Genomic DNA, 72,089 nt, shown 5'->3' on the forward strand with positions numbered 1-72,089 from the left:
GACTAGACAAGTTGTGCTTGAGTGAATTCCTGGTTAATTCAAACAGCTGGTGAAACTAGTCAGATGACTGGTTACTTTAATAATGATTAACCTGTATAATGCCTTCCTCTCAAACTTGACCTCATTGATTAAATTCTTCTTATTTTCTTGATCACTTTCATTTTTCATCATAAAGAATGATTTTTGAAGCACCTACAATGGACAAGGTTCTGGGGACAATGTATTCATAACTCAAGCGACCTGTAATATCATTGGAAAGCTAGGATATATGAACCAAAGATAAATAACATGACAAGAAAGAATAATCAATAAGCTAAATGCACAGTATGGTAACCTCCATAGAAAACCTGGATGTGACAACAGGTGAGCTAAACAACAAAACAAACAAGCAAGCAAAATATAACCAAAGACACTGAAATAGAGAACAGGCTGACAGTGACCAGAGGGAAGAGGGGAGGGAATTTCAGGGGAAAAGGGGAGGGATTTAGAGGAACCTATATAAAGGATACATGGACAACAACTGAGAAGGGTGGAAATGGGAGGGAGGGGGGAGCATGGGGGTGGGATGGGATGGGAGCAATAGACAGAAAACTGTACTTGAAACATAATTAAATAAATTTTAAAAAAAAAACCTGGATGCGTCTCTACTGATCATGGAACCTCATCCCTCACTTTACTGATGAGTAAGCAGATTTTTAAAAATTTTAAAGTATAACTCATATACAATATTATATTGGTTTCATGTGTACGACATAGTGGTTAGACATTTATATACCTTATGAAGTGATCTCCACAATAAGTCTAGTAACAGATTTATCTTTATGTAGTCATATGTTTTAGTGCTTTCCTTCACACTCTGGGTCATCACTGTTGGTTTCTTGTTGTTGTCATAATTAGCACAACTTTCCCACTTCAGGCTATAAAAATATACACCTATGGCTTTTCCTAGTACTTTTAATGTTGAGTGTCTTCCATTTAAATGTTTGAATTATACAAAATTATTTTTGCTGGATGAAATAAGGTAGGACTTTAAGCCAGTTGCCTGACATTATTTTAAGTCCTTTTGTCATTGATGTGACTTTAAACTAATGTGCCATATGTGTTTTCACTTGATATCTTCTCTCACTCTCTTTTTTAAAGAGTTTATTTTAAAAAATTTTTTTATCCTCACCCAAGGACATTTTTTCATTGCTTTTAGAGAGAGAGGAAGGAAGAGAGAAACATCGATTGATAGCCTCCCTCCCATATGTGCTGGGGATCAAACCCAGAACCTTTCTGTTTCAGGACAATACTCCAGCCAGCTGCACCACCTGGCCAGGGTGATAGCTCCTCTCTTGCACTGATGTGCTGGTACTCTGCCATTGTAGTCAACACAGCATTATAATGCCTTTACAGGTGTGGGGGAGAAATCCTGCCTTTGTCACTTTTTTTTTTCAGAAATTTCCTGACTATTCTCACGTGTGGTCTTAACCCAGTCAGACCCATTTTTATAACAAACAGTTTGGTATTTGATAGAGATTGCACAGCATTTAGGAATCAAGTTAAGCAGAATTTCCATCATTTACAGGGTTATGCCCTGTAGCCCAACACTGAAATAATAACAACATATTTCTCTTCATTTCTTTACATCTTCTTCGCAGCCTCCGGGGTCCTGGCAGGAAACAGGTGGCACAATCAAGTAAGAAGTTGTTAAGTTTAGCACAGTGGCTATTAATGACAGTTTGGACAGGATTTAGGGAAGTCAGAAAGGGTGGTACAGCAATGCGTGGGGGAGTCTTTACAACCCCAGACCTGAGACCAGGAGGGGAAGGAACGATGATCGGAATTTGGGAAGAGTAGTCCTTAGGAGAGTATCACCTGCTGAGAGTTTCATTAGAGGGTTGCAGCCAGCCCACAGCCTCGCGCAGCTGGGAGGGAGCCAAGGAGTTAAATAGGCTGACGTCTCTCCATTGGCCAACCCCAACCCAAAGCTTGGCAAGTGTTGATGAAGTTGTTACAGGTCAGCCTCTCGGGGCACAGAGCAGGGTGGGAAGGTGTGCACAGTGGACCTGGAGGGGAAATGGCAAGTACAAGCCTGCAAGGTAAAGCATTCATTATAGCTTCCCACCCCGCTACCACCTCCTCGGTTCCCAAGCATTTCATGTCAATTTTCTTCCCAAGTATTTCATAGCTTTGTTAGTATTTTTGAATGGGATCTTTCCTTCTATCACCAATCTGGATCAAATTCTGTTTATATATAAGAAAGCTATTGATTTTTACAAACTGTTTGCACAGCAAGGTGGTTTGATAAGAAGGCATTTGATTTTTACTGCCCATGTGAATATTACCATAGTACGTGACCTAGGCAAAGTCAATTATTTTTTCTGCATCAACTCCATTAGTTTTTAAAAAGAAAAAAAGGGGGGATAATAAGATAGTTACTTTTTTCAGTATTGAATGAGACAATACATATAAAGCAGTTAAAACAGTGTCTGGCCCTGACTAGTGTGGCTTAGTTGGTTGGGCATCATCCCACAAACCGAAGGTCACCAGTTCAATTCCTGGTCAGGGCACACTCCTGGGAAGCAGGGTTCAATCCCCAGTCAGGGCACTTATGAGAGGCAACCGATTGATGTTTCTCTCTCATATCCATGTTTCTCCCCCTCTCTTTCTCCCTCTCTTCCTCTCTGTCTAAAAATAGATAGATGATAGATGATAGATAGATAGATATATAGATGTTTATTTAGAAACAGTGCCTGGCTCATAACGAACCCACAGGAAAGATCACGTATTATTGTTGTATCTAATAGTTCTTCAGCCAATCTGGGGCATCATTGGCTTTTTAATTTAATTGATCAACCCTGATCATTATCAGCTGATTTCCCATGCCAAATGGCATTTTTCAAATTCTCTCCAGGTTGACTAGGTGAAGAGTTTTAAACATAACTTGATATTTTAACTCTCCCTACAAAAGGCTCAGAAAATCAGTTAGGAAGGAAACAATTCTCTTGGGGAGCCCACTTTGAGAAGCAAGGCTTTCTATCACACTAGACTGCAAGTGCAGCTGACCTTTTTTAATTGGTGAGTGAACCAACTAGAAGCTTGGCCACTGCTGAAAACCCAGAGTTCCCTTTCAGATGGGTCTAAGACAGAACAAGGTCAATCTGAACCTATCTCTAAGATATTTATAGAACAGTAGTTTTCAACCTGGAGTCCTTTTGCCCTCCAGGGGATATTTCGCAATGTTTGGGGACATCTGTGGTTATTGCAACTGGAAGGGGGTAGTGCTACTGGCATCTAGTGGGTACGGGTCAGGGATGCTGCTAAGACATCTTACAATGCAGCAAAGAATTCTCTCACGGAAAATGCCAGTAGTGCTGAGGTTGAGAAACCCTCCTACGACAAAGAGGGGAGAAAGATCAGTCCACCAGGTCTTTTGGATTTAGACAAGACTTATTGCCCCAGTTATGATGGTAGAAATAAGAGGAACCTGGTATTTCTGCAAACCTCATGTCTGGGGTGGCTTGAATAGTCATGCTCCTCCCTCTACCCACCAACCTTGTCTTTGCACTTGGAAAGTCCAGCGCTGGAGTTTATACCTCCTGCATCTCTTCATCTCAGAAGACTTCAGACATAGCATCACTCCATGCAACCAAGAAAGGTAATTTAAACATTGGGATAACTTAAGTAACAAAATATATATGAGCCGCTCTCAGGGAGCGGGGAGGAGAGGGAACCAAATCATATGCCAAAAAAATTTTTTTAGAACTTAAAGAAAAAATTTGGTAGTCTAAAATATCGATTCTTCAAAGATAAAATCAGACTTCTAATAATATTAGAAATGGTTTTCTGGAATATGTCTCTAATCTATATAACTCTGAGGAAGTAAATATCATTAATAGGTGTTCTCAACAGCACATTTGAAAGCAATGTTCCTAGCATGTTATGAAGCTACAGTAATTTGCCATTCTTTTTTAAAATTTTCTTCTTTTTTTAAAGATTTCATTTCTTTATTTTTAGACAGAGGGGTTGAGAGGGAGAAAGAAAGGAAGAGAAACATCAGTGTGTGGTTGTTTCTTGCATACCCTCAGCTGGGGACCTGGCCCGCAACCCAGGCATGTGCCCTGACTAGGAATAGAACCAGCAACTGTTTGGTTCACAGGCCAGCACTCAATCCACTGAGCCACACCAGCCAGGGCACTGTTATTTTTTGAATATACAGTTTGGTGTGTTCTCTTTCTCTTAGTTGATACCATGGGGCCCATCTCAGGCTGACCTTGACACATCTCTCGCTCTGCTCTCTTCAACCAGACCTCTATACTTCATTTTGGAAGAAGACTAAAAATGGTAAGAACAGCTAAGTGATCCCTAAAAATTAGGTTTGTGATCTTTGTGGGAAGAACCAAAACCAGCTGGTAAGAGCAACATTTAAGAATCTATACTTTGCTTATTTGCTGGAGGAAAGTTCTTGATACTTTAGAATCAATATTAATCATGGGGGTATTCCGTAGTTTCAGATTAATCAACACTTGTCCAGTTTTCTACAAGAGTCAATGTGTGCTATAGTGAGGAGGAGCAGATGTTTGAATTGTGGAAATAGCTTCTATGGGTTCAATTTTTTTTTCATCCTACCTTTTTGGCTTTGAAGTCATACAGATCACTGAAGTTACTGTGTGCTTTCCCAGATACGGTAACATCCAAATGAGCATACAATAGAAGAATGCAAAGGACTAGGACTGTAGGAAGTCTGGGCTGGTGTGCTAAGAATGCCAGAGCTGTGGCTCTGGTAGTACCCCGCAAGGAAGTAACAGTCAAGTGCAAGACTGTTGGATCACCCAACCTGAAAAACCATGATGATCGTGACAAGTTTTTAGGATGAGTTGTCTGTGTTAATTTGGTATTGGCTGAACCTGACATTCTAGAATTATGAAAGCAACTTAGAGACAAAGGTGGGGTGACACAGGACACTGGGGTAACATCATAATGGCCTTCCAGGTCACAGTGTTCAAATTTCTCTGGACTAACTGCCTGTTGTCACCCCTGCTGCCTTCTGTACAGTGGTCAGATAGGGACTGTGAAGCCCTGATTCTGAGCATGGAACATGGGAGTCTTGTCCTATTTGTATGTGGCTCAGTTGCCAAGTGTGAAAAGCTTAATGTGCTGTGCTGTGTAAATAATTTATAGATTGAACACTGGTTAACTGTACTGTTTTAATATCAGCAAAGTTTGGAGATAAAATATATGTGATCAACATGAAGTGATGTTTTAGCTGCAAGACAAATGTGGTATGCAGAGAAGTTCTGTATGATGAGAGGAAAAAAGAGAAAAAATGAATTTGAAAAATTACCAAAAAAAGAAAGAAAGAAAACCAGAGCTGAGAAGTAGATAAAGCTGTAAAAACAGATTTTACAAGAACTAGGGCAATAGAGGAAAAGTGGACTGGGCATAGAATTGGGCTCACTTCCTAGTACAGCAAGCACAAGTGGAGATTTACAGGCATGGGGCAAAGTGAGAGGCAGTGAGTATAAGTTACCAGGAGGGAACTTCAGGGCTGGGGGATTTGGGATAAACTTATTGCTGAAAACAGGACAGGAAGGCCAGATGTTGCCTGGAGGTGGCAGGGGATGGAGTATAGAACCAGGTATCCAGGGCGATCAGGTATCAAGATGAGGAATTCTTGCTAAAGGGATTTGGCAGGAATCTTGTGAAAACTAGGCGGATGGATGCAGATGCCCCAAAGTCAAGGTCTAGTGGCTCAGAGGAGCCTGACTCGAGTTTAGTAGAGCAGCGAGTCTGTCAGTGCTGGCTGTCTCAGTCACTACCTGGGGGGCCTCAGGACTATCCCCCAAGCCCTTTGAAACACAGTTCCTCCGTCCATAAAATGAGCGTTATAATACCTCTCCAGCTGCCTTTTGTGGCCTTTGTGAGCCTCAAATAACAGAATATATGTTTAAGTCTTCTGCAAGCAGTATGAGTTATTAGGTATGCCAAACATTAGCCAAGAAATACATCAGTGGTCTTTTTCTGAAATTATTTTGTCACCCAAATTAGGCATGATCCAGGATCCATAATCACATGTACCAGGATCCCTTTCAGACCGCTAGATCTGAATGTTGGTGTCAGGGCTCATTTTGTGTCTCAGGTCTAATGAAGAGTTAACCATGGGTATATTATGTTACAGAGGAAACAACTGCTTATAGTTTCATTTCCTAGAAACTCAGATGTCTATTTTTATGCAAACCCATGCCCACATCAGTCTGTACCCCTTGAGGGATGGCACATAGGGCTAATAATAAAGAGAGCTCACATTTCTTGACCACTTGCTCCAAAATCAAGGATCATGCTGAGGGCTTGATGACTATGATTCTATGTTGACTTCCAAGTGGCCTTTTGAGGCACTGATGAGGAAGCTGGGGCTTTGAGCCATTAATGAGCTTGAGTGCTCTTGACTGGGCACCTTACTCCACAAGCCATGCTGGGGACCCCTCTACTCTATGTAAACCAAGCCCAGCACACACTGTTACCCAGGAGACAGTGTATGTGGGCTTCAATGATATGTTACTACTTAAAAGAAGAAGAGTTGGTATATCTCTTAGAAGAAAAGACATGGACACAGTTTTCAAGAAAAGAAATACAAAGGCCAAAAATGCAGGGAAATGAGTCAACCTTATTATTAGTTAAAGGTCCCATCTTTTGATATGGAAAATCTACTTCTAGAAACTCTTTTAGAACGAATGATCGGGAATGTGGAACTGTTTACAAAGATAGCCTATGCAGCATGGCAAAGAGAATCTCCCATGCCCCATGTTGGGCAGGGGTTCATTCACTGTGCTTCACTGTTAAATGGAATTTTCTGTAAACACCAAATCATTTTTTTAAAATAATACTGAATGATATAAGCAAATATGCATGATATAATGGTAAATGAAAAAAGCAAGCAAGAAATTGATACAATTTGATGTTTAAATAAAATCTTCCCACTCACAAAGACCCAGCTAGTACTAAAATGTTTCTCACTACATGAAATACAGGAATGGGGAGATCAGTGTTAGAAGGAAATATGCCAAAATGTAATAGTACTTCAGCAATTTTCAAAATAAAAACATTATTTTGCTCTTAACTATAGCAAATAAAGGAATACTAAGGAATCCATTTACTAAATTAATCAAATCTGATTATTTAAACATTTGTAAGATGTTGCTGAAATTACAAATGATCATTACAGATCAACCAACCAGTGTACTTGGTTAAAAAACAAAATTCAACTGAGTAAAGTTGAAGCTCTAATGGGCTTTATTAAGCAATTCATGAATCAGTAGTATCCTATCTAACAACTAGAAGGGTACTCCAGGGAGTTGTACAAAATGGCAAGTTTTATAGAAACAAGGGTGGGGCGAGAAAGCTATTAACAAAATGTTCACAGTTTTGGTCTTCTTCTTTTTCTTATATAAGTCCCTTTAACATTTCATATAATAATGGTTTGATGATGACAAGTTCCTTTAGTTTTTTCTTGTCTGGAAATCTCTTTATCTGCTCTTCCATTCTAGATTATATCTTTGCTGTGTAGAGTGATCTTGGCTGTAGGTCCCTGCTTTTTATGACTTTGGATATTTCTTGCCAATCCCTTCTAGCCTGCAAAGTTTCTTTTCAGAAATCAGCTGACAGTCTTGTAGGAACTCCCCTGTGGTAACTAACTGATTTTCTCTTGTTGCTTTCAAGATTCCTTCTTTATCTTTAGCCTTTGTTATTTCAATGAACAATAAAATGGCAATAAATATATATCTATTGACAATTGAATCTAAAAAACAAACTAAGCAAACAAGAAGAACAGAGACAAAATCATGGATATGGAGAGTGTTTTGATGGTTGCCAGATGGGAGGGGATGTGGGGGACTGGGTGAAGAGGGGAGGGGATTAAGAAGTACAAATAGGTAGTTACAAAATAGCCATGGGCACACAAATTACAGTATAGAAAATGGAGTAGCCAAAGAACTTATATGCATGACCCATGGATATGAACAATGGTGTGGGAATAGCCTGAGGGAATGGGGGCACTGGATGGAGGGGGGCAAATGGGGAAAATTGAGACAACTTTAATAACATAATCAATAAAATATAATTTAAAAAATAAAAGAAAAGATTAATCTTGTGTCCAGACATCTTTTGTTTGGGGGAAGAGAACCAGACGGGTTTTTTATCATGCAGATTGCCTCTTCTTCTTATGGGGGATGGACAGGGCCCACAGGACAGATTACTTTACTGGTGCTTGACCAGAAAATTCTATACTGGTTGATTAAGATGATGTTTATGAGATACATTGAAACCATAATTAGATCAGGTGTGAAATCTAGCTTCAGCATGGGCTTTTAGCATGAGTGGCACCATTTTGAGCCTGTGGTTTTTCTTTAACACTTAGGACCCCCAAAAGAGACCATTTATATTTTAGAAGCCCTCCAAAGTATAGGGCTAGGGTTGGTACATTGTGGTTGTGGGCCATATCCAGCCTACCACCAGTTTTTCTATAGCCACAAAATAAGAATATTTTTTAATGTTTTTAAATGATTGTAAAGGTTAAAGGAAGAATATTATTTCTCTCTTTTTTAAGAATTTATTTATTTATCTTTAGAGGGGAAGGGAAGGAGAGAAAGAGAGAAATATCAATGTATGGTTGCCTCTCGTGGGTCCCCTGCTGGGAACTGGCCTGCAACCCAGGCATGTGTCCTGACTGGGAATTGAACCACGATTCTTTGGTTTGCAGGCCCGTGCTCAATCCACTGAGCTACACCAGTCAGGGCAGAATATTATTTCTTGATGTGTAAAAGTTATATTAAAATCAAATTTTAGTGTCCACAGATGGTTTTATTATTTGTGTATTGGTTCATATATTGTCAATATATGTCTATATATATACAACAGTAAGTTTCTAGAAGGGTTGAGTAGTTGGGACAGAGAGCAATTGCCTGTAAAATGTAAAATATTTACTAACTGGGCCTTACATGTGTCACTCATGGTTTATGAAAAACAAGTGGATAAAGTGTAAGGTCAAATAAATTTTAAAATCTTAGTCTTTGATGTCTGTTGTGTTGCTTAATAACTATTGAGTACCTCATTTATATAAGACTGCTTTATATCACTTTCTACTTTAATTTTGAAAATTAAGACTGTTGGACTAAAGTGATAGGAAGTAAATAACAAAAAAACCTTTTTTTTTTAAAGTAAGTGGGTCATATTCTTGTACTTTCATTGTTTTTTTTTATATAAAGACACATTGACATTTGTGGTAATTATACTTTACAGAAATTAGCCTATAATTAGAAATATTTCAAAATTTGCAAAATTTTGCAAAAAGAGGATATAAGATATTTGGTCACAAATCTCTTAGGAAATTTTCCAGTGGAGGTCTGGTCTATAAAATAAATAGCACTTAAGTAACTTCCCTTATTCACAGTGCTCACTCATCCCCCAGGGGGATACACACAACACACATCTAATTATCAAGTGGTTCAGGGCCAGAGCAATATGGTGAAAGCATAGTGAATTCAAGTTGAAGGGTTTTTAAGAATTGCTCCCCCATTCACTGTCTCTCCCCTGTCCCTAGCTCATTCTCCAGTCAGCCATCACCTCTAGTTCACCTCAGCCCACCCATCTACAGGCTCCTCGCCATGACATAATTCCTTGCTTCCACAGTTTGGCTCAAGCAACTTTCTCCACCAGAAATGGTTATTCCAATACTTCCTTTCCAACTCAAGCAACTTGGCTTTTATTTTCTCTGCGATCTTGAAAATGAATTAGAGGAGCAGCCGAATGCAAGGAGCTGTTGTCCCCTGAAGTCTGACACAGAGTAGCCCACAGGGGTGTCCAGTGGCCTTCTGAATGGTAGTTGGATGAATGAGTGGAGGAAGAAGAACAAATTCTCTCTTAACTGAATTTAATATCTCAAGATGAATTTTCACTTGTAAAGAATTTTTCAGAAAGTAATTAAATCTAACCTGATAATGGCTAGGCAAAGAGTATATGATAAAGACTGGGACTGCAAATTATTATTATTATTATTATTATTATTACCATTTAAATGTATTAAATTTATTGGGATGATACTGGTTCAAGGGAATGCAAATTAAATGTAGAAAAGTGAGGGGGGTTTGGGGGGAGTTTCTTACTGCAACCAAGTAATCACCCTCAACTTCCTCATCCAGTAGCACCCTGGCCCTCCAGAAGGACTCTCTCTACCTTCTCCTCTTTTTGAACACCCAGCACCTCCTGCTATCTTCTCACTTTTAGTTGCTAACCTTGCTTCCTACTTCACCAGGAGCATTGCAACCATTGGAAAGAGCTTCCACATGTTTTCCTCTCCTTGTACACCCACCTACAACTTCTTCACCCATATGTCCTACCCGGCTTCCTATGTGGTTAACTATTGCTGCATAACAGACCACCCCAAAACTCATTGATTTAAAACAACAACCATACACTGTTACATGTTGTGCGTCCAGGGATTGACTGGGCTCAGTTAGGTGGCTCTGGCTCTGGGTCCCTCAAGCAGTCAGTGCCTTGGCTGGACTCGCCTGAGGACTCACTCTCTGAGATCTGCGGCCTGAGCTGGGAGACTCAACAGCTGTGGGCTGGAGCAGCCAGGGCTGCTCAGGTGTCTGCATGTGGCCTCTCCAATGTGGTGGCTATGGTGTAACCAGACTTCTTCAGAGGCTTGTGACTCAGGTCTCCAAAGCAGTGGTGGGCGGTGGGGGGTGGGGGAGAGAGAGAGGAAGAGGGAGAGAGAGAGAACAAATGCTAGGTGAGCTGGAAACTTACTCACTTTTTCTTTCCTTGCCTTGGAAATCCTGTAGCATTACTGCTGCTTCTGCTCTTCATCAAACATTCACAGAAACCTGCTTACATTCAAAGGAAGGTGGCGATGGTCACCAAATCTATGGACTCTCAAACTAAGCGGGAAATGTCTATGCTCCTGGCAATGGCCAACCTGCCCACTGGTGCACTGGGTCTCCTCCCTGCTCACCTCCATAGGGTCCATGCCTCAGCCTTCTTCCCCTTCTTTCCTACAGCATCAGCATCATTGTTATTACTATTCTTATAATTATTGTTTTGCTCTCATGACCTGAAGTGTGTCATTCTGACCAGCATTACAACATGCTGTTATTTCTCCCATCCTAAAATAAATTTACTTGACCTTCCGGGCCCTGCAAACTACTGCCAGTGTCTTTGTTCCCCTTTGCAGGAAACTTCCCAGAAATGTTTGCTGTCCCTAATCCCTCTCCTCACATTCTTTCAGGAACGTTGAAGTCGTATTTTATTTGGCTTCACCTTAAAATATATTCAGTATCTAGCAAGTTCTCACCACCTTCGTCCCTACCAGCTGGGTCTTTTGCTTGAATGACTGTAATAGTCTCTTGGCTGGTCTCCAGGCTTCTGCCCCTGCCCCTCATTGTTTTGTCTCAACACAGAAACCAGCATGATCCTCCTAAAACCTAAGTCAGGCCACATCACTCTTCAGCTCAAAAACCTACAGTGGATCCTCATGCCACTCAGAGGGAAAGCCACGACCCTTGAGATGGCTAACACAGCCCTACGTACTCAGCAGGGGTGCTGGCAGCCCTCCCTCTCTGGCTTCATCTCCTATCACTGTTCTCTTCCCCCTGTCCAAGGCACACCAGCCTTGTTGCCATGCTCATGAGTGTTCCAGCATGTCTTCACCCTGGAGCCTTTGCATTAGGCTCTTCCCTCTGCCTAGAATGCTTCTCCACTGGATAGACCTGCATGGCCAACTTCCTCCTTCCTTTGAGATCTTTGCTCAGATGTCACTTTCTCAATGATGCCCACCCAGACCACCCTGTTTATAGTCACAACCCATCTCACATTCCTGACCCCCTTGACCTTGCCCTGCTTGTTATCTTTCCTTAACAGTTAGCAAGTAACATCCGATAGAATTTATGGTAATATATATTTGAGTTTATTATTTGCACCACATAAACTCCAGAAGAGGAGGAATCTTGTCTTTCCAGTCCAGTAATGTGACCCAACTGCTTAGAAGCAGATACCTGGTACATAGCAAGTATTAATAAATATCTGTTGAATTTTTCATTTTTCACAATTTCCAAATTATTATGATGGTTTTAGTACTTCCTCTAGGATTTTTAGAATGTTTTTTAAAAAAAACCATACATAGTCTTTGTAAAAAAAAAAAACTCAGAGTAGAGACAGAAATAGAAATCGCTGTTAAATGTTTCTAATATGTTCTTCCATACTTTTCTCAGCTAATACAAATCAAATATATCTATATATTAATCATAAAGGGATTGGGCTATGTGTTATTGTGATGCTCCTTTAAAAATGGATTTTAATTTTTTTATAAGCTAACAGTGTACCTTGCATAGATTTTCATGTCAGTATCTATAGCTCTACCATCCTTTTTAAAAGTATGTTCCACTATTGGTGGTTTCTCATTTTTAACCATTTCCCTACATTCAGGGATCATCATCCAGTTCTTTCCATTCTTACTATCTCAGAGAGCTGAATAAAACGAATAAAAAGTTTTATCTGAAGACATATCATGTTTACTATTATAAAAAGATACACTAAGTTTTTCTCATTTCCCCTCTCTGTGAAATCCTTAGAAGGTTCACAGTGGTGAGAAGTTTTGCTTAGAGCATTTTGATACATTAGCAGATTGAGGTTCTAGGTGGCTTGGGAGAATCCCAGCTGGGATCAGATCCTGATAGATAAATTTCAGGGGGCGCCAGGGCAAGCCTCAGAATCATACATAGAATAAACCACAATAGAGAAGGGGTGTTGAAGTCAGTTGGCTCAACCTGCACCATTTGTGGATGAGAAAGCCAAGGTTTAGGAGAATTCAGTCAACAGCCCTGCATCAGACAGAGGATCTGACTTTCAGTTCATAGGTTGCTAACCCCCAGAAAAAAAATAAACATGAGAAGTCAGACTAATCCTGGGCTTCCTCTAACTCACTGCAAGATGCAAGCCACTTAAGCTCACTTCCTCACTCTTGCCATCTGTCCTTCTGAGTCCTCAGATTGCATCTGTGCATCTGTTACAAACTTGCCAAGTCTCCAAGATAAAAATACTCTCTGTAAAGCCCAAAGTTAGCAACATCTTGCTGAATGTGTTGTCCTGTTAGTCATCCTGGCTCCACAGGCACAGATGTTCTGGTAGAAATTGAAGAGGGATCTCAAATCAGGACAATACATTTCAGAAGACAGGCTCAAGTCCTGTCACAAAAGTGATGCATCCAAGGGGACACGTTGTGCCGTTTTGAAGGGTTATATATTCAAGTTGTTATTTGAAGGGTGGGCAGGCACATTACCTTTAGGCCTGACTAGCCCTTGTCCTATAACTTTTTGTTCCCCTCTCCTCCACCCGCTGTGGATTTCCCTGACAGCAGAGAGCCCCGTGTGCAGGAAATACACAGCTTCTGAGATGTAGCTGCCTCTGCAGCTACATTTAGTGCCTTACTGGGCAGGAATGGTGCCTGACTCCTCACGGTTCTCCCACTTCGTCTAGCACAGTGCCTTGCATAGAGTAAGTTCCAATGAATGTTTGTTGAATGACTGTGCGAGCACGTGATTCTTTATTATGACAGTAAAGATCAGCATACCTTTATTTATTTTTTTAAAGATTTTATTTATTTATCTTTAGAGGGGAAGGGAAGGAGAGAAGGAGAGAAATATCAATGTATGGTTGCCTCTCGTGAGTCCCCTGCTGGGAACTGGCCTGCAACCCAGGCATGTGCCCTGACTGGGAATTGAACCACGATTCTTTGGTTCACAGGCCCGCGCTCAATCCACTGAGCTACACCAGCCAGGGCCAGCATGCCTTTTAAATTGGCAAATTCATAGACTATCCTAAGATAGCATGGCTGGACTTCAGATGTGATTTATAAAAAAAAAAAATCATCCAAAAAGTCTCTTTCTCCTTTCCTCACTCAAATCACAAATATCTTTTTTTATATTTGGAAACTTTTCTTTATCAAAACTCTAACACAATATCAAAACATTACAGTGCTGACAATCCTTTCACTGCTAAGGAAATAAACCAAGATGTAGACATACACTGTACCAAGTACATTGGCTGTAACTGAGACAACTTGGAGATGATTGGTCCAAAAGGGGTTTGAATCTTGGTTTGAAAATGCCCCTCTAATCTCTGCTTCCTCGTCAGTAAAGTGGAAATATTTAAATGTTCTGTAATTTCACTGCCAGGGCTCAGTGATGGAATATAAACAGTGTGTCGACCTCAGCCCCTGGCACATAGTAAGTACACAATAAAAGGCAGCTCTGATAAAGAACTCAAAACAGAAATGCCTGATGAGTGTTCAATGTGAATTTGACATTTTCCATTTGAACAAAACGAGGTAATTTACTGAAAGAATAGAACACCTGTGCATACGAAATAAAACGTCCCACTTTTACCATAATTAGCTGACTAATTGAGCATCCAGATTTACCCAGTGGATTTGCATGTGTAATTAGCTCTGATTCATTGCCAACGCTGGGCCTATGTCATGGTGTATTATGCTATTTTACACACCGCAGTCTTGAACGAGGGATGTCTTTAGGCAATCATTGTCCCCAAACAACAAGAAAAATGAAATAACGTAAACTATTTGTATCTAATGACAAAGTAGACCTGGCCCAATGCTGAATGAACGCCTACCTTTGACAATAACATTGATTGACGCTAAGGCAGTTCCCAATGGTTTGAAAGGGGAAATTTCCACACTTAAGAAAATTTCCATTGGAATAAAGAAATATTTCTCAATTTTCCTTCATCTTCTCAAAACTGTCCTTTAAGTTAGGAGGCCTCAAAGGTATTATTTCTCTCTAAACAACAAGTTTAGAGAAGCTCTGTTCATTGGGTCAGTTTTCTTCCCTCACGTGCCTAATCAGAACCCAGCCATCTCTCGCCGTTGTTAATTTCCTTTTGCCACAGATATTGGAATGCAAACTTGCTCTTGTCTCTGAGGCCCAGGCTGCCCCGGTGCAGCTGGCAGAAAGCCAAGAGACATCTCGTCTGGCATATAGCATTCCAAGGGCCAGTGGGCTGGGGCTCAACCATGGAGCACAGGACAGGGACAGTCCCGTTCTGGCTGTGCCTGTTTCCCGAGAGAGACAAAGGAGCTCCATGCTTCTCCACACTCTCATTGGGGTCTCAGGTTCAAAGGGACGGTTCTTCCGAGAAAGCTGCTTGAGTAGCAGTCTTTGTGCAGCTTCACTTCCCATGGCCTTCCTCTGACACCCCGGCTTTCCTTCTGCGGCACTTTTTTTAACGTCAGCTCTTCTTTGAGAGGCCCCAAGCCCTGCTGCTTTCTCCTCGCCCCTTTGTCAAGAAGCTGATCATCGGAAAAACTTTACTATTTGTGATCATTCAATGTGAGTCTTCCATGGGACTCTAAGGGAGTTCAAAGCCTTGATTTATTCAGCAAACATTTGTCTTGCGCTCACTAGGTGGTAGACATTCAAATGATGGGGTACATGTAAAGACAGGCAAGGTTCTGGATCTAGGAGTGTTCACCGCTGAGAGGGAGGAATGGGAGAGTTGACATGGAGACTTCCGGAAAGTGGCTGAGACTGCAACTCTGTATCCGAATCGCCGGGGTCTCACCTTTGGCCTCTGTGTCAGCCTCCTCACTGTAAACAAACCTACCCCTTAGAATTGGGATGATGATGAAATACTTTGCCAAATGCTATTGGTTGAAGTTAGTGGCATGTAAAGTGACTTACAGACTTTGCAACCAATAGAATTTCTTCTCATATTTGGCAGTCTTGGACTGAATTTGCTTAGGGAGTTCATTCCATGGATACGTTTCCCACAGCCTGAGATTTTTGTCCATGCCAGGGGTCTGCACACTATGGCCTGTGGGCCCAATTTGTCCGGGCACCTGCTTTTGTCTGGCTTGTGAGCTAGGAGTTGTTTTTTTATAATAACTTTAATTAGTTACATTCTACAAGTTATTTAAGTACTCACACAATATCCTCAATTTTGTCTAAATTTGAGGCCAAATTTGGCAAAATTTGTCTGGCCACCTGCTTTTGTATGTCTGGTGAGCTAAGAGTTGGGCTCTTTTTATAACTTTAATTAGTTACATTCTACAAGTTATTTAAGTACTCACACAATATCCTCAATTTTGCCTAAAATGTTAACTCTGCAGTCCTTCACAGAAAAAGTTTGCTAACCTTCAGTCTAGGCCAACACTCTCCAGTAGAACTTTCTGTAATGGTAAAAGATGTTCCATATCTGCATGCTCGAATTCTGCAGCCTCCAGCCTCATGTGGCTTTTGGCCACTTACAGTTTGGTTAGTGTAACTAGGAAAGTGTATGTTAAAACTGCATTTCATTTTAATGGATTCAAATAGCCATGTGACTGGTGGTAGTCATATGAGACAGAGCAACAGTAGACAACTTTGAGTCTGAAGATTCTGTGTTCTGTCAATGTTCCTCGCTCTCAATTTAATCAACCCCCCAGAGGCTGCATGAGTCAAGGTGAAGGCAGCACAGTGAATCACATTCTCTGTCCTAAACTGGCTCTCATTGTCTGTGAGAAAAATACTTAATGGAAAGTGCTTGAGCCCTGGCTGGTGTGGCTCAGTGGATTGAGCGCTGGACTGCAAACCAAAGGGTCATTGGTTCAATTCCCAGTCAGGGCACATGCCTGGGTTGTGGGCCAGGTCCCCTCTGGGGGCGCATGTGAGAGGCAACCCCACATTGGTGTTTCTCTCCTTCTCGTTCTCCCTCCTCCTCTCTCTAAGAATAAATAAAATCTTTTTAAAATGTTTAAAAATAAAAGAATACCAAAAAGAAAGAGCTTGAAAAGGGCACGTGAGCATAGGCTTATGTCATCTTAAGGCTGTGACTTTGACTATCCATTACATCTGCTTTAGTTTGGGGTAAAGCAATTGCCTTTTTCAACCCTGCAAGGCCCCAAATTAAGGAGTTTAATCAACTTTATACATTTCAGGCTACAGGCTGAGAAAAAGCTCATTTAGCAAAGCTGTATTTTCTTCCATTCCTGGTTGTAGACTGGCTAACTGCAGCCTTTAGTTCATTTCTGTCATGAGACTGCTAAACACAGTGAGAAGCTGTCAATGTGCATCATCATTATGAATAGAGTTGACACTAGAATAATGTGGGCTTATGTGCACCGACTGTGTGTCCAGATGAAAATCCAGGTATAGCTGTAGTTTACCCTCTGTATACCTGTTTTCCTATCTGCAGACTGAAAATTCTGCTTTTGATCTGCAGTTGGTTGAATCCTCAGATATGAAACTGGGGGATATGGAGGGCCAACTCTATAGTTATTGACAAAAATCCACGTGTAAATGCAACCTTGCTTTTCAAATCCATGTTATTAAGGGTCAACCATGTTGCCAAACAATTTCCCCTAGGAGTGAAGTCACAGTTGGTATTCTAGGGATGTCATGCATAGCGTGGCGACTGTAGTTGCTAAGAGAACAGATCTTAAAAGTTTTCATCACCAGAAAAAAATTGTAACTACCTGATGTGATAAATGTTAAATAGACTTACTATGGTATCATCGCTCAAGTCATTATGTTGTACATCTTAAACTAATCCAACGCTAGATGTCAATTACATTTAAAGGTAGCTGGAAAGACAAAAGTCACAGTTGGCAGGTGTTCTACCTTCCGAGATGGCGTAAGTGATAGTGGTGTCAAGTGTTTTGGGAAGCTACAACAGGGGTCCCCAGCTTTCCGGCCTGTAATAGCTGTCTTTCTTGCCCATAGACTGGTGACTTCAATGTCACATATTTTAGGTTCTTTCACGGCAGCAATTTACTTCCCAGTTCTAAATTCTACACTGGCTCGAATTGGGTTTGCATTTAAATCTAATAGAAACAGAATTTCCAATAAAAATAGAAAGAGAAAAGGACATAGAAAATCCAATTAACATGAGCTTAACATAACAATTTTATGATCTCTTATAATCTCCTGGAAGTCAGCAGTTCAGAGTCATTGCTTTCTGAGGTCATGCAAGGATCCAGATACTGAACCATCTACTTTGTCATCCTATCATTCCTAGTACGTTTTCCTCATTTGCTTTGTGGCTGGTACAACATCCATATTATAAGAAGCTAGATGGAAATAGGAAGAAGGGGAGCAGACCCACTGTTTAAGGACATATCCCAGAAATTACACATTTCACTTCCTCTCATTACACATTGGCTATAACTTAGTCTCGTGGTCATACTTAGCTACAAAGGAGTCTGGGAAATATAATCTTTTTTCAGAGTGGCATGTCCCAGCTACAAACGGTGACTGTCACTAGGAGAAGAGAGAAAGAGGTAAAAGATATTGGGACATATATAACAATCTCTGAACTCTATGAGGATAATAAAAAGAATTAATTGGAAGTGTCACAAAATACCCCATGGAATAAGAACAGCATGCAGTTAAGCTACATGCATATAAGTATTGGCATCTTGTCTGGAAAGAATTAATGGGCTTTCCACATTGTATTTTAAATCAGTATATATTTTCTCTCCTCCACTAGATTTTGAGCTCTTTAAGAGCAGAGAGTATGTCTGCTGACCCTAGTACATATTTGATAAGTATTTGTCAAATGAAAAAAATAAGAATTCTGACTTTTTAGAATAAATTCTTTCTCACAGATACTTGGTACAATTGTTGGGGTACTTTCTGGTCCAGGTCCATTGTCCTGGTCCAGAAGAATTGTCTGCATCCTTGGTACATGTCATATTGTTGTTTCTTTGTCAGTCATTTTCTTGTGTGTGTTGGGGCGGGGGGTACTGTTCTCCTGAGCACAGGACCTGCCCCAGAAGGCTATGAAGGTAGTGAACTTCTGAGCCAGGACTAGGATCTAATTCTTCTTCCAACCCTCAATCCAGAGTTTTTTTCCCAAACCCATGCATGATCAGTGCAATAAGAGATAGGGAAGGTGCAATTACTTCTCTCTAGGCTAATCCCAGAAAGCTTCTTGAAGAAGACAGGATTAAACTAGGCGATATAAAAGCAAATCTTGGGCGGGCACAGTTGGGAATATAAGACAGAAAGCTGTACTTGAACAAGAATTAAATTTAAAAAATTATAAAAAAAATAAAAGCAAATCTTCTTAAATCTTTCCTCCGAGGAATCAAGGAATCACTGGGGCAAATAGAAGAAGGAGAATACGTCCCTGGGGAGTCTGGGTGTGTAGCCTGAAGGAACCTACTTCAAGGAGAACTGTCTTTTAAGTATTTTGTTTTATTTCACTATTTATTTTTTCATGGCCTTGGTACACAAAATGGAGTACTTATTAATTGCCAAGTATTGTTTCACACAAAAATAGGCCCAGCCCTGCTCTTTTCAATGTTTTTGTTCTTAAGCAGAATGAACATTAAACAAATAAGCGCATAAATCATAAGCACACAAGTTATCAAGTTTATTTCTGGTTGTGCTAAGGGCTATGTAGGAAATCACGCAGGGAAGTCAAGTACAGTTGTCTCGTCTGTAAAATGGAGATAATGATGGAGGTCTGCAATTCCAAAATCCTCACACTGAAAGCTGTGTCCTGACTCAGTTGATACAAATATGATGTGATCTGAAGGTATTTAAAGGTGAGTCTTGACCTGAACTGAATGGGCTAGTTGTTTCTTTGTTTTCTTTAATAACCAATTGTTGTATGTTTGATTGGGGAATGCTGCCCCAGGCCTCAGGAATATTACATGATATGGGCTACACATATCATATTACCTTCTAAAAGCTCAAAAATTCTGAATTCTATAACACTCCTAACCCCAAAGTTTCCAGATACAGATTGAGGACCTTTAGTACCACCCCCTGTGGTTATCATGATGATTAAATGAGTTTACATATGTAAAGCACTAAAAATGATGCCCAGCATATAGCCAGTGCTCCCTAAGTTAACAAATGTTACTGTCATTATCGCTATTGTTACATGGGAAGGTGGGATTTCGATAAGTTGGCCAAACAAAGCCTCTCTGAGGATGTGTCACGGAAGCAGACACCTAAAAGATGAGATTGACCTGGCTGTGGGAAGAGGAAGAGTATAATAATTTCAGGAAGGGGGAACAGCAAGTACCACGACTAGCTTAAATGCAGAACAGAAAACAGGTCAGATGTCTGGTGTGTGGTCAGAGAAGGGAAATGATAGTTCAAGGTCATAGAGGTGGGCTGCAGTCAGAACATTCACTATATAAGCAATGGTAAAGACTGAATTTCATTCCTCTATAATAGGAATTCTCTTTAGTTGATCTGATTCACAATTATAAAGAATGTTCTGTCCTGGCTGGTGTGGCTCAGTGGATTGAGCCCTGGTCTGAGAAGGGTCGCTGGTTCGATTCCCAGTCAGGGCACATGCCTGGGTTGTGGGCCAGATCCCCAGGAGTGGATGCACAAAAGGCAACCACACATGGATGTTTCTCTCCCTCTCTTGCTCCCTCCCTTACCCTCTAAAAATAGAATAAAATAAAAATCTTTTTTTTTAAAAAAGAATGCTCTGATGCTGTTTGATGAATGAATTGTAGAGAAGAAGGGGAATCAGGGAGACAGACCAGTCTGGAGTCTAGTGTGGTAGTCCAGATGAGAGCTAATGGCTAATTGGAGTAGGGAGGTGGTAGCAGACAGGGAGAAAAGTGGACAGGTGCAATAAAAAGTGTAGGAACTAGGGAGAAAAGGCACTCTCTAATTAATTTTGTATTCTAATTTATAATGTGTCCATATGTAGAGGCTAAAAAATGCCAGATTCTTTGTCTCAGATATGTTACAGATATGTAATAGATATGTCTCAGATATGTCTCAGATATCGCAGTGATTTGCTGGCCCCAGGACACGCAGGTTTGCCAGAACAGTCCTGGACATCTCTTCCCAACTCTGTGTTCAGTACCATCACACAGGGAGCTTGAAATGGCCATAGTGGGAGTATTTACAACATGGGGGTTGGCAAGTGCCCCAATCAAAACTTAACAAATCAAAGATTGGGGGTTGGGGAGCAAGAAAGCTGCTTGTTAATCACTTCCCAGTGCACCACTGCTATTGTTTTCTATAAATCAACTTTCTTTATCTTAGAGCTTCCCTTTCCACCAATCACACACACACAAAAAATACTTCAACAGGCATATCCTGAAAAACTCAGTTTGATAACCATGGTCTCAGTCACTTCATATTTTTAATTCAGTTAGTTCAGCGATCTTCCCACTTCTTCCCAGGCTGTCATCAAGGTTTGTGAGGATGGGATCAGAAGAGGCATCTGGTCCATCATTTTTTTTAACCCATCTGGCCCTCTCTGTGATACCTCACATCCCTGATCCCGAAGATCACTCTTAGCAGCCTTACTTATTGCCTTCTGATGGTGGAGTTCATGAATCCATTACATCTTCTCTCAGAAGCATAGCTGGTGTGGGATCTTGTTATGAGGGACCATACAAATAGCTTACTCTACTTTTCACCTTTCCCTTTTCTAAAACCCTTCCCCCTTCTTTTTATAAAGATGAGATTTACTTATTTTTAGAAAAGGGAAGGAAATGAGAAAGAGAGGGGGAGAAACATCAGTGTGTGGTTGCCTCTCACACGCCGCCCCCCCCACCCCACCCCGGGGGACCTGGCCCACAACCCAGGCATGGGCCCTGACTGGGAATCAAACCGGTGACTCTTTGCTTTGCTCAAAGGATCCATGCTCAAGGGATTGAGTCCAGTGCTCAATCCACTGAGCTACGCCAACCACAGCCCTTCCCCATTCTTGACTTAACCCTTCCTCCCTCAGTGGTGAACACTTTTCCTAAATCTTTGAGTAAGATTGATGCTCAAATAATATATGCTGTATTTTCTAAGGGCTACTTGTACCCTCTGGCCCATTGTCATATCTTCCCAGGGATCTGAGAGCTCCAGATTGAGACGTATAGTCTTAAAAGATAACTAGAATTTGAATGGGTGGAAATGGTAGGGAACAGTAGTGCCGGTGGAGGGATCTGTGAGTCAAGGGACACCAAACTGGGCTTGGATATAGTGATTAGAGGAGCTGGTAGGGGAGTTATATCAGGAAAGACTAGATAAACTGATAGAGAGAAACTTATGAAAGACTTTGGATGCCATGATAAAAATGTAGGGTTGATTTTGTAAAAAAAGAAAACCATGCTAAAGATTCTAAAGCAATGTAATCTGATTAATGTTTGGGAAACTCAATGGATGGGGTAGATTGGAAGAGTGAGAGCCTGCAGACAAGGATGAGGCTTTGGAGTAGACCAAGGCTGGAATCATCTCAGTTGAAACTGTGGCAGTTAAAATGGCAAAACAAATCAAGGAGGATGTCAAGAATAACAGTGAGGACTTCCAGTCAAAATAGAGGCATAGGTCGATACACTTTGCCTCCTTCTGCAATCTCAAAAACAAATAATACCCAGAATCATCTGAAAATTGAGCTCTATGAGAATCTGACAACCAAGGATTTAAAGAAGCTACATTCATCCAAACAGGTGCCTTTGCTACATAGGCCACACTACTAACACAGGGAGTAAAAGCAGCTCTGCCTAATACACAGAAACAAACACAGGAAGGCTGCCAAATTGAGGAGACAAAAAAAATATGGCCAAAATATGAAAAAAAAGATCAAAACTCCAGGAAAAAAACAAAATGAAATAAAGATGGCCAACCTATCAGATGCAGAGTTCAAAACACTGGTGATAGGGATGCTCAGAGAACTAATTGAGTATGGCAAAAAATAAAGGAAGAAATGAAGGATACACAAAGTGAAATAAAGAAAAATATACAGGAACCAACAGTAAAGGGAAGGAAGCCAGGATTCAAATTGATAATTTGGCACAAAAGGAAGAAATAAATATTCAACCAGGACAGAAAGATAAAACAAGAATTCAAAAAAATAAGGAGAGATTTAGAAACCTCTGGGACAACTTTAAGTATACCAACATCCAAATCATAGGGGTGCCAGAAGGAAAAGATGAAGAGCAAGAAATTGAAAATTTATTTGAAAAATAATGAAAGAAAATGTCCCTAATTTGGCAAAGGAAATAGACACACAAGCCCAGGAAACACATAGAGTCCCAAACAAGTTGGACCCAAAGGGGACCACACCAAGACACAATAATTAAAATGCCAAAGATAAAAGATAAAGAATCTTTTGAAAGATTTTATTTATTTATTTTTAGAGAGAGGGGAAGGGAGAGAGAGAGGGAGAGAAACAACAATGTATGGTTGCCTCTCATGCACCTCCTACTGGGGAGCTGGCCCACAACACAGACATGTGCCCTAACTGGGAATCAAACCAGCAACCCTTTGCTTCACAGTCTGGTGCTCAATCCACTGAGCCACGCCAGCCAGGAAAATAAACAAAGAATCTTAAAAGCAGCAATAGAAATGCAGAGTGCTACCTATAAAGGAGTTCCAATAAGACTATCAGCTGATTTCTCAAAAGAAACTTTGCAGGCAAGAAGGGACTGGCAAGAATTATTCAAAGTGATGAAAAACAAGGACCTTCAACCTAGGTTACTCTAACCAGCAAAGCTATTATTTAGAATGAAAGGGCAGATAAAGTTCTTCCCAGAGAAGGTAAAACTAAAGGAGCTCATCATCACCAAGCCATTATTATGTGAAATATTAAAGGGACTTATTTCAGAAAAAGAAGATCAAAACTATGAACAGTAAAATGACAATGAACTCACAACTATCAACAACTGAATCTAAAAATAAAACTAAGCAAACAATTAGAACAATAACAGAATCATAGATATGGAGATCACATGGAGGATTACCAGTGGGGAGGGGGAAGGGGGAGAATGGGGGAAACGGTGCAGGGATTAAGAAACATAATTGGCAGGGGTGGGATGGAATGGGAGTAATAGACAGAAAACTGTACTTGAAAAATAATTAAATAAAAAATTGGGGGAAAAATGTTGATCTAAAAGAATAAAAACCCATACCCCTGGGAAAAAAAACAACAAACCATAGCGCGTACCTTCAGGATGATTCCACCACCAACAATGTACCAAATGAAACACTTACAAAGCAGTCTTTCCATGTATCCTTTGCTAGTGATATTTTGAAGGGCCAGAATCTAAAATATCAATTGTTTGACTATCAGTGACACAGGAACCTTTGTTCATAATACCAGTGCCTTGATCTATATCTGAATCCTGCAGTTAATAATTGTTCATCTGACAGTAAAAACAAAAAAAATAAGAAAATAATGTACCCCTTCCCCATTATAAAAGTAGCACAAACTTGAAGAAATATCTTTGGAAGAGGCAGGATAGCAAAGGAGCTAAGGTCTGAAATCAGGCAGGCCTATTGTGTTGGGCAAATAACCTCTCTGAGCCTCAGTTTTCTCACCTGTAAATGGACATAATAATGGTAATTACCTTGTCAGATTGCCATGAGTATTAAAGATAATTTAATGTTTAGTTAAACATTAAACACCAGACCTGGAACATTGTAAATAAAAATAAAAATAATAATAATAATAACAATAATAATAAAAGAAACATAATTGGTAGGAACAAAATAGATGGGGGAGGTTAAGAGTAGTATAGGAAGTGGAGATGCAAAAGAACTTACACATACAACCCATGGACAGGAACTAAGGTGGGGGGTACTGCTGGAGGGAAGGGGGGTGCCAGGCAGAGGGGGAAAAGGGGGGAAATTTGGGACAACCATAATAGCATGATCAATAAAATATACTTAAAAAAAGAGTGCAAGTGAAGATCAACTGGAGTCAGTGAATGGTTTTAATGACGGGGAGAAAGAGGGTAGTAAAAGACAAAAAAAAACACAGAACATTGTACGTCTGACTCCAACAAACTTTAGGGATGTAAGGATGTGTGAAGAAGCTGTTTGAGATCTTTCTAAACCATCTTACATTAGAGAAAAAGAAAGCTGAGGGAAATTTCACGGATTTACCCCTTATTAGAGGGATTAAGGGAAGTAGGCATTCAGTTTATTAGATATCAGCATGATTGGTTGATTCATTCCGTTGGGAGAACTAAACATTTGTTGAACAAGAACCCTGTTGCAGACACACACACTGGATCACTCCATGAATAAGTACCAGTTAAACTAAACCCAATGTTCTGGAGTAAAATATTGAGAGAAATCCTAAAGTTTCAGATCAAGTCCATGGTTCAACCATTCTCTAAGGCAGGGCAACTTCAAGGTACTATGTGATTAGTAAAGTTCTTCTGTGCCTCCCATATTCCTTTTTAAGGTCTTTCTCCCCAGGGTCCAAATGTCTTTTGTGTTAAACCTGAGTGCCCAAGAAACACCACTGAAGCTAGTAGGTTCCCAGATATGCCAATATTCCTGAGAAAGTCTTAGTTTATGCCTATAGTTTTGGCATAATTATTTTAAAAATAATCTATTTATTTATTTTGAGAGACAGGGAAGGGGGGGAAAGAGAGGAAACAGAACATTGATGTGAGAGAAACATTGATTGGTTGCCTCTTGTACGTGCCCCAGTAGGGGACCACGCCTGCAAACCAAGTATGTGCCCTGACCAGGATTCGAACTGGTAACCTTTCACTTTGTGAGACTACTCTCAACCCACTGAGCTACACAGGTTAGGGCTGGCATAATTATTAACAGCCCCCACTCTGCTTTCACTCGCGTAAGTATCCATCCTGTTTAATCTGTTAGGGCCCACCTAGGCAATGCCCTCTACTCCTTTGCAAATTTATGTAATGTAAACTCAGTGTGTGAGGAAAATGTTCATCCCAGAATCACCTTGGAGATGATTTCCAAAAAAATCCAAGAGGAAAGCCAGCGTACAGAATGGCAATGCCAAAAGGGCGGCAGTTGGGTGGCCTTGGGCAAAGCAGCTAATGTCCCTGAGCTATGTGTATCTTGATCTGTAAAAAATGAGGCTAACAGATCTCCTTTGTTTCCCTACTTAAGATATTAAGAGGCTTGAATATTGTGAAAGACTCTTGTAGTGTGTATCACAGCAGGTTTAGCAAGCAAACATTAGTCGCCGCACTAAAGTCTTCATGTGTTTTTCTTCCCAGCTGTATTTGTATTTTAACATTCCTTCGCCTTTCAAATTTCAGACTTTGACAGCATTTAGATAATGATGAATAGGAAAATGCCCCTTCTGCCACCTTAAAAGCTATGTAGCTGAAAAGTTAAGAACCTAAAAGCTAAATATGTAACTAACTTATAATTAACCTCTGTAATTGACAAATACAGTCATGGGTGGAGGGTGCTGTGTAGACAATTGAGAAAGTAGCTGAGTTTTTTATTTTAAAGGGTAGCAAAAGAGAGGGAGCAAGTGGGGATTTTCACTTCTGATTCTTGTTATATTTTAGAATGGTGATTTGTTCTTTCTTAAACTTTTAGGTGTTTCCAGTGTGGACATTAAAGAGACCATTCCTTCTTCTTTTTAACATGATCCTAATTTCCAAACTTGGTGCTAGATGGTTTCCTAAAACCCTGCCCTGTGATGTCAGTCGGAACGACTCAAATGACCAAGTGATCGTAGACTGCACAGACAAGCATTTGACGGAGATTCCTGGAGGTATTCCCACCAACACCACCAACCTCACTCTCACCATCAACCACATACCAGACATCTCTCCAGCCTCCTTCAGCCAGCTAGACCAGCTGGTAGAGATTGATTTCAGATGCAACTGTATACCTATTCGACTGGGGCCAAAAGACAAAATTTGCAACAAAAGCCTGCAGATTAAACCTGGAAGCTTTCATAGACTGACTTATTTAAAATCCCTTTACCTGGATGGAAATCAGCTCCTAGAAATACCACAGGATCTTCCTTCCAGCTTACAGCTGCTGAGCCTGGAAGCCAACAACATCTTCTCCATCCACAGAAATAATCTAACCAAACTGGCCAATATAGAAAAACTCTACCTGGGCCAGAACTGTTATTATCGTAATCCCTGTAATGTCTCATTTTATATTGAAAAAGATGCCTTCCGAAAACTGCAGAATTTGAAACTGCTCTCCCTAAAAGATAACAATATTACAGCTGTTCCCACTATTTTGCCATCTACTTTAACAGAACTCTATCTTCACAACAACATGATTGCAGAAATCCAAGACGATGATTTTAATAACCTCAATCAACTGCAAACTCTTGACCTAAGTGGAAACTGCCCTCGTTGTTATAATGTCCCATTTCCTTGTACACCCTGTGAAAACAATTCTCCCCTACAGATCCATATAAATGCTTTTGACGCATTGACAGAATTACAAGTTTTACGTCTACACAGCAACTCTCTTCAGTTTGTGCCCGAAAGATTGTTTAAAAACCTTAACAAACTTAAGGAACTCGATCTTTCCCAAAACTTCCTGGCTAAAGAAATTGGGGATGCCAAATTTTTGCATCATCTTAACAACCTTGTCCAGTTGGATCTATCTTTCAATTATGAACTTCAGGTCTATCGTGAACAGATGAAACTATCAAATGCATTTTCCTCACTGAAAAACCTGAAAGTTTTGCGGATCAAAGGATATGTCTTTAAGGAACTGGAGTTCTTCAACCTCTCCCCATTACTTTCTCTTCCCAATCTTGAAGTTCTTGATCTCGGCACTAACTTTATTAAAATTGCTAACCTCAGCATATTTGAAAAATTTAAAACATTGAAAGTGATAGATCTTTCAGTGAATAAAATATCACCTTCAGGAGATTCAAGTGAAGTTGGCTCTTGTTCTAACACCAGAACTTCTGTAGGAGATTATGGGTTCCAGGTCTTTGAAGCATTACATTATTTCAGATACGATGAGTATGCAAGGAGTTGCAGATTCAAAAATGAAGAAACTCCTCCTTTCTTGAGTTATTATAATGAAGAGTGTTACCGTTATGGGGAGACCTTGGACCTAAGTAGAAATAGTATATTTTTTATCAGGTCCTCTGATTTTCAGCACCTTTCTTTCCTTAAATGCCTAAACTTGTCAGGAAATAGTGTTGGCCAAGCTCTTAATGGCAGTGAATTTCAGCCTTTAGTGGAGTTGAGATATCTGGATTTCTCTAACAACCGGCTTGACTTACTCTACTCAACAGCATTTGAGGGGCTACACAAGCTCGAAGTTTTAGATATAAGCAGTAACAGCCATTATTTTCAATCAGAAGGAATTACTCACATGCTAAACTTTACCAAGAACCTCAAGTTTCTCAGGAAACTGATGATGAACAACAATGATATCTCTACCTCCACTAGCAAGACCATGGAGAGCAAATCTCTTAGAACACTGGAATTCAGAGGAAATCATTTGGATATTTTATGGAGAGATGGTGATGACAGATACTTCAATTTCTTCAAGAATCTGACCAGCTTACAGGAACTAGACATCTCCGCAAACTCCCTTAGTTTCTTGCCTCCTGGAGTTTTTGATGGTATGCCTCCATGTCTAAAGACTCTTGTTTTGGTCAGAAATGGGCTCAAGTCTTTCCACTGGGAGAAACTGCAGTCTCTGAAGCATCTAGAAACTTTGGACCTCAGCCACAACCAGCTGAATATTCTCCCTGAGAGATTATCCAACTGTTCCAGCAGCCTCAAGAAACTCATTCTTCACAATAATCAAATTCGGGGTCTGACAAAGTATTTTCTACAAGGTGCTTTCCGGTTGCGATATCTGGACCTCAGCTCAAATAAAATCCAGGTTATCCAAAAGACTAGCTTTCCAGAAAATGTCCTCAACAATCTGGACATGTTGCTTTTGCATCACAATCGGTTTTTGTGCACATGTGATGCCGTGTGGTTTGTCTGGTGGGTTAACAATACAGAGGTGACTATTCCTAACTTGGCCACAGATGTGACTTGTGTGGGGCCAGGGGCACACAAGGGCCAAAGCGTGGTCTCTCTGGATCTGTATACCTGTGAGTTAGATCTGACTAACTTGGTTCTGTTCTCTCTCTCCATATCGGCAGCTCTCTTTCTAATGGTGGTTATGACAGCAAGCCACCTCTATTTCTGGGATGTGTGGTATAGTTACCATTTCTGCAAGGCCAAAATAAAGGGGTATCAACGTCTGATATCCCCCGACTCTTGCTATGATGCTTTTATTGTGTATGACACTAAAGACCCCGCAGTGACAGAGTGGGTTTTGGATGAGCTGGTGGCCAAATTGGAAGACCCAAGAGAGAAACATTTTAATTTATGTCTTGAGGAAAGGGACTGGTTACCAGGGCAGCCAGTTCTGGAAAACCTGTCTCAGAGCATACAGCTTAGCAAAAAGACAGTATTTGTGATGACAGACAAGTATGCAAAGACTGAGAATTTTAAGATAGCCTTTTACTTATCCCATCAGAGGCTCATGGATGAAAAAGTGGATGTGATTATCTTGATATTCCTTGAGAAGCCCCTTCAGAAGTCCAAGTTCCTCCAGCTCCGGAAGAGGCTCTGTGGGAGTTCTGTCCTTGAGTGGCCAACAAACCCACAGGCTCATCCGTACTTCTGGCAGTGTCTAAGAAATGCTCTGGCCACAGACAATCATGTGACCTACAGCCGGGTGTTCAAAGAGACAGTTTAGCTCTTCTTCAAAAAATGAAACTGCCTAACTTATGTAGGAGAAGCTTGGCTGCCTAGATTTTCTCAAAGATGTCTCTGCAAGAGTGGTTTTAAGTTCTCCAATATTTGGGATTGCCAACATCAGAAAGGCTTCCCAGTATATGACAAAGGAATTGGGAAAATGGGACTTATATAAAATGCATTGAGTTGTCTTTCCTATCTCTCTGTGCTTCCCTTGGCACTGAAACCTCTCCCTTCTGCTCCTGTAGGAAATCCTATTGGGAGAAGGGGGGCAAAGAGAGGAGTTGTGGCTCTGATTCCCTTGTAATTGTGATTATTAAATATACACACAGTCAGAAACTTAAGAACTATACTTCCACCCTTAAGAAGTACTGGTGTGTATATAAATAGCGTTAGAAATGCTCGGGGTCTGTCTACATGACATCAAAATGTACCAGAGTGAGTTTAGTGAAATAAAAACCTAATGAACTCCTCACTGATGACTTCAGTGTCATCTAGCGCCCGCTCTGTGCAGACCGAGTGTTGGTACACAGTGGGAGATTGCTGCCTGTCCAAATACCACTCGGTCTTTTCCCTTGGGCCTGTTACTGGGTTCTATGGGGAAATAGTACAAAAGATCTTTACCATTGCTGAGAGCATAGTCTATTCACACATGGAGAAAAATTACAGTTATCTGCTTTCATACAGAGTGACGCTTTTCACTGTTGATAATAATTTACCTGCTTAAATTTTGTATGGACATTTTTGTTCGCTCCCCCCAAAATTCATATGTTGAGTTCCTAACCTTCAATGGAATGGTGGTTTGGAGTCGGGGCCTTTGGGAGTTGATGAGGTCCTAAAAGTGGAGTCTTCATGATGGGATGAGTGCCCTTATAAGAAGAAGCCAAAGAGCTATCTCACTATGTCTTCCTACCATGTGTGGATACAAACAGAATTCAACAGAGTCTGCAATGCAGAAGAGGGTCTTCACCACAACCAGACCACAAAGGCACTCTGATCTCAGACTTCCACCCCTCAGAACTGTGAGAAATAAATGTTTGTTGGTTAAGCTACCCAGTCTGTGGTGTATTATTATAGCAGCCTGAGCTGACTGAGACAGATATTTTTATCTGTATTGCAAAGTACTTTGTCCAAAGTAAAACCGCCTCATCCAGTGATCTTTCAGACTGCTTTGTTAACTAATACTATATATTTATAAGTAATACTGCAACCTTGAACCATCAACATTACATGGTTTGGGTGATAAGCTTTAAAAGAGGACCCAAGAGTATGCATTTATTTATAGGTATCAGGAATGATAACAATATGACTTTCTTTACATTTGGGGGTGGGGAGGGAAACTGATGTTTAAAGACCTTTACACTGAGAAAGCGTCAGTCTTGAACTTCAGCTTTACATCTCAAAAACAACAGAAAGGACCGAGATATTCCAAAAGCACACATACTTTCAACTGGGTTGAAATTTATATGAGTTCATTAGGTGGGAGATACTGTATTTTCCTCATAGATGGAAATGCCAAAGGTTTAACTTTAAGTATGGTTGTAAATACATACTGTATGAATTGTTTCCAAAGGACATGCAATCAATTACTAAGGGTCATGAATTTCCAAATTAACCTCTGGAATGAATAGAGAGATGGTTAAGTTGCCAGAGCCAACCATTTGACAACTTCTGTAGTTACAGATGCCTTCTTTCTTCAGTAAAAACAAAGATAGTGACATAGAAAATCAGCTTTTGGCCACCAATAATCTTCTTCCTTTAAAATACATAAATACATGAAGTTTAACTATTTTAGCAACTTATAAACCATAAGGACTTGAGGACAACTTAAACATCTTCTGAAATGCATCAAGAGGAAGGGAAACTGAAAATAACACGACTTAGAAGCCACAGTGTATTTTGACATGAGGTTATAAGTACAGTGGTTTGTTGTAAGAAACAACCAAAAGCACATGAACAGATGGGTTTAGTTTTAATTCCTTTGTAATCTTGAAAAGTCAGTCTTTTCATCTTCTGAGGATGCTCTATGGAGCTCTGTACGACAGGAGCCACTCAGAGATGGCTCAAATCAAAAGCCACCAACGCAGACTACCGGGACAGTGTGACTGCCAGGTTGCCTGCAAAGCTCTGGACTCACTTTTCGTTGCCTGTGCTCTGGAAGGGACTCCTGATTCTCCATAAATCCCACACCACCATCAAAGCTTGGACCCCAGCCCCTTTCAAGCCTGAACCTGGCCAGGGTGTGTCCTTCCTTTACAGACAGATGCTGTGCCTCAGCAAGAAGTGGGCATTTTCAGGATCCAAGACAAGAGAAGCATTAGGCCGGGCAAATGTTATGGCTGGTAAAGAGGCAAAGCGCGTGTCTGGGTCTGTAGAGGAGAGGAAGGAGGAGGCTGATCACAGCCCTGTTGCTGAGTCAGTTTCCTTTGACCCCATCTTCACGTCTACTTTCAGCTCTATCTGTCTGAACACTCTTAGGTCTAGAATGATCTCTTAAATGTAGTCAGAGAACATAGAGTACATGAATTGAGAACTTGGGCATCTTGTTCCCCAGTCTCGAAAGAAACTCTAGTGGAGATAGCAAGTATACACACTGTTCATTGAGGCTTCCCCTTGATCCCCATAAGACAGGCTCCTTATTTACCTCCTCCTTCTCATCCTAACCATGGAGAACCAGACTGCATATCCTGCAAGGTATTTATGACCCAATTTTTAAACAGGGATGGGGGCAAGTTTCAATTTGCCCCCCACCTTTTCTGCACATGCTGAGAACACTGGTTAGGGGGTAAATTTACTGTGGGAGGTTATCCCTCCTTGGAGCTTTGGGGTGCCAGGTGTCAGGAGTACTTAGTAATGGGGCACACTGCCAGTTGCATGTGCTGGAAGATTGAGACTTTGGCCCTAAGGAACACTGAGAATTGCCTGTATCCTCTGAATACACATACCAGTGTGGGAAGGAAATGACCAATGGACAAGGACACGTGTTTTGGACCAAAAATTAGCCCATTAGTCCATTTCACTGAGTTAGTGTAATGAAGGAGAACATGAGACCAACCAGCCAACCAACAAACACAGTGAAGGGGAAGGGTCAAAAAAGAGAGGGAAAAGTCTCCAACTCATGATGAGACTATGTGGGAAAAGGCCTGGTGACATAGAGGCCATCCATGCTGGTGACAATGAAATCACAATGGGGCAGTTTCACGTTGTTTTAGTTTTTTAAAATCTATCTTGGTTTGCCTCCCCCTCCTTCTCAGTTTCCTTTTTGGCTTTAGACACCAATGATGAGTCTCCTGTAATGCACAAGAATGAAGAGAAAGCTGTTGTTGCAGGTGGATTCTTCTGTTTGGAAGCAGTGGTTTTGTATGTACTTTGGTTTAAAACTGATCTCTTTCCCACACTCACAGAGTAAATCCCCACCTGCTTCAAAGAGCATTACCTTCTATAATTGGCCTGGTGAAAACTTCCCTGGGTAGCTCTGGCCAGACTCTCTGCCACATTCAAATTCATACTCTTTCTACTTAAGAAACTGGATAAGACCTGGTGGGCTGCCTTTAAGATTACCCTAGGAGACACTTGGAAAAAAAAGAGCCATGATCCCTTCCACTGAGAATGTACTTTCTTCTAAGGAACCACAGTTGTGTGGATGAGGGTAGACTTTTTACAGTAGGATGGGCTATTCTACCATTTTTACCTGCATGTTCTGAGTCAGTTGGGTGCATCAGTTCTTTCAGCAGATCCTGCCTTTTGTAATTCAGGTGCTCCGGGACAAAAAACAAAAACAAAAACAAACAAAATGGCCCAAATGAAAGAACAGATCCAAGCTCCAGAAAAAATACAACTAAGCGACCAAGAGATAGCTAACCTATCAGATGCACAGTTCAAAACACTGGTGATCAGGTTGCTCACAGAATTGGTTGGATATGGTTGCAAATTACATGGAAAAATGAAGGCTATGCTGAGTGAAATAAAGGAAAATGTAGAAGGAACCCACAGTGACAGGAAGAAAACTGGGACTCAAACCAATGGTGTGGAGCAGAAGGAAGAAAGAAACATTCAACCAGAACAGAATGAAGAAATAAGAATTTTTAAAAAATGAGGAGAGGCTTAGGAAACTCCAGGATATCTGTAAATGTTCCAATATCTGAATCATAGGGGTGCCAGAAGGAGAAGAGGAAGAGCAACAAATTGAAAATTCAAACAAATAATGGAGAACTTTTCCAATTTGGCAAAGGAAATAGACTTCCAAGAAGGCCAGGAAGCTCAGAAAGCCCCAAAGAAGTTGGACTCAAGGAGAAACACACCAAGGCACATCATAATTACATTAGCCAAGACTAAAATGAAGGAGAGAATCCTAGAAGCAGCAAGAGATAAGGGGACAGTCACCTGCAAAGGAGTACCCATCAGACTGTCAGTGGATTTCTCAAGAGACCTTACAGGCAAGAAGGGGCTGGAAAGTATTCCAAGTCATGAAATCCAAAGACCTACATCCAAGATTGCTCTACCCAGCAAAGCTTTCATTTAGAATGGAAGGACAGATAAAGTGCTTCTCAGATAAGGTCAAGTTCAAGGAGTTCATCATCACCAAGCCCTTATTATATGAAATGTTAAAGGGACTTATCTAAGAAAAAGAAAATAAAAAATATGAACCATAAAATGACAACAAACTCACAGTTATTAACAACCACACCTAAAACAAAAACGAAAACAAAAACTAACTAAGCAAACAACTGGAACAAGAATAGAACCAGAGATGGAGATCACATGGAAGGTTATCAGTGGGGGAGTGGGAGGATAAGAGAGGGGAAAAGGTACAGAGAATAAGTAGCATAGATGGTAGGTACAAAATAAACAAGGGGAAGTTAAGAGTAGTGTGGGAAATGTAGAAGCTAAAGAACTTATATGTACAACCCATGGACATGAACTAAAGTGGGGGGTGGAATGTGGGTGGGAGGGGGTGTGCAGGGCAGAGGGGAATGTGGGGTGGAGGGAAATGGGACAACCATAAGAGCATAATCAATAAGATATATTATTAAAAAAGATTACCCTAATCTCAGGTTGTAATTAATTTCTAATATGTTTGACATGATATTTTGGTGGTGGTATTTCTTTACATATGAGTATATATCTATATATCTATATCTATATATATCCAATCTATTCCTATATCTATATGTATCTGCCTTCTCCCTCTTAGTGATTTATACTACTAAATGTTTTGGAAGAGTCCAGAATGAAACTAACCAAAGAGGTTTGATTCACAGTGTCTCACAATGAGCCCCCTTCGGAAATAGTCTGGTAGGATCCAGAGGGGAGATAGAAGTCACAGTGGCCTTGTGGAAGTCTTCAGATACCACTAGTGGAAGTTTTCAGATACCTCTAGAGCCCACCAGTGGGCAGGGTAAAATGGGCAGTTGTTTCCATACACAGTAAATGGCTCTCAGTGTTATCCTGGCCTGCAGCAACCCCTAAGGCCAGACAGCAACAGCCAACTGGGATGCCACACTTGTCTTGTATGGTGCACATCACTGTTTCATTCCTCACTGGCCAAGGAGATGCTGTGTGCCATGGATTCCAGGGTCTTTCCTAACAGTGTATTGTATGAGTTGATATCTTGGGCAACAGAACTCTGTAGTAACATCTCCATGGACCCATACGTGAGGCTCGTTGATTTGAAAGTTAGAACCAGTGTGCTGCCTGCAGTCACCCTGGAACAGTGAGTAACAGTCCAGGGCCAGGTCCACTTGGAGGCCCAGCAGGACTTTGTAACCGGGTGCTAGCCATTAAATAAAGAGTTTACAGGGCCTATCTCTCTCTCCTAAGTCTGCATGTCCCATCATTTGTTGCCTTTTGATTAAAGCACCATAATTGAAACACTCAGTTAATTTATGACCTGCCGGGGGTTGTTTCAGCACGTTAGTCTTTTCCATGAACACATCATGATGGATTAATCTGTGGGATGATCAACTCTGCAGAACAAGCCCCCTAAGTATACAGAACCCAGGAAGCATGTTCTGAATGCTGAGGGTGGATTTTAAAATAATCACGTTTGGCTCTTACTCATGGGGGCAGGCCACCAAAGGGAATGACAGGGCAAGGGGAGAGTGAGGAGGATCTTGGGAAGAAGGGTGTAAGATGAAGTCACCGGTACCTGGGCAATGTTACTGAGTGGTGTATGGTGGAGAAAGAGGAGGGAGGGAAGTCATTTATTAAGTAGCAAATGCAAATTAAATGATTCATTTACTCCATTGAATCTTCACGTTACCTCTGTGAGGCTGGTATTAGGAGCTCCCACTTAAAGATAACGGGTCAACATGATGTTGAAGGTGGGATCAGAGGGGTTAAATCAAATGCCCAAAGTCACAGAGGAAGTAAACAGCCCTGCCCAAAACTGCCCCTGTTTTGTCCAACCGGTCCAATTGCTTCTCCAATTTGACTGGGAACCAGAATCACCTAGGGTGCTTGGAAACCATGTAGATTCCAGCACCACACCCCAGACATCCGGGTCTCGGAGGTCCAGAAATCTGCATTTCTGAAACTAACCCAGGTGCTTCTGAAGCAGATGGTCTACCAACCCCAGTGTGGGCAGCAGCACATCTTCCTTCGGTAATACAGGGATTGCCCCAGCATGGAAAGCCTGCCCCGCCCCGTGGTGCTCAACTTGTTCTCCTTCTGTGTTGGACTCTCAGTGCTCTTAACTCACTGCTAGGGAATGGGGCTGCACTTCAACTCAAATTGCTTCCCACTTGGCACTTGCTTTGGAGGAATATAATTAATGATACAGAGCTGGCAGTTTTGTTCAGGGCTGAAAGGTAAAGACAGCTTGGACAAATACACTGGGCGGATTTAGGTAGAGACAGGGGCAGGTGGCCAACTGATTCACAGCCCCATAAGTCCTCCTTACAGTTACGGTTTAAAGGATGTCTTCAGTGTTATTTTCCTACTGTCTGACTTAATTAGACACTGATTGTTGTTCTACGTGTGTGGGGGATAGTGCCACCTAGTGGACTGTTACGGATGTTGATGTTCTGGTATCAAGACCTTTGGCAGGGTCTTGATACCTCTACTAAAGAGGTATGTGGGAAGAAAATATAACAGATACACCCATCTTTTAAAAAGAGTGATTTTGGCTCTTTTACCATCTACCCAGTATAGTAATACAGATACGTGTAGGGGTGTGTGTTAAATGTTGTTTACTGATGAGAGGGCGATATAAAAAAAGAAGTTGAAGACCATACACTCTCAAATCTATTTCAACCATTCATTTCCATTGCTTTTGCTTGGTGTCTCAGGACGGGGCTGGCCTGGCAGATGGAGATGAAAAACCTGAGTTAACCGAGTGAGCAGCCCTTTTTTCCCTATGACAGAATAACACATTTCCTCTTTTCATAGAACACGGTTCTCGATGGCAAACGGATTTAAGCAGCGATGGAATCTCTCTCTCTTAGTCTCTCTGTCTCTGCTTCTCTCTTTCCTCTCTCTATCTTTGTCATCTCTGTCTCTATAATATTTCTGAATAATCGAACCACTAACCATTCTCTCCCACCACCCTTCTCCCACTCCAGCCCATAAATGGTGTCTCTGAAGCCTGCTGTAACTTGGTAGTTTGAGGGTTAGCAGTCTTTTTAATCCCACTTCACTGTGAGTTCACGAAAAATGTTGTTTAGTGGGTATGATGCTTTGTCTTTCCTGCTCACTTCCCACAGAGTTAACCAAGTCACAGATGATGGAATGCTTAATTGCTGTTATATATATATATATATATATATATATATATATATATATATATATGTATATGTATATATATATCAGTCCACATACAGTGAATATTTTTCATCTTTTCCTTTTAGTATACAGTATGTGGAATTTTTCTTCTACCAAGCATTTCTGCTTTGTATAAAGTTTTTGCTCAACATTGCATGTGGTATACTTATATATCATATCTAAAATAATTTTTTATTGAAAGGGTAATACTCAATTTGGTAGCTTTTCCGTTCAGTCTCAATTGCTGCTTGGTCTACTCTTGTTTTCTTTGGATTTAAGTCCATCAAATTCTCCAGAAATATTTCAGATACCAGAGCTCATTTCTGTAGTCCTTTTAAAAAAGATCATTTTTTTTATTTTCAATAATCTTCTTGCTACCATGACAATGCTGACCACTTCCTGCTTAAAACTTCTGAGGGAAGTCCCTTCTTGTGGATCCAAGTTCCCATGCATCCCCAGTTCCGCTTTGTCCTATGATCCTGCAAGAAGAAGATAATCCAAAAATATGAAGTATTTTCAGATGCTGGTGTTCATGAAACTGGGCAATGGCTCTTAAGCTGTCAGAGTCGGAATTCAGCTCTTCCTGTGCTCATCCCTTTCCTTTCACCCTGATGGTTCCACTGCTCTAGGTGTAATTGGTCTCCACTGTCACACATGAGGTTAAACTTTTCTCGATAGAGCCTGTTTTCATAAAAACTTTGTTTAAAAAGCTCTGTTTAGAAAGACCACACCAAGGTTAATATCTAAGAGTATAAAGTGCTTCCTTCTGAGGATGTGATGGGTGAGAGGTTTTCTTAGGCTCCGCCGAGAAAGAAATGCCAATCAGCCATAAAGGAGGCAATAAAGAGCTTTACTGGGGTTTGTGCACCCGGGTGAGATTCTCCCGGTCTGCAGGATGAGGCAGGGAGAAGTCACGCCCGAGCAGGGAATGGAGTTTTATTTTCTTTGGCTCCCCGTGGGAACTGGGGATTGGTGCCCTCTGAACAAAGAAGCAGTACAGCATTGGTGGTCTCTTCCTGGGACTCAGGTTACCATGAGGATGTCCGTCTTGGCAAAGTCTAGCCGGAGCTTCCTCCTATCCCCGCCCACCCTAACAATGGGCAGGGGGGTTTTTTCCTTAAGGAAAGAAGAACAAGTCCCTATTCTTCTCCATTTTAGGAGTTCAGGTCAAAATGTAGGGAGAAGAGAAATCTCCTTCTAAACTACCATTCTGAGTCAGCAATAAAGAAATACAATCTCAGTTCAAATACTAATAAATTCATCTGCAAAACATCATGCCATGCTTGGGTTCCTTATATGAGGGTGACTCTTCCTTATAGAGCCTAAGAAACAAAACTTACAGATTTCCCACTCTTACGGATCTACCTTACAGAAGATAGAGAGTCCTTACTTTTAAGGGCACTAAAGACATCATTTCTAATACTAGTCATTATTGGTTAGTTTACACAATCTTCTTGAAGAATTTGTAAGATAGTGTAGAATGTAGTGACAAAATTTGTATTCTGCATTATGTAGATATAGTATTTAGAAACTATCAATTACACCCACTCACTCACTCATTCATTCATTCATTCATTCATTCATTCATTTTATTCAGTCAGTCAATACATATTTATTGCATGCCCACCATGGACCAGGCATGGTGCTAGGGGCTGAGAAGACACTAGTCAAGAAAATGGAAATTCCCCCTGTTGCCCTCCCTAGAGCTTATTCAGAAACTCATTACTCAAATAAGCACAATGAGGAAGATTCAAGTGCTTTGAAGGAAAGGAAGAATGTCCTATAAGATTATGTAATTCTCATTACAACTCAGGGAACTGAGTCAGATGGAGGAGGGGGGGAGAGGTAGGCCATCTAAGGAAGGCCACTAGAACTGAGATGTGAAAAGTGAGTTAGCTGAATAAAATGGCAGTGAAAGAGGACCTGATTTGTGGGTGAGAGGTCATGAGTGTGGCTTTAGTCACATTCAATCTGGCAGGTTTCCAATGCCTAGATTGGAGATGCTCTAGTCTAATTGGCCCTAGTCTATGGAGCTTCAGGAAAAGAGTTAAGCTGAGGAGAGATGTAGTTAAGTCTCCCGTGGCAACGACAATAATGGACACCTCGAGCAGAGACAATGTAGTCTAGGGATTTGCTACTCAAACTGTTGTCCCTGGACCAGTAATATCAGCATCTCCTGGGAGTTCATTAGAAATGGACAATCTCGGGCCCCACTTCATACCTGCTAAGTGAAAATCTAAATTTAAAAAGAGACCCACGTGTTTCCCAGGCATGTTACAATTGGAGAAGCACTGCCCTACAGTAGAATTTCCCAACCTCAGTGCTACTGACTTTTGAGGGCAGCAAATTCTTTGTCGGGCCTAGGAGTGGGATGGTGGGGGCAGGGGGGAGCTGTCCTGCACATCCAAGGATGTTTAGCTGCATTCCTGGCCTCTACCCACTAGATGCCTGGAGCAATCTCCCCACTCAAGTGTGACAACCAAAATACATCCTAAATGTCCCTTGGTGGACAAAATACATTGCCTCCTAGATGAGAACCATTGACCTGGGGGCAGGATCTGGATAAAAAGGAAAGATAATGGGAATTAAGCTTTGAATCCTTCCAACCTTTTAGAAGTGTCCAAGAGATCCAGGAAGCAAGGGTGATGAGGACAGTGTTACAAGCTGCTGAGATGACGATGTTCAGCAAGCCCTGGGAGCTTGTTAGAGGTGTGGCTCCTTGGATTGAGCACCAGCCTGCAAACCAAAGGGTCACAGGTTCCATTCCCAGTCAGGGCGCATGCCTGGGTTGTAGCCTGGGTCCCCAGTGTGGGGCACGCAAGAGGCAACCATATGTTGATGTTTCTCTCCTTCCCTTCCCTTCTCTAAAAAGTGACGAATAAAATCTTAAAAATGTCTTTCTTTAAAGAAAAGCAAAGAGCGGAATCTCAGTCTTATCCCAGACCTCCTGACTTACAATCTACATTTATATAAGAGCCCCGTGTTTCCAGGTGAGTTCTACGTACTTTAAGATTTGAGAAACATTGCTAGAAGGTAAGTCTTTAAACCAGTTTGGTAGTGGAGGAGCGAAAACTTCCATTGTGTAATTGTATATAGAACTGATTTGCTACACGTGACTGCCTTAGATATATTTACCTTCTATAAATAGATTTAAAAGAATCACATGTCGTTGAACATTGTGCATACTTGAACAGGAAAACATGCAATTTATAAACTCAAAAACCAGAACTTGGTTGTACTCTTATTTTCAAGACACTTGGTAGATTCAAAATTTCACAATTTTATTCAAGTCTCAAATACAATTGCTACTGTATACTTTTATTCAGGCAGTTAGTGCCCATGAGCAGATGAAAATGTTTTACCACTAATTGGCTTTCATAAAAGAAGAATATCTAGTATAGTTTAGTGTAAACAGAAAAACAGAATCTTACTGTTTATATTCATTGTTTTTATGCCAGTGGACTTATATTACCCAACTACTGATTTTCATCACTGCAGCTTTGTTGATGTATAACTAAGAAAAACTGTATGTATTTACAGTCTACAACGTGATGGCTTCGTATACAATATGCATACATTGTGAAATGATTACCACAATCAAGTTTATTAACACGTCCGTCATCTAACATAGTTAGCATACATTTTTTGGTGTGGCAAGAACTACCTTAGCGGATTTCAAGCATACAATACAGTATTATGAACTATAATCACCGTGTTTTAGTTCTGCATGAGATCCTCGGAATTCATTCAGAATTTATACATACTGAAAGTATGTACTTTTTGACTGACAGCTTTCCACTTTCCCCAGCCCCTCTCCCCCAGTACCTAGTAACCACCACTCTACTCTCTGCTTCTCTGAGTTTAACTTTTTTAGATTCCACATGTAAATGAGATCATACAGTATTTTCCTTTCTTGGTCTGGCTTATTTCACTCAGCGTAATGTCCTCTGGGTCCATCCATATTGTTGCAAATGGCAGGCTTTCCTTTTTATGGTTGGATAATATTCCATTGTATATGTACTACCTTTTCTTCATTCATTCATCCATTAACAAACAGGTTGTTTTCATATATCTTGGCTGTTGTGAATAATGTACAATAAACCAAGAGTGCAGATCTCTCGACGAGATACTGATTTCATTTCGTTAGGTAAATAACTCATAGTGAGGATGCTGGATCATGTGGTAGTTCTATGTTTAATTTTTTAAGGACTCTCTATACTGTTTTCCCTAATGTCTGTACCAACAAGGTATTTACATTCCCACCAAGGCAGGAGAATTCCTCCTGCTCCACGCCCTCACCTACACTTGTTATCTCTTGTCTTTTTGATAGTGGCCATCCTAACGGGTATGAGGTGATGTCTCATTGTGGTTTTGACTTGCATTTCTGATGATTAGCAATGTTTAGTGTCTTTTCATATATTTGTTGGCCATTTATATGTCTTCTTTGGAAAAATGTCTGTTTAGTTCTTATGCCCACTTTTAATTTCTTTCTACTGAGCTGTATGAGTTCCTTATATATTTTGGATATTAGCCCCTCGTCAGAGACAAGGTTTGCAAATTTTTTCCCATTCTATGGGTTGCCTTTACGTTTTGTTGGCTTCCTTTGCTGAACAGAAGCTTTTTTAGTGAGATGTAGTCCCACTTGTTTATTTTTGCTTTTGTTGCTTTTGCTTTTGGTGTCATTCCCCCACCCCCCCCCCCCCGAAATCATTGCCAGGACCAATATGAATGAGCTTTTCCCCTGTTTTCTTCAAGGAGTTCTATGGTTTCAGGCCCTACATTTAAGTCTTTAATCCATACAAACACACAGGTGGGAGAAATCCCTGTCCCATCAACAACAAGGGTTGCAACCAGAGAGATGCTCGGGCTGCGGATAATACCAGGATATCCCAGAAGGGAGAATATGTTTATTGTGAGACAGCCCCAGAGATTCATAGAGCAACTCCCACACCTGTTACATACAGTGCTTCTTAACCTTGGTCGCACGTTGTAATTACCTGGTGAGCTTTAAAAATCCCCATGCCTGGGCCCCACTCATGCAGATTCTAACATAATTGGCCTGGGATATATGTAGCCTGGGCGTTTCGATTTTGAAGCTCACAGGTACTTCCAATATGCTGGCGAAGTTGAGAACTCGAGCTCTGCTGCGTGATTCTCGGACTTCATTGGTTCATCAGCCCTGCCCTGAGCTCCTGGGCCAATATATTTGAGGCCTTAAATGTGGACCAGGTGATCCCCATGCAAGTGACCTAAAGGCAAAGTGTTGCCAAAACCTGTCCCAGACACAGTGTATGTTTACAATGTTAGGCACTGAGTCGACGTGGGCAGGCAGAGTAATCTTTGAGAATGCCATCTCTTTGCCTTTTCCTTTGCTCCCATTCAAACCGACCTCAAGCTCTGTGCACATTGCTTCCTCGGACACAGGCAGGGTAAATTGTTTGCGTTCTGTCTTCTAAAGGCTTAATATGAGCAGGATGTGGCTGGGTGGGGATAATGCTACTGAAGGTCACCTGGATCTCCAGGAAGGCTGAAAGGAGAAAGCTACTCCTCCACCCCTTTTGGAGAAAGAAGCAAAGAGGGAAGGGAGGAAAGGTAATAGGAGGATTGGGGAGGTCTGTTGCTTCTGAGCAAAGATGGAGCAACCAAGTTTAAGTGGAAAATGACTAGGCAATCGATTGCGCATGCGTGCGTGCACGGCCATGGTCTGCCAGAACGTCAAACCCAGAAACTGTGCACCACAGCCTGTGTCAGGCAAGGACCCCAGTTCCCTGAAGGTCTGAGTGAAGCTTCAGGAGAGCCAGGTAAGAGAAAAGCTCAAAGGCATTGCAATTGGTAGATTGAGGGTCATACCAAGGACATTAGATACCTGTTCAGTTATTTGAACATTTCCCGCCTGGCTGTATTTCTTATGTAATCTGATTTTATTTTGTTTTCTCAAAATCTAACTTGGTAACTGGATATAGACTATGAATTGGAAAGGCGGAGCATTAGTTCATATCATTTATAATTTTATGAAATTGACCCTTCTCTAGCTCATTATTTAGTTAACATTATCTATTCCCAAATGGGGGAGTAAAACCCTGTTGTTTCAAGATGTTTGCTTTCCTTAAATTTTAAACACTTTGAGATCCATGTAGCAAATTATGAGAAAAATTGTTTTTATTTGGAAACATGGGTTGCCTTGATTGAAACTTCTCACAAACCAGAAGCAAAGCTTTTAGACACGTGTATATTTTATGAACTTTTACAGCAATTTAAAATATGCTCATTTTGCCCTGGCTGGCATAGCTCAATGGATTGAGCACGGGCCTGCGAACCAGAGGATCGTGGTTCGATTCCCAGTCAGGGCACATGCCTGGGTTGCAGGCCAGTTCCCTGCAGGCCAACTCCCAGCAGGGGACACACAAAAGGCAACCATACATTGATGCTTCTCTCTCTCTCCTTCCCCTTTAAAGGTAAATAAATAAAATCTTTAAAAAAAATAAAATAAAATATGCTCATTTTATCCTTTACAATCACACAATTATCTGTCTGCCTGTTCAAAAGTCCCATATACTAGATAGGGAGCGCCACCTGGTGGCAGAATGGTTATTGGCTTCTTTGCTGTTGGCTGTATCTTCCAGAGGTAATTTGTGACCCTAAAGGCATTTTTTAAAGTTTAAAAAAAATTACTGATTTTAGGGAGACAGAGAAACATCGATCTGTTGTTCCACATATTTATGCATTCCTTTGTTGATTCTTCTATGTGCCCAACCGATCATGCAACACACAACTTTGGCATGTCGGGCGATGCTCTAACCCACTGAGGTACTCAGCCAGGGTCAGAAGGCATTTGTCAGAAGGTGTTTGTGAAGTTCTTTGTGGTGCAAGCGCAGAAAGGAAGAGACAAACATGGTTTTCTCCAACTCTCAAAGCACCATTTTGAGAGACATTGAGATGGGGAAAAGAGGCTTAGAAGGAAAGTATGTTTAGGTGGGAGGAGGGAAGAGGGACACCTGGGATTGTGGGGAATCAAATGAAGACCTCGTGGAGTCTGTGACCAACCCTGGGTGCCAGACCTCTCAGGTTGTTCTCATGCTTTCAGCGTGCCCTCATGCATTTGAATTAAGTAAGTGTCCCCCAAGTCTTTCTGCACATTTTCAGCCTCTGGTATTGACAAGCCCACCCTCCACCAGATGCTCTCCCCCGACCCTGGCCCATACATAACCTCACCTGCTACAATATAAACAAATTGGGCACAGCTTCAGATCCCCTCCCCTCAACAGCAAAACAGGTGGTTTTTTTTTTTAATTTTTAAAGATTTTATTTATTTATTTTTAGAGAGGGAAAAGGGTGGGGAAAGAGAGGGAGAGAAACATCAGCGTGTGGTTGCCTCTCATGTGCCCCCTACCAGAGACCTGGCCTATAACCCAAGCATATGCCCTGGCTGGGAATCGAACCCAAGACCTTTTGATTCGCAGTCTAGCGCTGAATCCACTGAGCCACACCAGCCAGGGCTCATCTCCCACTTCTATTTAGCTTCTTATGATCTAGCTTTTGGTTCTGTCACACTATCAAAATTACCCTCTTGATTGTCACCAGTCACCTTGTCTTTGCCAAATTAAGTGACTTTTAGTCAGTCCCTGTGATCCTTTGGGTGTTGGAATGTTGGACAGTGGTAAAGAGTGCAGGTTTGGAGCCAGGGCAACCTGCTTGTTTTAACCTCTTTGTGAATAAGTTAATACAGGAGACTTGGCTGGTGTAGCTCACTGGATTGAGTGAGGGCTGGGAACCAAAGGGTCACAGGTTCGAGTCCCAGTCAGGGCACATGCCTGGGTTGCGGGCCAGATCCCTAGTAGGGGGCACATGAGAGGAAACCACACAATGATGTTTCTCTCCCTCTCTTTCTCCTTCCCTTCTCTCTAAAAATAAATAAAATCTTTTTAAAAAGTTAATACAGGGAAACACCTGGGACAGAGTAAGTTAGCTGTATTTTAAGGATCAGCTGTGGCCATGCAATGCTTCCCTTTTCCTCCTCCCCTCCCTTCTCTGTCTCCCTCTCCTTCCCTTTACTCCGAGAACATTTACCAACCTTCCCCTAGCACACGGCCACTGGGCTGGGAGCATGGAGATAAAATGATAGAATGCCAGCCCTCAGGGAGCACCCAATCCAGAGTGGACCACAGGGTAGTCACAATGAATGATTCAAGTTCTGAAAAAGGGACACAGAGGATGGCTTGGCTCTTTGGCGGTGCAGAGCACGGGCCCGACCAAGCCAGGAAAGGAAGCTGATTCAGGCCCAGCATTTCAGAGTTGACGACATGCAAACTGAGGCCCGTAGGCATCCCAGAAGGCAGCCCATTTTGGTGGAGGGGAAAGATGGGGGCAAGGTGAGCAGGGTCCCAGAGGTGTGTGTGTGAATGGGACATGGAAGGGTAAATTCAAGCAGCTGTTAAAGACTGGAGTGTTGGCTCAGAAGGGGGACTTGGTTTTTAAAGAGCTGGGGAGGGAGACAGAGCTCATGAGAAAGTGTCTTATTTGTAATCCCAAGAAAGTTACACTTTATTGTGAAGGCAACGAAAAACCCTCTGAAGAACTTTTGTAAAGGGTTGGGGGGGGGTGCGGTTGATGGTGAGATGTTGAGACTGCATTCTAGAAAAACCAGCTTTCCCCCCTAATCTTTGCCATACATACTGTTCAGTCCCAATTCGCTCCTTCCTCAGGTGACTCTACCCCTGGTTCCTTTGACAGCTCCATTTCCATCATCTTCATTCAACAGTGAATTTTCACAGAGCCCTTACTGTAGGCCAGGCTCTATGCAAGGGATCGCCTTGCAAAATTCAGCTTCATGTACCCAGTGCACTAGGAGGCCAACACGTTGAGACACCAGTGCTTGGAGACAGAGAAAGGTTTATTTGATTTGGATGGGAGGGTGAGACTCTCAAATTCGTGTCTCTTGAAAAGCAAGAGTAGGGAATTTCTGTGGCTAGGGGGTCAGGAGAGGGAGTTCCAGGGAGCTGAGAGAGACAGCTGTGTTTGTTTCGTCACAGCTAAGGCTGTTTTGAATGGGACTCCCAGTGGCCCTGGAGTCATCTCCTGCCTGGCAAAGAAACAGCCCATCAGCAACCCAGAATTCTATTGTGGGAACAAGGGGCGCTGGGTGGAAGAAGCAATTCTTCAAAATACTTCATAATTGTGCACCAATGATGTTATTTTGAAAGCAAAAAGCCAAAACTAGAAATCTTGTGACTGTCATCACCATTTAAGCTATCCTTGTTTGGTTCTTCACTGGCTATAGTTTTCTGTCATTTCAGGCAGAGTTTACTGTTCTACATTTGTCCTGGAACTCACTTTACAGAACAGGAGTAATGACGTACCCCTTTAATCTTCGACTGTAAGCTACGTGACAACCACAGCAATTGAAACAGTCAGTTAAAGCCTATACTTGTGTCCTCATCAAGATTTAAATTATTTAATTCTAGCCACCAAAAACACTAGGGCACTAACATCACAAGGGGCTCGGCTACAAGAACACTTCAGACATGTCCACACCCTCTGCCTTTGCTCCTCCCAGGAAAAAGCTTAGTTCATCTCTCTCTTTATTTTGAGGAAGAACATTCACATGTTATTTTACATACACTTGCAAATAGATGCAAATAGGGAGAGTCTTAACCTTTCTTGGTTTACACCCTCATTTATTTTATTTCTAATTTTTCACTAAAGCCTTTGTTTTGGAATCGTTTTAGAGTTACAGAAAACTTGCAAAGACAGAACAGAGCCCTTACTGTTAACCCTATATATTACTGTGATACATTGGTCACAACTGATAAACCAACATAGCTACATTATTATTAAACTGCATACTTTCTTTGCTTTTCGTTAGATTTTGTTTACTGTTCCACATATCACATTACATTTAGTTGTCACGTCTCCTTAGGCTCTAATCAGCTGTGACAGTCTCTCAGATTGTCCTTGCCTTTGAGCACCTGGCCAGTTTTGAGGGGCACTGGTCAGCTCTTTTGTAGTCTCAGTTTGGGGTTGTCGTTTTTATCATTTGATTATCCTGACACTGAGGTTATGAGCTGTGAGGAGCCAGACCCACAGAGGTGGAGTGTCATTCTTGACACATCATATCAGGGGTGCTGCCTGTTAGCAGCAAAATTGTTTTATGTGTGTCCATCAGTATCTGTATTAAGCTAAATACGGGTTTATACTGATGTCTCCAGCACCAACACAGGGCCACACAGTTGATTCTAGCCTTTCCCCTCGAAGAAGCTCAACTTTTGACCAAGCCCTTCTGGGCTTTTATAAAAACTTCCTCTTCCCCCCAAGGTCTCTGCCCGCTATGAAAACATTTCCATCTGACTGTAGGTGCAATGGAACAATCACACAGGATGGTCTTGCTCTGTCAACCAACCCCTTCAACCAGAGACTGTTAGTTCACACTGCCATCCACTGTCCCCTCCACCTGACTCTGAAACCCTCTGTGTCCCAACCAGTTTTCACTGTCTTCTCTGAAGCATTTCCCTCCCTGACATTCTGGGGCTCAGCGCAAACCCGGCCTGCTGTCTCTGGCCCTCTTTGCGTGAAAGTTCTAATATAGGAGAGGGCACGGGCACTGTGCAAAGTAAGGTCAAACAAAGCGAAGTCAGGGGTCGGAATGTGCTGCCTGGCAGGCTATTCCGCTGACCAGAGATGCAAGCAGACCAAGAGGAAGGCGCCTGCAGACAAAGAAAATTCCTGCATGTAGCTATTCCTGATAAACAGCCACTCACCTGTTAGCTTATCATTTACCCACACCATAAAGGGAAAACAGGCCGCAAAATATGGCTTGTAAGGGTTAACGTTAATCCCAATGGTTTTCCCACTCTCTGTTTTCCCATACCAGCCATTTTCCCTCGGTATTAAGGAGCGATACAAGCTCACGTTCTAGAGACGGTTGGGCTGTCTCTTCCTCCTCTATTGTCCGTGGAGTGGCTTTTCTTGCTTGTTCCTGCTTCTCAGTACAACCTGCTTTTCTACTTTAACCTCTTGTCTAACTCACGTCTGGAATGCTTTCCTGCGCAGAGCCAGGGACCCTCTTGGCTCAGGCTTTGGGTCCACACCAGGACCTTGCCCCTCCAGCATCGGTTCTACCTTGCTGCCACACCTTGGCAGTGAAGAAAATTCTAGACACTGCCCCTCGTCACAGTTTCAGGTGGGATACGAGGAAGAGGTTTTGAGCACTCCTGATTCCCCAAACCTACCCGAGGGTTCTAAGTGTTGCCTGCCCCTGAACTTCCCACAGTCCAACCCAACTAGCATCCCTCTTTTACACTCGTCTCTGACCATCTTCTCTTCTCCAAGCTGCAGTATAATCTTGTCCAAGGAGAGGGAATGCTGTTTTACGTGTTGTTTTATGTGTTTCATACATCTATAACTGGGCTACAGCTTTTGGAACTGCTCCTTTTTTCATTTTTATTTTTATTTTTTATTTGTTTATTTATCTTTAGAGGGGAAGGAGAGAGGGAGAGAAACATGATTGTATGGTTGCCTTTTGTGCATCCCTTGCTGGTAGTTAGCCTGCAAGGAACCAGCCTACAACCCAGGCATGTGCCCTGACTGGGAATCGAACTGCGATCGTCTGGTTCGCAGGCCTGCGCTCAATCCACTGAGCTACACCAGCCAGGGCCTCTTTTTTCATTTTTAGAGGGAGGGGGGCAGAGGGAGAAAGGGAGAGAAACGTTGATGTGCAACAGGAACGTGGATCGTTTGCCACTCGCCGCCGCTGCCAACCCGGGACCTGGCCCACAAGCCAGGCATGCGCCCTGACCGGACATCAAACCAGCATCTTTTAAGTCTGTGGGACTGCCACGCAACCCATTGAGCCACACCAGTCAGAGCAGAACAGCAGGTATTAATGTCCGCATATATGCAGTCCTTCGGTGAACAGATAATGATTACGATCACATTCTAACAAAACAGGTGGGGAATAAGAACAAAGGGTTGATGGGAGCCAGAAAATGCACCCTCATCCTCTTCTCAAAGTGCTGATCAAATACTCCATACTGTTTGGCTTTTCACCTAGGGCATTTGTGAAGGGAGAAGCTAAGAGAACACAAGAGCGGAAGTGCAGCAGTGAGAGTTCCGACTCCCATCTGCTGCTTCTACCGCTTACTGCACTCTTGACCTTCAGCTTTGGTTCCCTCATCCAGAAAATTACGGGGCACTTCCCGCTCGACAGTACTCTGATTTTCTGTCTTCTGGGGGGTGCTTGGGTAGTATCTTGGCTAATTATGTAGGAGACACTGACTTCAGGAAACAGGAATGTGTTGTAACTGATGGAAAGACACGGGTTTTCACATAATTGCTTGCAACTTGGGACTGACTCAGAAAAGGGAATTTGCAGAGGACTGCAGGAAGCCTGCCTTGTCCCTGTATCTGTGTACTTAGACATGCCAACAGAAGGAAATGGTCCCATTCATCACAATGAAATGGCCTTCCGTTTAGTTTAGCTGGGCCCCTATGCACAGTTGCACAGGCTGGCTACAGCTGAAGGTTAGTTGGACATATGGCCAAGTGCGGCTGCAGTCCCTCCCTCCCTTCTCTTACCTATCTCTGGGCTCTGATTTGGGGCTACTCAGTCCACAGGAAGAGTGCCTTTAATGAACTTGTTCCACCAGAGGGCCACCATTTTTCCAACAGGTACTGAGGTGCTGTGCAGCCTAGCTCTTGAAGCTTTTGTGTGAAATGAGAAATAATAGGATGAATGGAGAAGAACCAGTTGCAGTTGGGAATGAGCATCATGGGGTAGGTGTGAGGCAGGGTGAGCGCTACCACAGAGAGGGTTGAGGAAGTCTGGGTTAAGGCACCCAGCAGTGAGGGAGGAAGGGAAAGGTGGGGAGGAGGACCACGAGACTGGCAATACCTATTACTTGTGGCTGAGTCCTGCAGCCTATCCGACCTGTGTCTGTGCTGACCAGGGAAGGGCAGTTTGCTGTCCCTTCAAGAGCTCTGTGCCACAACTGAAAATCAAGATGCGCTCCGATCAGATCTGGCCTTGTGTCCCTCTTATGTATTTCTTTATCCAATGTTCATCCAAATCCTTTGCTTGGAAAATGTTTCTTTTTGCCCTGGCTGGTGTGGCTCAGTGGATTGAGCACTGGCCCACAAACCAGAGGATCATGGTTCAATTCCCAATCAGGGCACATGCCTGGGTTGTGGGCTGGGTCCCCAGTAGGGGGCACGCAAGAGGCAACCACACACTGATGTTTCCCTCCCTCTCTTTCTCCCTCCCTTCTTCCTCTCTGTCTAAAAATAAATAAGTGAAACCTTTTAATAAATGTTTCTTTTACATGACTCCTTCCACTTTAGCCTTTTCCATATTTAATGTTCTTTCTTTCTTTCTTTCTTTTTTTTTTGATAAACAACTGGTTCCTGGCACCTGGTATTGTCCTAGGTCTTGAGTCATCTCCAGGGCTCCATGATACTTCCATACGTGGCACTTTTTGCTACAGCCTTGATAGGAAGGAGCCATCTGCTGCCCCCTCAGTGCTCCGGTGCCCACTGACACTGCAGCAAAGGGTTGTGGCCAGCGTCCTGCGAGTGCTTCTCCTGGCCTACCGTGGGCAACAGCCAATAATAGATGAAGGAATCTCACAGCGACAACATTACTAATAACGACAACACTAGGTCTACTTGTGGAGTGCTTATGCTGTGCCAGCGACTGTTCTGAGGCTTCCACACGCATGAACACGTGATCCTCAAAGCTACCACAGGAGGACCGTCCCCCATTGGAGACGAGGAAGCTGGGACTCAGAGAGGCTCATCTGCTGCAGCTGGTGATTGTGTTTCTGGGCCACCCACACTGCCTTGTAGGCTTGCCAGGCAGGGGCACTTAATGACAGATCATCTGCATTGTGAAATAAAGGTCTGTGTCAGCATGGATGGGAAGGGGAAGAACGAAAAGAGACTCCCAGGAGCTTTGTGCCCTCACAGGGCAGGACTTGCAGAGCACACGTGGCCCATGAGGGCCAGTTTCTGGGCTCAGGCAGAGGGCTGGACCCTCTGGTCACTTTCCTTGGGGGACTGAACTCTTGGTTTGCTGTGACTGTCCAGCCCTACCCTGCTGTTGATTCCATTTTCATCTTTTATGGTTACTGGTTGTGTGGGAAAACCTGGGAAGGCTCATTTGATTTAAATCTCTGGTTAATTTTGATGAGTGTGCCAGGCATAGGCAGTGGACTGTTTGTAAGTATAACCCCACTGTGCGCCATGCTTTATGAAATCCCAATTAAGTGGCCTGTAATTGGATGGCACACTGTGTCCCGGAAGCCTAGAAAGGCTGACAAATGCTCCAACCTGAAGGGGTCTTCCTCAGCACAGACTGCAGTCGTTTTTACTTACTTTTTATTTTTTATTGTATTTTCCCATTACTATCTAGTCTCCTTATACTCCCCTCCCCACCTCCAATCTCCACACTGTTGTCTGTGTCCATGAGTCCTTTTTCCTTTTTGCTCAATCCTCCCAGCCCCTAACCCTACGCAGCTGTCAGCCTGTTCTGTATCTATGAGTCTGTCTCTGTTTTCCTCGTCAGTTCAGTACGTTCATTAGATTCCACATATGAGTCAGATCATATGGCATTTGTCTTTCTCTGATTGGCTTGTTTCACTGAGCATCATGTTCTCTAGGTCCATCCATGCTGTCGCCCTAGCCCGTGGCTTCGTCCGCTCACCAATACCCTTTGTGATAATAAGCTTGAAGACCTCATCTGGCAGCCAGCACCCAGTCTCTTGGTTTCCCTTGAAACATTTGCTCACAAATAAAGTTAGTGTTGTTTACCATCAGATCGATAGAAAATGTTCCTCTGTAAAAGTTCTTCACCCCTGGGCCAGGCTTGGCTCACAAGCCGCAGTTTGCTGACCTCTGTTCTAGGTTAAGCCTCTGAGACAGAGCTTACAATCCAATGCACTTATCAAGCCAAATCAGGAAATTAAGTTTTCTGGCCTCATGAATGAATTCTCATGCTCATCCATGCACTCACTCATTCATTTAATGAACAGTTATGGAGCTCATACTATGTGCCACATGCTGGCTTAGTGCAGGGACACCCAGGAGAAAGATGGCTTCTCTGTGGCCACAGCCTGGTAGAGAACCCACACCCACCTTGCTCATGCCATCCTGGAAATGTGTGGAATGAAGATGAAGTAATGCAAATGTTATTTATATCTGTAAATTATATAACAAAAGATGGCACATAAGAGATTTATGGCAAACTTTAAAAAAACGCTCTAGAGTTTTCTAAGTGAGAGGAAAAATGTTTCCATCTCTCTCCCTCATTTTCTCCCAAACCTGCTCTCCAGAACTAAATGGTATTACCAGTTTGGCAAGAACCCTCCCCCACCTACACACAGAGACACAGAAACTCACAAAAATACACTGGATATGTCTGGCTCAGGCTATATTTAAATCATTTTATAAATGACTCCCCTCCCCCCCCCCGATTTCAGTTTTGAAATTTTAAAGCATGGTCAATAAATGATTTGGCAACAGTTAAGAAATCACAAGTTCCCTTCTTTGCGAATAAACTTCTGCAAACCACATGCTAGGTTTCACTGATGGTAAAGCCAACACTTTCAGGAAGTTAGTCAGTTTCTCCTCTCTGCGCGCTCCCACTGCACAGAGGGTACCACTCTGTAGGGCTGCGTGCCGGCTGTGGAATGAGAACTTACAAGGGCTGACAGCAGGAGAACGGTAAGCTACTTCTATTCCTTTAACAAAGCTTTCTGACAAAATGTGATTTCCAACCCTGAAGTATGGTTTGGTGGCCAAATAGTATGAACGAAGAAAGTGGTGAATGAGCAAATACACATTAAAGGGTTTAGTATTGAGCCCTGACCAGTGTGGCTCATTGGGTTGGGTGTCATCCCACAAAGCGAAAGGTTACGGGTTCTATTCCTGTTCAGGAAACATGCCTGGGTTGCAGCTTTGGTCCCGGTCGGGGCATGTACGAGAGGCAACTGATCAATGTTTCTCACATCAATGTTTCTGTTTCCCTCTCTTTCTCCCTCCCCTCCACTCTCTCTAAAATAAATAAATAACATTAAAAAACAGTTTAGTGTTGAAACAACTCTAAATATAGGCAAAGCGGCCTGCTATACAGAAAATTTTCAAAATCAGATGCACTGCTCTTATTTGGACAGAAAGGGAAGCCAATTTCAAGGCTTTGGGAGACCTGAAGTTTCTCCATTAGCTTCTGGGTGTGATTTCTGCAAATAAAATGAGAGCTCTGGGTGTGCCTTGTCTAAACAGCTGAGGCTGTGGATCACGGAGAAGGCAGTTGGAGTTCATTCTCTCGTACAATCACTGCTGCTCATCCTCGCATGTAATAACTCCCAAACAGTGTGGGTTCATGAGATAGGAGGCTGCCTCATGGAAATGCCAGACTTACTGAGTATCGGGTTGTGTCTGAAGGGAGAGGATGTCACTATTGGATGTTGGTTCTAAGTGTGTCTTAGTGCCACCTCCAGAACTTATTCAAGGGACATCCTGGCTGGCTAGCTCAGTTGGCTGGAGCATCATCTTGTATACCAAACAGTTGGGGGTTCCATCCCCAGTCAGGGCACATACCTAGGTGGCAGGTTTGATCCCCGGTTGGGGCATGTATGAGAGGCAACCAATCAGTGTTTCTCTCTCACATCAGTGCTTCTCATTCTCTTTCTGTCTCCTTTCTTCTTGCTTTAGCATCAATAACTATATCCTTAGGTGAAGATTAAAAATAAAAAGTAAAAAATTCTCTTAAGGGGAACATCAGTCCAATGGAATATATTTGAGTTCAACTGAGTTTTTAAATGGAGTTGAGGGATTTGTTATTTTTAAAGTATTATCCCCAATTTATGACTATTGGGCTACAAGGACATAGTAAATTTAAATGGGTAACCCATGGTTCTGGATCAGCATTAGCAACTAAAGGCTGTGTTGACTTTTCAGGTGGTTAGAGAGAGCTGCTAGCTTGTGTACATGTCTGAAATCAGTGCATTTCCAGTTCTCGTATAGGATTAACTGTTATAAACTGATCACTGCCGAAAGGCAAGGTCGGTAATCCACCCCGGCATTTGAACCCTGAAGGTTCCAGGTATGGCTATGGTATCTCTGCTGATAATCAAAACCAGATCATTGCTGCCCTCCCTGGTTGGTGTGGCTCAGTGGGTTGAACACCAGCCTGCGAACTGAAGGGTTGCTAGTTTGATTCCTGGTAGGGGCACATGCCAGGGTTGTGGGCTGGTTCCCAGCCAGGGCACATACAAGAGGCAGCAATCAATGTTTCTCTCCCTCTTTTTCTCCCTCTGTTCCCCTCTCTCTAACAAATAAATAAAATCTTAAAAGAAACAGATAATTGTTAACTAGCCTCTTGATTCTCGCTCTACCAATTGGTTCACTATTCAGGTACCTGTTGACTCAGTTTCAGCTCTGCCACCTACCATCTGAGCGACCCTGGGTAACTTAGCCTTTCTGAGCCTCAGGCTCCATGTCTATAAAATGAGGGCTTGTGAAAGCACCCTCTGACTGATTATTTTTTCTTTTTTTAAAAATATAGTTTATTGATTATACCATTACAGTTGTTCTATTCCCCCCTTCATTTTAGGAGGGCTGAACGAGAAAGTGACTTGTACTCAATGCAGTGTGTGCCTTGTGGTAAACCACTCACCAAATGCTCCCGACCATATTTCTCAAAATTCAAATAACATAACTTCTCATAGAAAATCAAGGTCCATCTGCTCATTGATTTGTGCATTTACTGTGGTAGTGGTTTCTTTCATCTCCAAAGCTGTTCATGAGTCCATGGAATTTGGGTAAAATATGGTATGTATTGTTGGATAAAATAAAATATTATTGTCAGTTTCAACTAAGGTGACAGATCCTATCTGTACAACCATTTCTTCATTCATTCACTTCCATAATATGCCAGTGGTCAACAGTCAACTACAAATGAATCAGCACCCATGAGAAATTAGAAATATATCCAGTTTGGCAAAAAATCAGTTCTGGTTGAATTCCTCATCGTGTGCAAACAACTCAGTAATTCAGTTGGGAGGAATGAATCTTCTGACCAATAGGTTCTCGCGACACTGCTGTGTCCGGGGACAGGAGCAGGACCCATCCTGCGAATGGGGGGAGATGAGCTAAGGCAAAGCATGTCTTGGTAAAGGAAACCTTGGAAAGGAGAGAAGGAAGGAAGCGTCGTTGCCAAATGCCTGCATGTAACCTAGGAAAGGGGCGTGAAAAGATAAAAAGCCCTTTACTCCAGGAAGGCAGCTTTAGGCAGCTGGCACCCCACCTTCACCTTAGAAAACCTGCAGAATTCATTTCAGCCTCACCTGGCAGGATCAGTCTTTTTGAACCCAGACTCTACCCTGCCTGCAGCCTTTACCCCCTGCCCCCTGGGGCTGGGTCCTGGGGGTGCCCCCTTGGCTCACTCTTACTCTCAGGGGTCCACAGGTGAGGCAGACTACTCTTCAAACTGCACTGGTGTTCGCTCTTCTTTTCTTAGATTTTATTTATTTATTTTTAGAGAGAGGGGAAGGAAAGGAGAAAGGGAGAGAAACATGGGAATGTCCGTTGCCTCTTGTCTGTGTCCCGACCAGGGGCTGAACTTGCAACCCAGGCACATGCCCTGACTGGGAATTGAACCAACAACCTTTTGCTTTGTAGTACGATGCCCAACCCACTGAGCCACCTCCGTCAGGGCATCTGCAGTGATGCTTTAAAATTGTGTTTTGGATGTCCATTGGGGTCTTACCCTGAGCACATACCCCTTTAAGGGTATGAGTCATTGGATTAGGGCCCACACCAAGCCAGTATGACCCATCTTAACTTGATTCCATCTTCAAGGACCCCATTTCCAAATTAGGCCATGTTCACATGTACAGAGGGTGAAACTACTTCAACATACCTTTTTTTGGGGGGGACACAATTCAACCTGTAGCACTTTTGTGTTTGGATTCTCTATTCTGCCCATCCTGGCTCTTTACATCAGCAGCTCCCAATTGATTACTGGATTTACTCTCCAGGACGTTTCTCCCGCTTGTCCCCGGGGAACCTGACCTGAGCTCCATCGTGCCATCATTGGCAACCCAGGCAGGCCAACTTCTCCTTAGGCACAGAAGGCTCAGGGCCTAGGGCCCACTTTAGGCAAAGATTTTAATGTTTTTAGAAATCAGCCAAATACTGAATATAGTCCAGTCTGTATTATATTCATTTTTCTATTGAATACCAATGGGATTATAAAATATAATTTTTACTGTGTTGTCAAAATCCTCACCCAAGGATATGTTTATTGATTTTTGAGAGAGAAGCATTGATTTGGGTGCCTCCCGTAAGCATCCTGACCAGAAATCAAACCTGCAATCTAGGTGCTATCCTGACCAGGATTGAACCCACAACACTTTGTGTATGGGGATGATGCTCCAACCAACTGAGCCACTTGGCCAGGGCAATTTTTACTGTTTTTTTTTTAATGGAGGAAGGGACCCACGGAGGCCAAAGTGACTTGGGCCCATGAGTATTCATCACAACTTGGCCTCGCTGACAACCACATTCTATTTCCCAATTCGACACATGCCAAAGAAAACTTGGGACATGCTCGTGTGTCCCCAATGAAGTGGATTTAAGTAGTGATCCACAATCCCTCATCTGGGACCCATGGGCCAGAATTGTGTCAAAGTTCAGAATTCATATTTTAACAAGATGATATGCTAGGAAACCAGAATGCTCACGCTACGCGGGTAACTGTAGAGGACAGTAGCCTTGGGTCCGTTTAGATAGCCAAAGACGTTGCGAAAAATGAAACAAAATCTGGGGCTCAGGTCTTTTAGGATTTCAGAAATGCAGAGAGGGAGTCATGAACCTGCACAAAACAGAACCTGCATGAATAAAGGAAACCGTGAAGTGCTGTCCTGGCAGCCAGAGGTCCTGATGCTGCTAACTACTGGGTCTCTGATTTTTTCTTGTGGTGACTTCCCAGGTGACTGGAGCCTGCTGTTATTGACAGGGGCACCAAAGAGCTGATCAGAAGCTCCGATGGCAAGGACAGGCTGAGTGGGTGTGATCAGCTCTTGGCTAGGGTTTGCCAGTGTCCCCCAAGATCTTTTCCGTGGTACCAGACAGGACTAAGGGCAGGCAAGTAGGGCACTCACTTCAGGTGCAAAATTTAAGAGAGGGCAGATGCCAAACATCTCAGTAATCAAGATCAATAATGTTTTAATGTTGTATTTAAAAAAAAATCAAACTGCCCAAATCGGATCGCTGGCTGGTTGCCTATTTTAGTACATTGACTTTTTTTGGAGCCAGAACTGAGCAAGGCGGGTGAAGCAAAGCCTGGTGAGTACAGGGTCAGAGTCTGTCTTTGTTTAAAATGCTGATATTTTCTCCATCGGGGATTTTAATCTTCTAAAATAGTATTTATGTTTTTTTAAAGATTTTATTTACTTATCTTTAGAGGGGAAGGGAGGAGAGAAGGAGAGAAATATCAATGTATGGTTGCCTCTTGTGTGTCCCCTGCTAGGAACTGGCCTGCAACCCAGGCATGTGCCCTGACTGGGAATCGAACCACCATCGTGTGGTTCACAGGCCCATGCTCAATCCACTGAGCTACACCAGCCAGGGCTTAACTAGTATTTATCTTGATGACTAAGTTTTGGGGTGTCTCCTCAAATTCGGTACTCATAGCACTGCGACTGTGCCCGTCTGTTTTCTCAGTGAGACACTCCAGTCTCTTGCCCAGGGTGCTGGAGTGGGATGCTCATAAGCCCGCACCTGCCAGAGGCCCCAGAGCCAGGGCGGGGCTGAGGTCTGAGTTCCAAGCTCCAGATACAGACTGTTCTTTAACCCTTCTGTTTTCTCTTCGGTAGTTGCCTGGAGGCTTGAACCAGTTCAAAAGGCTCTGGATTCAACCTTTTGGCCTTTGAGATATTAAGTCTCAGGGAGGGCACCGAGAGGAGTCTAACTTCTCACAAAGACGCTCACTCAGTCCATTCACTGTGCAGTGCCCCCTGGCATGCCGCCTGCCAGGACTGCTGCCTCCAATTCTGGAGCATTTTCAGGCGTTCGTGATGGGAATGGACTTGGCTCTGGTTGACCCTAATGCTCCTCTGCTGTGTCACCGAATAATCAACCACCTACACGCAGTGTCTTTGTCAACTTCCTCTGCGTTCTTTGTCTGCCGTGGTCTCCTCTTATGCCTTCTCTGATCTTATTAGGATCCTAGTTCTTTCCTGTCACTTTATCGGGAAACTTCAACTGTTAGGTCAAACAACAGAAGCATATTCTCTCTCTCTCTCTCTCTCTCTCTCGCTCGCTCGCTCGCTCTCTCGCTCTCTCTCTCTCTCTCTCTCGCTCTCTCTCTCGCTCTCTCTCTCTGGCTCTCCCTCTCAGGTTCTGTTTTATTTGCTTAGTTCTACTTTCTATTTTATTTGCATAATTGCCCTTTGCCCTCTACTTTTATTTGTAGAGCTGCCAGTTCTCTCTCTCTCTCTTTTGCATCATTGCTATTTCTCTAATTTATTTGCAGAGTTGCTATTTCTTGCGACAGGCTGGGTGCTTACTTCTTAATGAGAGTAAATTCTCCCTGGATCCCTTCTCACTATGAGATCTGGTTTCCTCCGAAGCCATTTTGTAGCCATAACTTCTGGCAGCCGGAGGCCTGGGCGTGGCCAAGAGGAAGAACTTGGCTGAGGAGATGCAGTTCTTGCTGGGGCCTTGAGCTCTGTGCTCTGTCTCTCCTGAGGTCCAGCTGGGTGGTACGAGTTAGGGCTCATTCCCTGAGTGAGGAGCCTTTGCTGTCCATCCCACCTTTGTGAGGCCCTGGCGTGGATGAAGAGACTTGAACAGTACGGGTTTTCTCCTCAACTTCTGTGATAGCTGCCTGTTGGCCACTTCCTATTCCTCCCACCCACATAGTTCTCTTCAAATTGAGATTATTTGGAACTTGTCGACTCAAGTTCTTACATCAGGACTCTTTCCAGAGGGTAGAGTTAGGAATTTCAAACTATTCATTCAGAACTCCGCTCCAGAATATTCTGATCACTTCCATGGCACAAGATTTACTTTAATTTTTCATTTACTAATGAGAGACAGAGAGAGAGAAAACGTCAGTTTGTTGTTCCACTTATTCATGCATTCATTGGTTGATTTTTGTATGTGCCCTGACTAAGGATGGAACCCACAACCTTGGTGTATGGGAATGAAACTCCAATCGACTGAGCTACCCAGCCAGGACCATAATATTTACTATAAATTGCCACATACTTCCTGGGAGGCCATGTTCATCCTGAAAATAGAGTGAATTTCAAAAGGCTCCCCTTCTGGTCTCTGGCGCCCCCTAGAGGTTGTTCTCAATTGTTCAGCATTGTGTGAGAGAAAATTGCATGTGAAATTAGATACTGAGACCTTAACTTGAGGCTAGTGAGAACACACAGGATAACCCTGTCCTCTGGACTTGACGGAGTGACAACCTAAAAATGTTTCATCTAACAACAGTGCTCTATTTACCATTCAAACGGCCTGCAGTCTGGCCTCACCCTGCCATCTGTTCCCCACAGACCTTTTTATAAATTAATTATTAATGATATTCATCTGTAATTAGAAATTAAAATAGGCACCTAACAAGCACTACCTTCGCCAGGCAATCAAGGTGCACATCAACATCGGAAGTCATGTTGTTAGTATGTGCCCTTAGTGTGCTGTGACTAGAATGACAATTTACCTGTGTGGACTTCCTCCCCCAAACCCATCACCCCAGACTAATCATGACAAAAGTATCAGACCAATTCCAGCTGATGGACAGTCTACATAATCACCCCCTTTCTCATCTTTATTTTTCTCCATAGTACTTCCCACCTTCTAACACACTATCTAGTAATATAAGCTCCAGATGGGCAGGTATTTTAATCTGTTCTGTTCATTGCTAGATTCCCTTCTTAAAGACAGTTCCAGATCACACCAAATGTAATGAGTAATATTCACTTCCCCCTCTCCCCGGCCACAAACTATCTTCTTTTTTAAAAAATATTTTATTTATTTATCTTCAGAGAGGAAGGGAAGGAGAGAAGGAGAGAAGTATCAATGTATGGTTGCCTCTCGTGAGTCCCCTGCTGGGAACTAGCCTGCAACCCAGGCTATCCTCCCCCCACCATTACACATCTATTGCTGTCTCTATTTTACCTCTTAAGTATCTCCTGAATCCACTTCTCTCCATTTCCATTGCCACCAACTTAGTTCAAGCTATCACCATCTTGCTCCTGAAGTCCTGTGCCCTCTTACCAGAGACCACTATAGAATCAATGAGCATGGGACCACTCTGCTTAAAACGTTCAAAGGTATGCATTGCTCTTAAGATAAAGATAAAAATCTACTCTCATCTCAATCTACCCATACTCAATCCACTGAGCTACACGGCTGGGCTTAATTAATTTTTAGAGAGAGGAAGGGAGAAAGAGAGGGAGAGAAAGATCAATTAGTGACCTCTTGCACACACTCCAACTGGAGACTAAACCTGTAACCCAGGCATATGCCCTGACTGGGAATTGAACTGGAGACTTTTTGCTTTATGGGATGACACCCAAATAACTGAGCCACACTGGTCAGGTCCCACAAAAAAATTTTAAGTGCTATCTACAATAAGGCATTGCTTCATATAAGGAAGATTTGAAAATGAGATTGTATAGCATGGGAAGGAAAAGGAATCCTCATGTATTGTTGGTGGGAATGCAGACTGGTGCAGCAACTGTGGAAAACAGTATGGAATTTCCTCAAAACATTAAAAATGGAACTGCCTTATGCCCCAGTGATTCCACTACTGGGAATATGTCCAAAGAAACACAAAACACTAATTTGAAAGAATATATGCACCCCTATGTTGATCAAAGCCTTATTTATGATAGCCAAGATATGTGAATTAAAAAGCTGTGGTACATTTACACAGTGGAATACTACTTGGGTGTAAAAACAAGAAGGAAATCTTATCCTTTGCAAACAGCATGGACAGACCTGGAGGGCATTATGCTAAGTGAAATAAGGCCGTCAGAGAAAGATAAGTACTATATGGTCTCATTTATATTGGAGCCCAATGAACAAAATAAATGAGCAAACAAAATACAGACTCATAGAAACAGAGGACAGACAGCTGGCAGAGGGGAAAGGGGTTGGGGGCTGGGTGAAAAAGGTGAAGAGATTAAAAGAAACAAACAACAAACGAATAAACCTTCATAGACACAGACAACAGTATGGTGATGGCCAGAGGGAAAGGAGGAGGGGGAGATAGGAGAGGGTACAGAGGGGATAAGCGGTGATGGAGGGAGACTTGGGTTGGGGTGGTGAATACGCAATACAATATACGGATGACGTATGATAGAATTGTACACCTGAAACCTATATCATTTTATGAACCAATGTCACCCCAATCAATTTAATTTTAAATAAAAGGACGTTGGAATCAGATTGGTCTCAGCTCTACAATGTGTCACCCTTCTGAAAGTTGCTTAAATCTCAGAGTTTGTTTCTTCACTTACAAGATACAAATAATAATAGAACCTATCTTGCTGTGTTGTTGTGAGCATTGATGTGGGTGAGAAAATGTTTGGCACAACTGATACTTTGTGGTTACTGTTAACAATAGAAGGTATCCATTTTCCTGTCCTATAAGGAGATAAGAAAAATGGATAGTACCATGGTGATGGTGGAGAAAAATTGTGGAGAAAAATGCCAATAATCAGATATGGCTGTGTAGATAAAATAGAGACAACTCTTGCCTGGAGATCATGAATAATACTATGATAGAAGCTGGATCTAAACTCTCCTTGGGACTGACCAAAGTTTCATCAAGAGTTATATTGCCCTGGCTAGGTGGCTCAGTTGGTTGGAGTACTGCCCTATACACCAGAAAAGGTGGCAGGACCAATCCCCAGTCAGGGCACATGCCTAGGTTATGGGTTTGATCCTTGGTTGGGGTGCGTGTGGGAGGCAACCAATGGTTGCTCTCTCTCTCTCTCTCTCTGCCCCTCATCTCTCTGTCTCCCTGCCCTCCCCTCTCCCCCTTTGTCTCTAAATCAATAAATATATCCTCGGGTGAAGACTAAAGAGGAAAAATACAAGTTATATTAATAGGTTGAAACTATAGCTTGTGTGCTACAGATCTATGAACCATATCATGGTCCAGCGGCAGCAGCCAGGTGGTGGGGCATCTTGATTAATGCGTCTGCAAAAGCTTCCCAGGTTTTCTCATCACCAGAATCTCACATAGCTCCATCTGCAACTTCTTTTAGCACCATGAAGCTGAACACAGTGAAAACTTAAAAGTGTTCTGAGTGTAATTCAGTGTAATGTATTTAATTTTTAAGTGAACTCCCACTTCCAGACTCACACAAAGTAAGTGAAGCACTGTTGATTTCATCATGAAATACCTGGCAGATATTGCTACTCTAATATTGTGCCTACACTTTTGATTTTCCTTAGGAAAATATGACCCTTCAGGCTTTGCTTCTGACCTGCCTTTTCCTGCTAATCCTTGATTCCTGGGAGTTCTTCACTAAAGCAGATTATTATAGAAGAAGCTATCCTTGTGATGAGAAAATCCAAGGTGTCTCTGTTATTGCAGAGTGCAACAATCGTCGACTTGAAGAAGTTCCCCAAACTGTGGGCCAAGATGTCACCGAGCTAGACTTGTCTGACAATTCAATCACACACATAACAAATGAATCATTTCAAGGGCTGCAAAATCTTACTAAACTCAATCTAAACCATAACGCCATGCTACAGCCCTACTGGGAAAGTTATTATAGAAATAAAAAAGGCATGAATATTACAGACGGGGCATTCCTCAACTTGCAAAACCTCACGGTGTTACTGCTTGAAAACAACCAATTACACAAAATACCGTCTGATTTGCCAGGGTCTTTGAGAAGACTTAGTTTAGTGGAAAACAACATAATTTCTGTAACTAAAAACAACACTTCTGGACTGAAGAATTTGGAAAATCTCAATCTGGGCTGGAACTGCTATTATGACAATGTTTGTAATAAAACTTTTGAAATAGAAAAAGGAGCGTTCGAAGAGATGACAAATTTGAAGGTGTTAATACTGTCCTTTAGTAACCTTTCCCGCGTGCCCCTCGACCTGCCAAGCTCCTTAACAGAACTTTATCTTAGCAACACGAATATCAACAATATCAGCGAAGCAGACTTCAAGAAACTAGAAAACTTAACAGTACTAGATTTAAGTGGGAACTGTCCAAGGTGCTTCAATGCCCCGTTTCCCTGTACACCTTGTGCAGGAGATGCCTCGATCTACATTCCTCCTAATGCTTTTGATAGGTTGACCAAACTCAAATACCTCAACCTCTCTAGCACTTCCCTCCGGAAGGTTCCTGCAAGCTGGTTTGACAAGATGCCTTATCTGAAGGAGCTGCACCTTGAATTCAACTATTTGGTACAAGAAATAGCCTCTGGGGAGTTTTTAACAAAACTGCCCAACTTAGAAATACTTGACTTGTCTTACAACTACGTAAAGACAGCATATCCACAACGAGTTAATCTGTCCCCAAACTTCTCTAATCTCACATCTCTCCGGGCATTGCACTTAAAAGGTTATGTGTTCCAGGAACTTGTATATGAAGACTTCCTGCCCCTGATGAACCTCTCAAATTTAATGACTATCGACTTGGGCATTAACTTCATTAAGCAAATAAATTTTAGCATTTTCCAGCATATCCCCAACGTGAAAGTCATTTATTTGTCAGCAAACAGAATATCGCCCTTGGTGGATGATATTAGGTCAAGTTCTGCAAGTCTCTCCACTGCCCGAAGTCATGTCCTTAAACGACGCTCAGCAGATGGTGAGTTTGACCCACACTCGAATTTTTATCACAGCACCCATCCTTTAATGAAGCGACAGTGTACACATTATGGCACAGCCATTGATTTAAGCTTAAACAGTATTTTCTTCATTGGGAAAAAGCAATTTGAAGCTTTTCCTAACATTTCCTGCTTAAATCTGTCTTCAAATGGCAATGGTCAAGCATTAAATGGAAGTGAATTTTCAGCTCTGCCTCATGTCAAATATTTGGATTTTACAAACAATAAACTGGACTTTGATTATGATAGTGCTTTCAATGAATTGCCTGAGTTAGAAGTTCTAGATCTCAGCTACAATGCACACTATTTCCAAATAGCAGGGGTAACACACCGTCTAGGATTTATTAAAAATTTAACGAAGCTGCAAATTTTAAATCTGAGCCACAATGACATTTATACCTTAACAGAGTACAACCTGAGTAGCGAGTCCCTGAAAGAATTAGTTTTCAGTGGAAACCGCCTTAACGTTTTGTGGAATGGTGAAGATAAGAGGTACATGTACATTTTTAAAAATCTCAAGAATCTCACACAGCTTGATTTATCCTTTAATAACCTTGTGCATATCCCAAATAAAGCATTTATTAACTTACCCAGGAGTCTCACTAAACTATACATAAATGATAATAAGTTAAATTTCTTTAACTGGACATTACTCCGGAACTTTTCTTGTCTCCAGTTGCTCGACTTAAGTAGAAACCATCTGTATTTTTTAGATGATAGCCTATCTAAGTTTGCAAAATCTCTTGAGACTCTACTACTGAGTGGAAACAAGATTTTCTACCTGCCCCCTGGCTTTCTTTCAGAAAACAGCAGTTTGGTACACCTTGATTTAAGTTTCAACCTGCTAAAAATGATCAACAGGTCCACGCTTGAAATGAAGGACAAGAACACCACATTAACCCTTTTGAAACTAGATGGAAACCCTTTTGAGTGTACCTGTGACATGGGAGATTTTCGAAGATGGCTGGATAAAAATGTGAATGTCACAATTCCTAGGCTGACAGATGTCATTTGTTCCAGTCCTGGGGATCAAAGAGGGAAGAGTATTATGACTCTAGAGCTAACCACATGTGTTTCAGATGCCACTGCGGCCATATTATGTGTCTTCACATCCTTCATCACCATTACGATTATGTTGGCTGCCCTGGCTCATCACTGGTTTTACTGGGATGTCTGGTTTATCTATCAAGTGTGTTTAGCTAAGATAAAAGGCTACCGGTCTCTTTCCACCTCCCAAACTTTCTATGATGCTTATGTTTCTTATGACACCAAAGATACCTCTGTCACCGACTGGGTGGTTAATGAGCTGCGCTTCCACCTCGAAGAGAGTGAGGACAAAAATGTGCTCCTCTGTTTAGAGGAGAGGGATTGGGACCCAGGATTAGCCATCATCGATAACCTCATGCAGAGCATCAATCAGAGCAAGAAAACAATCTTTGTTTTAACGAAAAAGTATGCGAAAAGCTGGAGCTTTAAAACAGCATTCTACTTGGCCTTGCAGAGGCTGATGGATGAAAATATGGATGTGATTGTGTTTATTTTGCTAGAGCCAGTGTTACAGCACTCTCAGTACTTGAGGCTGCGGCAGAGAATATGCAAGAGTTCCATCCTCCAATGGCCTGACAACCCCAAGGCGGAAGGCTTGTTCTGGCAAAGTCTGAAAAATGTGGTCTTGACTGAAAATGATTCACGGTATAACAATTTATATGTCGATTCCATTAAGCAATACTAGCTGATGTTAAGTCACGGTTTCCCAACATAATACAAAGGCAAAGCGATGACCCTTCTGCTTTAGTAATCTATTGCTGTACAGCACATTACCCCCAAACTTAGTGGCTTAGAATGGCACAATTGATTATCTCATAGTCTTTGTGGACCAGGAGTCCAGTATGGCTTAGCTAGGTCCTCTGTGTAGGGTCTCTCAAAGACTGCAATCTAGGCATCAGCCAGGGCCACAGGCATCTCCTGGGGTGAGGATCGCAGTCTTTCACAGACCCCAAGCTGTTGCTCTCAGCTTGTTGTCATTTTCAAGATTCCGGTTGTCAGTTTCAAGATTTGGTTCATTCTGGACTGTTGGCTAAAGGTTCATTCTGGACTGTTGCTCTCAGTTCTCACTCACAGGGACCTCTCCCACATGGCAGTCTGCTCATCAAAGAGTTTTCTGGCAAGACAGAAGTCACCATCTTTTGTAATCTGATCCAGGAAGTGATATCCCCTTCCTCTGGCCATACTCTGTTTGTTAGAAGTCAATCACAGGTCCTACCAGCTCAGTGGGAATGATCACCTCTGTCCAGGGAAAATAGTCTGTGACCCCAATGGGTAGCTGTGATGGCCTCAGCCAGAGACTGTGTCTATCAGGAGGTAGGATCCCTAAGAGCCATCTAAGCAGTGACCTACTCCACCTACTTTTCAATACTTAAGAACTCTTGAAACTCACAACTCTTTTGCTGTTTAGAGTTATCATACATCCATGGCTACACGATTGCATTGTGCTGTGGTTCCGTTAGTCTTTTAGAGTTACTTTGACAAATATTGGCTATATTTGACTTCTGAGGTTTAGATGCCATTTAAAGGCTGAAGTAGATCATTTTTAAGTGGTTTATTATTTTATTTCTTAACCATTTTTTTAGAGTTTGCAGCTGAATGAAAAGCATTGGGAGTATCTGTGCACCATTACTGTGACCCTTGAAAAATTAAAAATGCTTCCTTCTGCATGATGAGCATATGATATATATAGAGTAGGAAAACAGAGCTAGAATCTAAAAGAAATTGCCACCTATGCTGGGGTGGTTTTTTAGAACACTTAAAACATCTTTGGGCCCTGGCTGGTGTAGCTCAGTGGATTGAGCGCGGGCCTGCGAACCACAAGATCGCGGTTTGATTCCCAGTCAGGGCACATGCCTGGGTTGCAGGCCAGTTCCCAGCAGGGGACGCACGAGAGGCAACCATACATTGATATTTCTCTCCCTCTCTCCTTCCTTTCCCCTCTACAGATAAATAAATAAAATCTTAATAAAAATCTTTGGTAGAAATCAAAGGGGGAAGAGTTTTCATGAAATGTGTACATTCTAATAATTATTAACAGAAAAATTAATTCTTGCTTTACCCCCTACTAAGAATACATAAAGTCGAAATGCCTGTCTGTTGGCCCCTTTTATGTTTTTCTCCCAAATTAAACAACTGTGGCACTCCACGCCATCTCTGCCATCACCTTGGTTCCTGTGCATCTATCCATAGCATCCTCTCTACCATAGGTATGAGTCCTGGAGAGACATCTTATGAAATTTTCCTGAGAATAGCTGGAAATTTTCCAGGCTTATGAAAACAAAGTCCCTTTGGAATGAAAAGAAGAAACAATCTTCAACGTACCTTCCTTCCATAAGTACATACATTCCTGAAGTCCTCTCTATCAGCTCCCTTTGCTCCTCTGCTTTCCTCTTGCAGCTGTTGAAGATTTGCCAAATCCCTGTTTGGCACTGGTTTCTGTCTGTTGGCCCCTGTTAAAAAAAATGATGATAACCCCTCCCCCAAACTATAGGTATTAGAATGCCTAGTTACGGCCATGGCAAAGGAACTGGGTGACTCTGGGCAAGTCATTGCCCCTATCTGAGCATACTTCCCCATTTGGAGAATGCACTAAATGATCTCCAAGGTATTTTCAAATATTACAACTGTATTAGTTTCCTAGGGTTGCCATGAGAAAGTACCACACACTCAGTGGCTTAAAACAACAGAGGTGTAATGTCCGGAGGCTGGAAGTCCAAAATTACAGTGTCTGCAGCGCTCCTAGCCCTTGGAAGCCCATAGGGAGGACCCTTCCTTGCCTCTCCTGATTTCCGGTGTTCGCTGGCAATCCTGGGTGCGGGCCTGTAGCTGCATCACTGCGACATCTGCCTTCATTTTCACATGGTTGTCTTCCCTCTGTGTCTCTCTCTTCTTCTTGTAAGGACACCAGTCATATTGGATTCAGGGTCCACCCAACTCCAGTCTGACTTCATCTTAATTATGTACATCCAAAACGGCCTTATTTGCAAATGAGATTACACCAGGAGGTTAGAACTTCAACATAAGATTTGGTGGAAGGGGGCAAGGGTAGCATGCAGTTCAACCCATAACAACCACCATGGCTTTTCTTTAGAAATTACTCAGAATTCCATGAAACTTGAAAATGCCCTTGGGAATGGGAAAGTCATTTATGATTATTGTACAAATAAAGGCAATTTCCCTCTCAGCTATGAATAAAGCTGTTATAGTCATGTGGCCAGGTTCCCACTGTCATTATCCTTGAACCGAAAGCCATAATAATATCCATCATTTCCAGTGAGCACAGAAGAAGATCACACAATTGTGTTCTCTTCCCTTCCGCCCTTGAGTGTTTTCAGGGAACGGGGGAATTGGGAAAGCCCTGTGTGTAGGCAATCACGCTGCTGTTTTGCAGGGACAAGGCAAGGGGTCGCTGTGTTTTGAAGCTGAAGGGGACATCCCAGGACTTCCTGTGCCAAGGACCCCAAAATGGAAAGTGATCTTTATAAATGCCCCTCCAGTGTGCAAAGGGAGGAGACTCGATGTACAATTCTTCAGATGACATAAAAACAAAACCCCACTTATGATGGTAGAATATTGCCATGGGGACGCTGTTGATGATCAGAGCCTTGTTTTCTGGTGAAAAACGCGTTTCTAGGAGTAGAAAGAAAAGAGCCCTCTGTTTTATCTTCCCAGTCTTCTTCCCCTTTGGCATCATACCTGCACTGTTTTAGGGATAACTCTGTAGTTACGTCAGCAATGACGACACCAGGAGCTCAGAGGCGATAAAAAGGGATGTCTGGGCTGGCAAGAAGCGCCAGAATCCTCAGGCTCACTGTCGACCTTTCTACCTCCTTCCCAACCATTCAGCAACCAGTCTCTTTTTTTAAAAGATTGTATTTATTTTATTTTTACAGAGTGGTAAATAGATGGTTACCTCACACATGCCCCCCCCCCGCCCCGCACTGGGGACTTGGCCTACAACCCAGGCATGTGCCCTGACTGGGAATCGAACCAGTGACTCTTTGGTTCACAGGCTAAATCTACTGAGCCACACCAGCCAGGGCTCAGCAAGCACTCTTGATTTGACCTCCTCCATTTCTCTCACATCCATCCTCCATCTCCATTATCAAAACCTCTTGCCCAAACTACCAGCATCTCTCATTGGCTTCCTGGCATCCACTCCAGTCCCCCCCATTTCTGTTCTAGCAGCCAGAGTGATTCTTCCAAAAGATGTGCCTAATGAATCCAGTTTAAAATCTTAACTCATGAACTAGGCTCATGGGGCCCTCAGTAGCCTCCCATTTGCCTGTCCTCCACCCTTCGCTCTAAGCTCCCCCCACTAAGAGCCTCTAGTTCATGCCGAGAACATACCAAACACCTCGGTGCCTACCTGCACGGCACTGCCCTGGGGCACCTCTTCCTCCAGCCTTCATGTAGTTCATTACTGCTCACGCTTCAGGGAGAGGTTAAATATCATTTAGGGAGGCTTTCCCCTAACCACTAACATCTTCTTTAGATGCTCCCTCACCATCTCAAGTTATTTATCACGAGTTTTGTTGGGAAGTGGTAGAGAAATGGATAGAGTGGTATTAACACATGGGTCTTCCATTAGACTATAGGCTCCAGAAATGAGGGAAGATGCCTTTTTTGTCCATCACTGTGTCCCCAATATTCTCTACCATGCCTGATACACAATGAACATTCTGAAAAATACTTTTCAAGTGAATGAAGGAGGGTCAGATAAACTCCAGCTGCACGCTAAGACAGATGCTGTGTATGCAGGAGGGCGCACTGCGACACGTCACACCGCAGCACCTGTGCATGGGGGCAGGCGTTTTACTATTACCTGTTCTCCATCAATGGCAAGAAGTACTTACGGAAGACACACTTTCTGTTCTCAAGGATCTGATTGTTTGGAAATGTATTGGATTGCCCTTGTTCAACCCATTGTTGGAGGAGTATCAAAATATATCCCAGGATGCATATAAAATTTATGAGTTTTATTTCTGTTCAAAAAACTAGCAATTCTGCCCAACATTGTTCATTTTCCTGGGTCTTTTTCTTCTTAGTACATTTGGAAAAAAATTCCCCTTTCTCACTCCTAGTAGCAAGCATGCAGTTATCTCTTGGATACTGTACAGCACCAGTAACCTTGGATGCCACAAAGAAGAAGGGAAGGGAAGATGTCATGAAATAGAAGTGAGTTGAGAACTACTGTGTAGAGACCATAAACAAATACATCACAGCCATGAGTCTGATTTTAGGCTCACGGAATGCAGTCCCTGGCTGAGTTAGCACTGAATACTTTTGCAGGGGTGTCCAACCCGCGACCCACAGGCCACATGTGTCCCAGGATGGCTGTGAATGTGGCCCAACAACAAAATCGGAAATTTACTTAAAATATGATGAGATTTCTTCATGATGATGTGTCACAATGTATTTCGTGTGTGGCCCAAGATAGCTCTTCTTCTTCCAGTGTGGTACAGAGACGCCGAAAGGTTGCACACCCCTGCGTTCTATGGCACCATTCAAAGCAAAATTTCCGTGTCGTGTTAGTAAGTACTCCACTAAACGTGCTCCTGAGGTCAAATAGCTTTAGGAACTGCTTGGTTATTACAGTGTTTCTAATATGCATTGTGCTCTCCAAAAGGGAGCTATATTATACTGCATCCCAAACGTATCTGACCACAGATTTTCTTTTGGAGGGCACCTTCTCTTGCTCTTTGGGAATGCTGGTTTGAAGGCCTGATAGAGATTCACTCAACCTGGTGAATGCCTGGAAATGTTTTCAGGCGTATGGTGCCAGTCACTATTCTGATGTGCACTGTTCTGTTTTAAAAGCGGAAAAGAAAAAAGAATCCAGGCCATGTGCCTTGAGGCCTTTATAACCAGCTGATTAGCTCCTTGAATGGGTCCTACCAGGTCTCCAGAGGGCACGTTATTGCTTTGAAAGAAGTGACAACGAAGCAGATAACAATCCAGAAGAAGTAAATAATGAAACTGTAAAAATGATAGATTCTTCTTTGGTATAGGGCAAAGAGGCTAATATTCATTCCTAAAGCATCGTTAGCCATATAAAGAATATGTTTAGTACTTGACATAAACTGGAAACAGGCATCATACTTCCGCTGATTGGGTGATCCTTTGCTGTGGCTGAATGAAGTCTCTAGGATCCTATTGTGCTTTCAAAGATGTTAAATCCAGTGGAATTGACTAAAGCAATTAGTCTCTGGTCTTATAAGAATTTCCGTTTTTGAATCGGCAAACCAGATCCAATCCAGGATGTATACTATTGAGATATTGTTTCCATTGGAAACCAATATGAACTGTGTGTATGTAAGGTTGAAGTACACATATACGTGCACGTGGTGACGCATCTATATATAGTTAAAGATGGCGATTACCAACTGATTAGATGTTAACAAATTCAGTGTAAAAATGTAAAATAAAAGGAAAATGAGAGCATGATATGGCCATTTCTCTATTTTTGTTTAAATCTTTCTCTGCCCTCCATTTTATAATTGCACAGTCACCAAAAAGCATCACCTCATCATAAAAAAAACATGCACACACAAAAGACAAAACCCTGAAGATCCCCTGAGAGGCATTTCTCCTCCTGATGCAGCACATACGGTAAAAAAGTTGTTCAAGGTGAGCAGGTTTGAGCTGTGTAGGGTGGTAGGGAAGTGAAGAGAAGAACGAACTGGGAGGTATGCAGGTGAGTGTGCAGGTGAGAGAAGAAATGAGGCTGGGGGAGTGGAGAAAAGCCAGTTTGGAGGCTGCTGAGTGAAGGAACAGGACCATGCACAGGTGAGAAGGCAGGTTCAGAAAGGTTAAAGCGCTCAGCCCTGCTGACTGAGCTTTGTGTCACAGTGAGGGTTTGTACCCAACTCACAGTTGCTTTTCCATCGCTGTCTAATGTCCTGTTGTTAAAAAGTTCAAACCAGATATTAGGGTATAAATCACAA

At 42.3% G+C, this 72,089-nt stretch overlaps 2 protein-coding genes across 3 annotated transcripts; both read left to right on the plus strand.

Moving 5' to 3' along the window:
- Positions 1–3,555: 3,555 nt before the first annotated feature.
- Positions 3,556–30,520, plus strand: TLR7 (toll like receptor 7). The gene is made up of 3 exons (XM_037046300.1): positions 3,556–3,640; positions 4,226–4,326; positions 26,322–30,520. Exons 2-3 carry the CDS (start codon positions 4,324–4,326, stop codon positions 29,469–29,471), a joined length of 3,153 nt encoding a protein of 1,050 aa, XP_036902195.1. The 5' UTR covers positions 3,556–3,640; positions 4,226–4,323; the 3' UTR covers positions 29,472–30,520.
- Positions 30,521–52,822: 22,302 nt separating this feature from the next.
- On the plus strand, positions 52,823–66,093 carry TLR8 (toll like receptor 8). Of its 2 annotated transcripts, XM_037046302.1 has the most exons (3): positions 52,823–52,942; positions 58,099–58,159; positions 62,699–66,093. In XM_037046302.1, the coding sequence occupies exon 3, from the start codon at positions 62,705–62,707 to the stop codon at positions 65,825–65,827; it is 3,123 nt and encodes a 1,040-aa protein (XP_036902197.1). In that variant the 5' UTR covers positions 52,823–52,942; positions 58,099–58,159; positions 62,699–62,704; the 3' UTR covers positions 65,828–66,093. The 2 variants fall into 2 exon arrangements, with proteins under 2 accessions (XP_036902197.1, XP_036902196.1); XM_037046301.1 differs by lacking the exon at positions 58,099–58,159.
- Positions 66,094–72,089: the final 5,996 nt, after the last annotated feature.

This window comes from Sturnira hondurensis, unplaced genomic scaffold, assembly GCF_014824575.4.
Source record: "Sturnira hondurensis isolate 20B ecotype Veracruz unplaced genomic scaffold, ASM1482457v3 Scaffold0005220, whole genome shotgun sequence".
NCBI lineage: Eukaryota > Metazoa > Chordata > Mammalia > Chiroptera > Phyllostomidae > Sturnira > Sturnira hondurensis.

What these genes read in the sequence shown, in the direction of transcription:
- TLR8 (XM_037046302.1), top strand. Translation starts at nt 62,705, where the DNA reads ATGACCCTTCAGGCTTTGCTTCTGACCTGCCTTTTCCTGCTAATCCTT.